The following is a 61,593-nucleotide window of genomic DNA, read 5'->3' as shown; positions in this document are numbered from 1 at the left end:
AAAGACTTGCGTTTCTGTAACATCTTGGGTTAAAATACGTAATGCTTTCAAGCACAGACTTCAGAACAAAAAGGAAATTCCCATATTGAGATGCTTAAAAACAAATAACACGACCTGCCTCCTTGTGATATTTAATACTGCATCCTTGAGACTGCAAAATAAAAACCAACCCGACGTAGCCAAAATAGGCCTGTAAAGTTTAAAATGTAAAATTGGTTCCCAGCAAGTCCAACTTAACCTGCGTCAGGTTGTCTGTTAAATTATTGAATGTGTTAAAGTGGCAGTGGCCATCTTACCTCCCCCCTCTGCTTCCCCCCCTTCTCCCATCACTTTAGCAGCTGAATGAATCAGACTAAATGCACTTTTTATGTTATCCTGCTGTAGCTATCAGGTATCTCTTTCTGGGAACGTTTTATGTGGTTCAGTACCTCTTGCTTGTTCTGTCCTTTCCTTAAGTCTTACTGTGTTTCATTGCTGTGGCAAATTATGGTCTGTGTTTGGTTGCCAACGTGTTTTGTAGCAGTGGAATCTGTTACCTTCTGCCCCCCCCCTTTCTATTTTAATGTGTAGTAAAACCTTACAATCTGTAGTATTTGTAACTTTGGCACATCTCTGTCATCAGAACGATCCTAGGACAGGGGCAGAATTTTGCAAATGAGCAAAATGTCACTGCCAGTTACGCATGGAGTTAATTTACCCTACACAGTATTTGTGCTTATGCAGATGACTAAATTGGTTGTGTTATAATCTGAACAGAGATGCTACATAACTTATTTCTCAAAAAGATCATCTATTTATGCAGAAGTTTTTGCATTTGAAAATGGAACTGAGCTTCAGTGGTTTTGCTTCATCCAAGCTCTGTTTGAAATTGTAAAGATCATATTTTTCCTACTGTATGAAGTACTAAATGTAGATTTCATTTTTTCCTCCTTCTTTTAACCTTTGGAAAATGCTAATGGGGAACTAGGCAAAACAAAAACAATCGGTGCACGTGAATAGTGATGGTGCTGCTGATGAATACTGTAAATTATTTAATTATGGGAACCTGGAGCAAAACATTGTAGTGGTGCAGTGTGTAAAGGTCTACGCTTCAGGTGTATTGAAGAGGGAGGAATGTGGGCAGTTACCTGCAAGCAAGGAAAAATACTGCAAAGCTGTGAAGTATTTCATTATTACATACAAATTTTTTGTTGGAGGGGAAATTTTAATTGTAGAAAGTGGTTTCAGTCGTCTTCAACTGTGGGCTATTTTAACCTTAATAAATCAGACTATAAATTAGTACTGAATGACTTTTCTGTCATTAAACTTGTTTGAGCTTGCCTCACAGTGAACCGCCTTAGCAGCATACACGGCTTGATTCGGTTTAATGAGCGCAGTGTATAAAATCATAAATGGTCCATCAAGAAATGCACCCTGTAATCTGTATGCGCTGCGAGGAATTTGTTCCCCCTCCTCCAGGTCAAGCCAGCTGCTGCTGCAGAAGCTGACATCCTCCAGCAAATCCTGAATGAATGAATGAAAACAACGTGATCGCCCTAATAATGACCACAATTGCACACGTCAACAGCTTTATTTTACCGAAATACAGGCACCATTTTCTAGCAGGCGAGGGTAATAAGATACCCTATGTCTTTGGTCTCGCAAATGAATAAAGGTTACCCCCCTACCCCACCCCAAAACCTAGGGCTGTTTTTACACAATTTGGAATATAGCTGCATGCCATGGGGCAGGATTTTGTCTTTGTTTCCCTGCTTGTTCTCAGCATTTTAGTATATTATGTATGGATACTAAAAACACTGTTTGTAGTCTACACGGTGGTAGTAGTATATAGCAAATCAATTGCTGAACTAGAGGACTGCTGCAGTAATAATGGAGGACTTGAAAAAAATAAAAATGTTCTGTTTTCAAACATGGACCATCTTGCTGCGGCTTGTTAAACAATGTGCTACTCCAGCTATTTATAGTTGTTGTCAGTATGCAAGTCTTGGGGAAGCGACAAGATTAAGTTTTCTTCTTTTTTTTTTTTTTTTTTTGGTCAGGTTTTTCAAAACCATTTCTCACTGCCGTAGAATGTAAGCTTAGGCTCTAGGTATAATCCTGTTGTTTTTCTCACCAGTGCAGGAGATCTGTTTGTCTTTGGCTCTGCAGTCTGACTTAGATTGTTTCACGAGTATGCTCGTACTGGAGGCTGCTTATGATTCTGATAGATGTTTTTCTCTTGTCAAGACACCTGCCTCTTCCCCACCTCCTTTCAGCCTTTTCCAGTATAGATTCCTTGAATTGGCTATCCTGCTAATCCATTTTGTTGTGGATATTTTAGTGATTTGCCAGAGGTTCTTTTTATAAAAGAGATTTCTGTGAAAACACTCCAGCTTTGAGCCTCTACAGGTCAGAGCAACTATCATTGCAGGCGTTGACATCACTACTACAGGAATGGAAGCAGTGTGCTCTGTTTCTTCTCCCACCATCATCATCTCTTCTCTTCCCTCTGTCTAGGATGCTGTAAATGTTTTTGTTCTGCAGCAAACCCCTGTGTGTTTAGAACTGAAACTTTAAGAATTTGATGATGTTTTCTTTAAGCAAATGTGGGGATTTGTAGTTCTTTGGAAACCATTGATACCTTTACTTGTATTTGGGTGGTATTGATACTGAATGGATGAGAAATCATGAATGCTATGTACTAATTTCAAGTTGCTAGAAAAGGAGAGGGGAAAATCTTCTGATATTGTAGGATAAACCTGCAATGTGTGAGTCTACTCCTTCCCTCTTTTCTTAAACGTGTTTATTCCTCACTAGTACATACTTTTTTTTTTATAGCCTGTATTCATGTTTTAGAGAGTTGGCAATGTAAAAAGTGCCTGGCTGAATGTAATAACACATGGTTTTCTAAGAGGGAATGTATCTGATAGATCTCTAATCGCCTGAATGTAATGTCAACAGAATGTGAAGCAGTGTGGTTTATGACAAAGGATATTTCAATAATAATGCAAAAACATCCTTTCAACTGGTCAAACACAACATATTACTTGCTTACAAACACTTATGTTTTACGGAAAAAAAGCAAGTTGTTTTCTTTCTTGCCTTACCTGGATAAAATCAGTAGTTTCTGTTATTATGTAAAGTAGCTTGTATAAATATAAGAGAGTGGGTTTCCTGTTTAGTTTGTTTTTTTCACATTGTATGCCATGTTTTGTATACAAGGAGAGTGTAAAAGACTTCTGTATGATTCAAGCTCAACATTGCTTTCATCAATTGCTTGGATTTGTTTAGCGTTACCTCTGGTGGTGCCGTAATATTGTGCTTCATATTTTTCTAACTTTCACTTACATAGTTTATAATATAAACTTTTTTCCTTGTCAAATTTTGGAAGCAAAGGTTAGTTTTAAGGACATCTGAAAAATATTGTAATCAGTTTGGCTGTTAAGGGTTTCCAATATCTTTTAATTCCGAAAATAACTCTTGAAGCATTGCCAATGTTAGTAAGAGAAAGGAATTAAAAAAGATGCAAAACAATTGCATAACCCAGTTCTGAGTAATAAGTGTGTATATCTCTTATGCTAGTAGATAAAAGGCTAATGGAGTGAGGAGTGGAGTAAGACAATATTGCTGATCTTTAGACTTGTAAGGGATATTAGTATTTTAAAAACCCAAATTTGGACTTCAAAAGGCAGAACTATTTTAATATCCTGGATTCAAGCCATCCAATATTTTGGCATCATAAGTATTTATACCAGAGATCAAGAAGATCTTTCCTTTATTTCTAACAAATGTAGGTAAGGAAGTAATTTTTGTGGCACTTCCTATTTCCTGATGCCTGAATAATAGCAGTATTCCCATAATTGTATAACCCAAACAGTTTTTCTCCAGCTTCGTCCCTCTCTCTTCCAAAAATAGCTTTCATTGGAATATAATATGGTGAAATAAAAGACACTGGTTAAATTTGAACCAGTTGTCTTAAAGGCTCTTTAGTTACATGTTTTAACATCACTTTAAGTGAGCATAGTATATTAGATGTCCTCAATAAATATGTTTCATAAGACAAATTAGTTGAACTCTTTCAGGTGTTAGAACAACTGCAGGAAAGAAAGATGGAAAGGTATTTTCTCCCTTGAAGCTGAATATTGTAGCAAAGCATTAGCTATTAAGAAAGCACCCACCTGCCCCATGGAAAAAATAGTTCACAAAGTGTATGTATATATCTATTTTAAATCACTACCTGATCTTTAATTCTTACTCTTTGGACATAAGCAAGTATTAGCATGTTATATATGGCCAAACTGAAGTTCTTGCATAGTGAAATAGTGGAGCTTGTGTTCTAAAATTCACGATTCCTGGGGATTTTTTGTCCTTTTCCTTCCCATGGTGGTGGGGTGAACGGAGGTTCTTAAACTGTATCTTAAAATGCAGGGAGAGTAGGTCAAGGGAATGTGTCTTAGAATCTTACAAAAAAGTCAGTGTTTGCCAAGTATAGACTGACACATAATGAGTTGTTGAGCTTTGCTATATTGCTAGCATTCACAGTGGAAAGCTAGTTATTTTTAAAATGAGGTTTATGCTACTACTCTAGATATTATCATGAAAAAAAAAAAAGATAACTGATGCTGTAATTCTGAAATTTCAGTTCAGCCAGGACTTGAAAGCAATAGTTGTAACAATGCAAAACCTGTTGGAAATGAAGTATGTGCTCAGTGTTTCAGTTTAAGTGAACATTTGAAATACTTTTTTCTAAGGGACTTCGTCGGTTGAGTATTTATCATCTGAAGAAAGTTATAGTTTTTTTCCTCAGCGAAAAATGAAAGTACCTGTTTAAATCAGTTGGCAATATCTTCAGTAGAGAAAAGCTTTGCCAACACTTGACACAATAGCTAGTTCTCCATGGATTTAGCATATGATGAAGAAAATTTGTTAATATAGTAGGATTTAAACATTGAGTAGCATTTTTTTAAAAGTATCTTTTATTGATGGGGAAAAAAGGACCCTGTGCTAAAGATACATAACTGGAAAATTTTGCTCAAGACTTGAGATAGTTAACTGTGTTAATGTTCGTCATCTTGCTTTAATGTTAATATTTAAATGCATTGAGTTCTCCCTTTCAATGCTGCCTGCCTTGTAAACCTGTAGTGCATAAACAATGGCTTAAGGCATTTTTGGGCAAGTAAAATAATATTTACATCTCATCGTTAGAAGGGATACATCCACAGCAACTTGTCAGTCTGAGATTACCCTCTTTTCCTTCGTGTCACCATTGTTAAGGTGTGGGAAATGGCAAAATGAAGAGAATTGGAGATTAGAGTGAAGGAAAATGGGTGTTTGTATCTTAGTAATCTAATTCTTACATTTTGAGTGTTTATTTACTTCTCCCAAATTAGATTGTTCTTCTGTTATGCTTTAGTTTTTCCTCTCCTGATTTGACTCTGAAGTTCACCATGACTAATTTGTATTATGGCTGTTTTTGAATCAGAAATTAAATCCTAAAGCTTGAAAATAGCTGATGGTTACTGCAAGGGTTCACAATGTGAGACTTCTGCAGTATGGATACCACACAACACAAAGTACCATGATACAGTGTGTAACAGCAATCCTTTTGAATGGCAGGTCAGTCTCTCTAAGTCTTACTTTTCCAAAGCTAGGATCTCATCCATGGAAATACTCACCCATGGTTTAAACTAAAATACATGCTCTCTAGGGAACCCTTTGCTGCTCTCCCAGCTGTGTGCATGTGGACTTAGGACCCAAGCCCTTCCCTTACGCGGTCCCCTTGGACTGGATGACTGTGCTCCGACTATGTCTTCTGCTGCTAGTAAAACAGAAGAGGGCATGTAGCTTCTAGAAGCTTATCTTGGGGAAGGAAACCCAACCAGGGGAAGGAAATTCAGCCAGGCCAAGTGGGGCCATGCTGTGGAGTGCTCTCAGCCTGCTGTCTCTGGCCTTGTAATGCTGCTTCTGCCCCAGTCCTGTTCGTTTCTCTTCTGCAGCTTTCCTGCTCCTTTAGTATCTGCACCACTTAACAAGCTGCTGCTTGCAGTATCCTGACTATCACAACTATTGACTATCACCCTGTTAAAATCAGACTAGCTTTTTCCGGGGAGGGGGGACGACACGGTGGGGCGGGACACCCAGAAGGTGTGGATGTCTTTACTCAAGTCATAACTGTTTTCTGCACAAACGATTTGTAAATAGGGATTAACCTAACCAGGTGGTGTTGGGTCAATGGAACATGGTTTTGATGGAAAATTTTCTGTTTTCATGGTAGTATGTCTCTTAATTAGCTTTCCATGTTAGATATTGCTGCTTTGGAGACAATATATACTTCCCAGTAGGTCATAAAATGTTAAGAGCTTGGGTTTTGAATCCTTAATGCAAGATACTGTATTGGTTAGACCTTCTTATTTAGTGTTGCATGTGCCCTAACAACAAACAATGACACAGATGATGTTGTTTATAAGGATTTAACTTGTACTGCTGCTACTGTTAAATTGAGGAGTAGCTGTTTGCAATGGATACTATTCTCTGAATCAAATAAAAGTGAGTGATTAAGAACACTGGTTCTTATGTGCCACTTGTTTTGCACAACTTGAAACTAATTTTACCCAAACTACACATTCCTCTTTAGGAAAAGCGTGTCTCATATTTTGGTCATAAGTGTGGTGACTAAGAACAGTGCAATAGCAGTTCTGTCGTGGTTTTTGAATAATCTAAAATCCACTGTGGAATATTTTCTTCTCACTCTGTCTTGAAATATGGTCTAAACTGGGATAATGATGTAAGTGTCCTATTCCTTGAACAGCGCAAGTCATGTGTTTGAACAAGGTTAGCTTCATCCTCCTTTCCTAGACTGTCACCACCAGGCATTAAGCAAGGAGATTGGTTGTAGACAGACTTCTGAATTTCAGGAATTAACACTCATATCTAACTGTCTTGACTGGTCATTGCAAGATCACTGGCACTCGTACTACAAACTTGAAACTCATTTCTGTAGCTGTATGAATTTCAATATTGTTTTAGTAAATCTGTCTTTTGGAAACGTTTCTGTAACAGTAACCACTCAGTTGTGAACTGATTAAATGTATGGCAAAGTGGGTATTGCTATATCACATGCCTTTTAATCTCTGGTGTTTCTGTGTACAGTGCCTATTCTGGAGTTCTGATAGAAAGACTTGTAAAGGTTGGCTAGATGGATTCCCTGTGTATCTACATTTTTTTGTAATTTTTGTGATTTGGAAAAAATATGTGTTCTTACCAGAAAATAAATTCTGGTTATTCAGTACTCAATTACTAGTTAATTCTGTTAATCCTAGTCTACAGAATTTAGCCTGTAAATGCTAAGCCCACTTCTTCAAGGTATGACATGCAGTCAGCCACTGGCTATTTGGGAGCAGATTACCTAAGTGCAGATATAAATGCCTAGGCTTGTGAACATACGGTTTCCAAGGATAACAGTACAGTTGCTTTCATTAGATGAAGCACTGAACCCATACTGGATCAGCAGTGTTGCTGGATAAACCTTGAAAATTTTGCACCGTGTTCCCAGAACTCAGGCCACTGACACACAGTGCGGAATAACCAGTGAGTGGCTCTACAAGACCTGTGTATCTCTGTACGTATTTAACGTGGTCTCACTACAGCTCCTTCTGCACATCACAGCAGAGCTCATTAGCCCAGTAGGACTAGGAGATGCTGATGATTATAGCAGGTAACGGGGTGGTGTGGTCTGTGCTCTGGAAGGGTTTGGTGAGTGTAGTTCTCACACGTGGAGTCAGCTTCAATTCAACACCACATGTCAGCTAATCAGTCTTACTAGAGTCTGGAGCACTGGAAAGTACATTGCAAAATCCAAGTGGCTTTGCAGTGTTGACTCTGTGCAGATAAGTGTTACACCTCCGTATCCAGCGTGTCATATATAATTCAAAATCTTTGTTATACATGGTATCTCAGCTTTCTGTTATTCAAAGGAATAGAGAGTTGACTTGCTCACTAAAAATTAAACCCAGGTTTATGCTGAGTGTCCTGGAACAGACTTTGTACAGTGTGACTCTAAAAATACCAGCTAACTGCTGAAGAATGCAGAATAAGACTTAGGTTTACCCAGTAGTTGGGAAGCTGCCAGGTTAAAGGAGAATCTGTCTTCACGTAAGTAAATTTCAGTTAAGGTCTTCAAATTTTCATTCTTAACTGATAGCTGTGTTTGCTTAATTGTGGCAATTGATAGTGGAATACCCTTATACATCCTTTCTTTCATACACTGATTTCTCTGGTATTTCACCTTCAGTGGCTCCTTTGTTGTACCTGATACCCTGCCCTGAATAATCATCTTTGCAGTGTTTTCTTCCCCACAAAGAAACCATAAAATACCTTTGAAATACTTGATATTCTTTTCAAGGGCAAGAAGATGAATTTCTCATGGGCAAAAATGTAATTAACTCATGCATGTTCAAAAGTAATGTGTGTTTGAGAAACGTCTGTACAAGGAAATGACCAGAGGGACATATTCAACTTTGGATCTTCATTGTGGACAACTTCCTAAGAACCTTTGAGCATTACTGTAGAAACAGAGACACTCAGGCTTTCAAACCAAGTTGTGTATTGAAGTGTGCAGTCCATATATTGTTTAAAATATAAATTTTGTGAAACTGTTGTATACATCTACCTTAATTTCTTCAAAAGAAGGAACTAGCCTATTAAGATTATTGGAGTCTCATGATTTTATTTAGTGGTGTGTGTAACCTTTAATACAAAGTTGGAGGATGCAGGAAGGTCTTTTGATTGCAAGAATTATAGTAGAAACTCAGTTTGGCTGCACTGAAGATAGGATTTACCAAGTCTGGCAACTCAAAATCTGAGAGAAGCAGAAGAAATGGGTGTGCTGTCACTGTATATACAATAAATGTTAGATGTTTTTGACAGCTAGGTTTTTAATCATGCAAGTTTACATGCGTATACAGCAAAATAAAAAATCCTACATAGAGGTATGTTCTAAAATTCATAAATCTGGAGTAAAGTTTCAGATTTCAGAAGGAAATAGTTTGAAAATTTGGCTAAACAGGCTTTCTCTGACTTGAATATAGAGAGAATCTGTTTTAATGAAAAATGTTAACACTATTGAAATCTTTCAGATATCAGAAAAACTCAGGGATGTGATCCTGATTGCATGGACACTTACCTCAAAAAGGCCGCGAGGGATAAGCAGAGAGCCTGTAAGAAACAGCAGGCAGAACTGAGAAAATAAAGTCACATTATCAATCAAAAAGTGAATCTTAGCAGAGAATTGTTAAAACCTGAACAGATTTGGACTTTGCATGCTTTAAGACAGACAATAGAAACACGCAAATAGAAAAATAAGGAATAAGGAGTTGCAGCCATTCAGTACCAAAAAAAAAAGAGATTAAGGATGATCTGAGATTGATGTGCTGGAATGTATGGTTTCAAAATCAACTCTGAGGAATAGTAGCGAAAATCTCAGAGGAAATAGTGCAGATACTTATTCAATGCTTTGTGCTTACCAGGACAAAGTGCAAGTAATCAGCTTTCAATAAGGACAGTGATTTTTAACCCAGGAAGATACAAAAGATGACATTTTAAGGGAGAGGGTAATTTGGAATTACCAAGACTATGATAAACACAGATTGGATATTTTAATAAAGTCAGTTCAGTGATCTCCATTGCAGAATTCTAGAAAAGCCCACTCAGAAGTTCACTCTTACCTCAACTAAGGCAGTATTCTGAATAGGAGATGACACCATTTGAGAACAGATACTTAAGTATAGCAGGGACAATGCTGATGTTTTTAAAATGTGAAAAATTTTGAGCCCAGCTCTAAAATGTAGAGATCTGTTGGTCTAACTTCAGCTATAGGTGAAACTTCAGAAGAAATTCTAAGGGGTGGTGGAAAGCAGTAAGAAATGTTAAAATGCAAAATGAGCTTTCCAAATTGTGTCATGCTAACCTGGTGGTTTTGATAAGAGAACTGATTTTCAAGACGGGAAGTAGATCTTATCTGCTTAGGCAAATTTTAAAATTAGGGTGATGAAACCATTGCTGAATTTTGAGAGGTTTAATTAGTACACGGGAAGATTATGCAACAAGAGTTGAAGGACCTTGGGAATTGAAATAATAATTTTTGAAAGTGAGATTTAAAAGCAAAAAATGGAAGTTAGTGTATGTGAGGTTGTACTTGAGCAGCATGTCTTTTCCTCTAAGTGAAAACACGTAATTTGAAAATGCTGGAGGGTAGATTTGCATGATGGTGGGATCTCTAGAATGCCAGGTTAAAGTGGTTGAAAAAGTACTGGACATACGTCAGGTTTTGCAGAAATGACCGACCTGCTGTGTAGGGGCCCGCTGAGACATCATCTGGGATACTGCGCATGGGTTTGGGTGCTCCGCAATTTAAGAAAGGTAAAATCAAACTTGAGTAGCCTCAGAGAAGGACTCCTAGGTTAGGAGGTTAACCACACGATGATAAAAAAAATCTACTCAATAAAAATACGATTGCTTTTTCTGAATCCAAGTGAGCGTCGGTTGAGTATTTAAGGTGGGAAGGGGATGGAGAGGTGGGAAGGAAGAACTCTAAGTTGGTGCTGGGTCATGAGTGGGTGGATTGGTTTGACAATGTAAATGTTTTTGTGGAAAACTAGAAGAAGGCCTGAAACCATCAGAAAAAAAATATATCTTCCTGGAACGTTTTTCCAGTAGGAATTGGTGGGGGCAGAATACCAGGTGCTGTAGGATTGAGTTTGTAATCTCTTTTTAAGTGATTATATGTGTGTTGTCAGTGATAGCTGAGAACTAGGCTCCTGATTTAGGAAGTTGTTTCTACTCCTTAGTTTCTATGACTTAACTGATAATGAAAAGATAATTTATTTAATCAGCAAAGTTGGGCAGCCTGATTTAAGCAATCAGTTTTAACCTGTTTTTATGTTTCTATTTTTCAGTATTTTTTTCTGAAAAAGAATAGTATTCTTGTTTAGTATAATTAGCTGTAGCTAGGAGAATTCTTTCTATCTCTGACCATTGGTGATCATTACGATGGCATTGTATAGCCTACCGTGCATTGATTACAGTTCTTTGTGTATTTTGATTGTGAAAATGGTGAATCATGCCTTCTGATTTTTTTAAGGTTTTTTTTTTTATTCACAATTATGGCCACCTGCATTTTGATGGAAAGTGGAATTACATTAAATGTGTACAAACCCCTCACATTTCTACATTTTGTTAAATTGTAAGTATTATCATTATAACAAAAAAATCCTTCCAGTCATCAAGTTTATTCAACAAAGGTGGTATTATCTTTAGTTACTGAATTAATTGCATGCGTATATAATGTCCTTCAAGATTTTAATTACTAATACACTGGAAGAAAAAAAACCCCAGCTTTAATGCTCTTTTTGCTTCCCAGTTCATTTCTAAATATTGGATAAATTTATCATTCAACAGATCTAAATTAATGAACTAAAATGAAGAAAATTCTCTGTACCTGCAGAAGTGCACAACAGTTAATGGTTGTGTGTTTCAGTGTGCTCTTTTTCCCTAGTACTTAGCTGCTGAGCTCCAATCAATTTTGGTTTAACTTTTTAGAGTAGGAACATTTTTGAGAAACTTTATTAAATGGTACTAAGTTGAGGCACTTGCATAGTGTTTAAGGTTGACGTGATAACTTGACAAAGAAAAATATGTTATGAAAATGTGAAATACATGAAAATCTGCAAGCTTTGGAATTAGTGTTTTACCTACCTGGTGTCCTGTTAGAGTGCGAATGTGTAGGTTACATCTGTTGAACAAAGCAGGCTTTTGTGATATTAAATGCTTAGTCTTTTGTATACAGGTCCTATACATGCCAGCAGTAATCTCTGTTAGAAGAATAACTTAGCTTTAGAGGGCTGAAACTTTCTTCCTTATAATTTGTTTACTTTTCTTACTGAGATTAGAGTGTTCTTTCTGTGCTTGATCTCTAAGGATAATGGTAATTTTAAGCACGGGAGTTTTGCTGTGAACAAAACCTGACTTCTGAAAGGTAAACGTAGTCACATTTTACTTGACCTGTAGTTGGGTGGAATAGGGACATGAGGCAGAGACCGTGTTTCAACATACATGCATAGGCAACCAAGATTTTGAGTCAACTGTAGGTCCAGTGAAATTGGTATGCCTACAGATTCATCCATCTATCCCTCTTCCTCTGGTAGCTATAGCCTAGCTCTGGGCACTGTGCCTTCCTGTGCTGTTAGGTGAGTAGGGCTGTACGTCCTTGAGTCATGCATAAAACCCCCTTGAAGGAGGGAAATGCCTTGATCTACCTGTTGGATTCAGTGACTAATCAGGAGACCTCTTGCCTTTCTAGGTGACTTAGTCATGGCTACAAAACATAACTCAATATGATTGAATACCAGAGCCCTTATTGTAGGTCTTTGTCTACAATTTTCCTTTGAAAGAGCAAACTGGTTTTGTTTTGTTTTCCCAGTATAAGCTACCTCTTGTATTGATAGACTTGCTGTTTCATGTAGTTCAGTTTGAATTCTTGTAAGCCTCGTCAAGTACAAAATCGAGTTTGCGCTGACAAAAAAACTGTAAATTGAAATTGCCTATGTGGAAGACTGGTTCCCCCCCCCCCCCTTTTTTTTTTTTTCTTTCGCCCTCCTCTGAAGAATCTTGGACGCAGAAAGCACATCATTCATAGACCTGAATCTCTGAAGAGATCTCAGGTCTCATGAAGTGGACTGCTTTCTGCTTGCTCAGTTTAGTTGTTGGATTGTTGGAGTCTTGGTTAGATTATGGTGCTGTTCTGTGCCCCTTTTTTGGTCAGCTCAGTGTTACGGATAATGAGAAGAAATTAGATTGGATTATGTTAGTCTGTTCAGAGTAGTTAATTCAGAATGTCATCCCCCTTCATTTCTAGTCATCCTCTGTCTCAGTTTCTGAAACAGAAACTTGGGAATAATTTCTGAAGTTGATACAACTGAATCAAAACCAATGCGGTGCACGTAATGAAGACGGGCATTTTACGGAGCTGAATGTACAGCATTTTTAGAGATGTATCAGAAGGTAACTTAAAATGACCATCCCACGTTATGTCCCCTTAGGAGTATCCTTTTGGTAGCAAAACACTTTAGCTTGCTCAAGCATTTAAAATGCAGTAATATTTTGCTTTGTTTTAAGCTATTAAAAAGATTAAGCAGTTTAATTTGAAATTATAGAAGGGAGACTGCAGTAACTTCATATTTTTTCCATTCAATTACGTATTTGGGTGTTGTGTTTTTTAAGTTGCTATTTAAAATCCTATTTTTTTTTTTGGGGGGGGGGTTGTATGAACAGTACATGGCAAACAGTGTGCTCTTTGTTGTTCTGCACCACACTGAAGTGTTAATGCAGTCATTCAGTCAGTATGCAGACTGGGTCAGAAACAAGTCCGTTCAGTCACTGGCAACTGGGAAATGTCTTTTGAGCCAGTAGATCTATCCCGTGGAGTAAAACTTCTAGGGACCCCAAATCCCTCATTAATCCTTTTCTTGAGAGATTTTGGCTCCAGTTACAAGAGAAAAGCCTTCTTGAGAATGAAGACTGAAATATTTTTTTTGAGTGGCCTCTAAATCCCCATTATTCAATCTTTTTTTCCTCACAATGTCATAGAGACAAATTCTGCAAATAAACGTGCACCGGTTTGTCCATCTACCTACATAATCGGAGCAGGAAAGACCAATCAGATACACATTCAGGAATCGGCACAGTATCACTATATACTCACTTAAAAAAAAACCCCAAAAGGCAAAAAAACCCTTGGCAAGACTCTTCAGAGAATGTTCCTCCTCTTGTATCTGAAATCTGTTTTGTAGTACTCAAGGAACCTAAAGCAAGTAAGAGCAGAGGTATCCCTTTTCATGCTTGTAGAAGGTGTAACTAGAGGGGACTTTTGCCTAGACATGTGTGGGGCAGTCCTCAGCAGCCACTGCTGTGGTAACCATGACCTAAGTGTTGGGCCATCATTCTTAGTAGTTGCTGTGGGTCACCATTCCTTAATACTCAGCTTTCCATTTCTATTTCATGATTTCCCATGCTGCATTCCCATGTACTTCATTATTTAAGAGGCATTCTCACAGGCACTTCTGAATCATTGGTTTTGTAGATTGTTGTAAATTCGTTGTCATCTCTAGTAGGAATGCACTAGAAATACCTGATTCTCCTTCGTAATGTGATATCTAGTCTCTGCATCTCCTTCAAGACCAACTACTTGAACTCTGACTTGGTACTCTTGAAAAGAGTCTTAAGCAGACTAGGATGTCCATCAAAGTGAGTCCTTCCAAGAGTCTTAAGTATTTTGGTAGAAAATTCTTTTGAAGTTAGTATTCATTTCCTAGGTAAAATCTGAAATTCTTTAGGAACGGATGAGATCTAAGCTTGGGATTCATTTCACTAGTATCTCTGAAGGTGAACCAGAAAGTTCTGTGGAGCATTAGCAACTGAACTGAAGAGAAACAACATCTCATGAAACTTTGTTGTGGAATTTAGTGCTGATCTTTCATGGTGTCATGACTTGGCTGTCTTGGATAAATAGTTTTAAGTTATAGGTGAACTTTCAAGAAAAAAAATCAAGATATTACTGCAAAAATGTTGTCTATCGTTTTGGCAGGAGAGTGTCACAGCTGACATCGACAGCGAGATGACAATATTAATACTCCTACTTTTAGGGAAGAATGAATTTTATTTTTATTTCATGTTTTTCACTCAACTTGAGAGGAATCTGTGTCATCTGAGAAGTTCTTAGGATAATTTTAGTCTTTTTAAGCTGGATATATCCATGCAAGGATGTGAGTGGAAAAGTTTTGGCCAAATCTGAACTGCATCTGTTAACTGCTGAAAGAAAGATGGGAAGAAAAGATGCTGACAGATGAGCTCTGGTGGATTTAGCTGAAGCAGTTTTTATAATGGTACCAATGGTAGCTGTCAATCTTGTTCTTTTGCTGCAGGTGATTTTCCTCATTGCACGCATGGCAGAAAGCATTATTTAAGCTAAAATGGACTGTGAACATGGTTTTGAGATTGTGTGCAGGTTAGCTGCCTCTATGTTGGATGGGAAGGCAATCTCTTCATTTTAGAGCTGTAGCAGATGGTTTTATTTGAGCCCTATGTCCTTTTCAAAAGAGCTGTCGTGTTAGTCTCTTACTAAATTACATTTTGCTGGCAGAGAAATGGAAACCTTTTTTCAGTCAGTCTAGGTGGTATAACTAGAATTCTTTTGGCGCTCAGTGCAGCATGCAGAACCATAATTTCATGATTTCATGCAGTTTATTTTAGTTGGTTCCTGCTGGGACCTGGGATCACGCCGAATTTTACCAGCTGTAGTATTCAGGTGGACCCTTGTGCCATTTTAAGTAAAATAATTTATAACTAGAAATGTGTAGCAATAGCTTCTAAATACATACCATTAAAATCTGTGGCATATTTTAAATAAAATATGAGGTATTTTGCTTTCCTGTGAGCATACGTCTTGCTTTCGTAATTTCAAGCTAACTTTTTCAGGTAACGTTATGCTTCTTAAGCACTATGTTCCAAAGTTTACTTGCTCTGGACGTAGAGCTGAGCTCCTTGTGAGATATGTCACACATCACTGAGAAAGAGAACAGAATTGTTCTGACTTACCACTGCAGTAAAATCCACTTGTGCACTCAAATACTGTCAGAGGTGGTAAAATCATTCTGTAATTTTAGAAATCTCTGAATATTGATGAAGCCATTCTGAACACTGAAGTCTGTTGGCTAACCTTAGGAGCTGTTGAAATGCTTCAGATATCGGACAGCACTTGCTGGCCTTTGTTTTTTTTGTTTCTGTGAGAAAAACGGAGCATCAGGTTTCCATCTGGACGACCTCATTGGGGCTGGAGAAGGATATGCATGATAGGGGCATCAGAATCCCATTGGTAATGAAAGTTTGGGGAGAGGTGAAAGTTCTGTAGTAGCTCCTAGAGTAGCAAGAAGCCAGAGTTATAATGAGGTGTGAAAAGCAAAACTAAGAAATGAATTCTGAGAGCAGTTTTAATATTTAGAAAACAATTTAAGCTGATCTGAACCACCGCTGTTGTGGTCCAGTCCAACTTTTCTCTCTGTGGCATCCAGTCATCTTTAAGTTCGTTACTGTACAAGACAGTTTGTCAAATTCTAATTTGTAGTTCTTTCAAACTTCCTGCTTGCAGATCCCTTTGCCTTTATGTTTTATGGTCTAACGATATATATCATAAAAGGGTGAGAGCTGAAACTTAACTGAGCAGACCTCAGCACTGCTGCCGCCCTGTTGTTTCTCCTGATTCTCCTGTGGTTGTTTCTGCCCATTATATTATGCCAATCTGCCTGTAATGGGGAAAAACATGAGTTTATGACTTTTTTCAGGTAGGTTTTAGTTTTCTTTATGTTTAACTGGGTGAATCACCTTACCAGGTGCGTTCATACATCTGCACATGCCATCTCAAAGTAAATGGACTGAGCGCAGACGGCAGTGGCTCAGGGTAGGCACTACGGTAGTGCTCACTTGGGTTGGTTTGTGCAGTTGAGAAGTGGTGTCCTTGATTTGTTTCCTGTGATTCAAAAAAATAGCGAAGAGTAGTAGGGACTTAGGAGACTGTCTTGAACTTTCATACTTCTAGTTTCAGGGTTTGACGGTGTCCTGCAGTCCGCTTCCAAGGTTACCGTGGAAAAATACAAATGTAACTTCTGGTGGTGTTTGTGTCGGTTGCCATTGTAGTGCAATTATGCAAGTTGTTAATGCTGAGATTGTTGCCTTTCCTTGGGGTGTAGACAAGACACAGACCTTAGATACTTCTCTGGTTGTATATATTTTATTTGTGTTTTAGACTTGTGTATTCTTCTGGGGTTTTTTTGTTTCGTTTGGTTTTTTTCTTTCTTTTTTTTTTTTCAGCAAGGCTTTTTAAATGCAAAGTTTACAAAGGTAAACTTTGCTTAGTCCTTATTTCCCTGTCTTCAGACATTGCCTTGCCAGTTTGTCTCTGTGTGGTCTCTAACTTGTTTTAGAAGGTTCTTTTTTAGAACATACGTAATTACTTATATATTTAACAAATTCCTGATAGATTTTCCGCATGTAATGTATTTCTAATGAACAGAGCTTTTGGAGGAGTTTTCAAAACTTGGGCTACCTGGGGCAGTAGCAGAGTGCCATAGCATGGCAGTGAAGGTTGAAAGAATGCTTTGTAGGTAGGCACCCTTTAGGTACTTTTGTGTTTCAGTGCAAATGTAAGTACTGGATTCATGTTTAAAGTTTGTCACCTTTCTTTAGGATTTTAGGCTTTCTTACAGTTCAAAAATCTTTCTTAGAATGTAAAGTTGTCACAATTAAAATCCTATAAGGATAGATCTGTTTGAAATTGTAGGGATCTGATTTACAGATAACATTGCAGTCAAAACAATCAGATTATAAAAAGGCAGTATGATATACTATCATGCTTCCAATTCACAGCATTATTTAGAACCTTTCACCTAAAATTAGTTGTTAGTGAAGTGTTTCAGCAGCTCTACATTTCTCTAAAATGGTTTGTTTTAACATTATCATGTTCCCATATCATACTATAAGCACACTGTATTAGTGTAAGCTGTACCTTAATCATTGTGCTGAACACTATATAAAACACTGATGATAGCCTGCCTTTTGGGATCCAGCAGTTCTAGATGATATGCAAAGAGAAAATGCGTGTGGAGGTCAGCGCCCATGTTTGGTCTCAGGGGTGTGCTGGCAGACCTGATCTCCAGCTCTGAGAAGCGAGTAGCGTTTTGGTGGGTCGGATCGGTGCATAGCGTGACTAACTTGAAAGTAATCTTGCTTGCAAACTTCTCTTAGTAGGGGTGAGCAAGATAGACCGTAGCTGTAGTGCAGGGCTTAGTTTGGCTTATGTAAAGTCTAGAAAACGAGTATGTGAAGTAATTTTGCCTAAAGGACAAAGTGATATGATCCAGAGAGCGTGCTGTAAAACTCTGATGTGGGAAAGAACAGTCTCATGAATCACCCTGCTTTCTGCTTTCCAAATGAAATGCAGGAAAAAGCATTCCATGATCTAGGTGTATGGGGAGAGAAGTACAGGGAGGAGTCAAAGATTGCGGGCGCTGTGATGAGTGAAGGCAAACACGGTAGCTGCCTTGACCTGAGCTGTGTTGGAGGGAAATACAGTCACACGCTTCCAGCTTGCTAAGGCCTGTATTGGGATCTTGTAAATAATATGGAATGACGTACATTAAGAACATGAAATTAGATATGCATCTTCTTAAGAGTCAAAACTTTTGTCATGGTTTGCATTTTAGTATTTAGACAGCTAGGCAAGCTGACTTAAAAACAAACAAAAAAACGTAATCTGACACTGATACTCTGTTCTGTTTTCTGTTTCTGCGCGTGTGGCTTTCCTGAGTTGCATCATCACTGTATTTAAATTTGCTTGATGCTTTTTGTTGATGAAAATATATCGCATAAGTAGCCTGGTTCTTTGCAGCTATGAACACTTTAAGTGTTTTTGTTTTTTGTAACTTAAGTTTTCCCTTTTGTATTTTTTTCTCCTTTGTCTGATGTTATTTGCTTTGATGTGATGGCATTCTTTTCAGCTTGACATTTAGACAAAGGTTTTTGATGTGTTCTTGCCATTGTGTGTCATAGCTAGCTTTTAACATTTCATATTAAATTTAGCCTGACTCTTTTGTTGATTTTGTTCTGGTTTTCTACAGTGGACAGGCCAAAATCCCAGCAAATCAGAACTTCTGGTACCATAAGGCGAACTTCTTCTTTGGACACAATAACAGGACCTTACCTCACGGGACAGTGGCCACGTGATCCCCACGTACACTACCCTTCATGTATGAAAGATAAATCTACTCAGGTAAAAAGCTGTAAAAAAAGACAACAGAGATATTTCATATAATGGATGTCTTCCTCATAATACTTTTATCACTTGGTCTGGAATCTTGCCTCAGCTTAATTCTGAAGAAATGCAGGTTCATTTCATTTTGTTATAAATATAAAACCCTAAAAATAGGGTACAGTAGTGTTTTTTAATCAGTGTCAATTCAGTAACGTGCTATGCAACAGATAATATTTTTATGCTTTTTAGAAAACAGTTGTTAAAAATAATTTTCTGTGTGTGGGCAGATCTGTTGAGGCTAAATAAGCAGATTTCAATCTCAGCCTTGTATCATCTGGTTTATTTTGAAGCTGCTATATGCAAAATTGTGCTGAGTGCTACTTAAAAAAAAAAAAAAGATTCCATAATAGTAGTGGCTGACACACTAAAGATTTTACTAAGTTGTGGTAACAAATCTGTGACTCTCAAAAAGTGTATTTGTGTGTGTGTGCGGGGGAGGAGAAGGAGAGAGGTTACTGTTTAGAAGGATTGATCAGTTCGTCACTAGAGGGGAAATCAAGAAGAGGAAGCTGGGAGTGAGCATGTAACGTGGTCTTGAGATGTTCCCTTTGCTGCTTACTAGCAAGAAAGATAAACAAAAATGCTCTGTGGAAGAGTTGCCTTTTGAAGCCAGACATCAGAATGAGAGCATTACCACCAGCTACAAAGGGAAGGCTACTGAGATTATTTATGGCCTGATACCCTTGGATCCTCCTCAGGGCTCCATCCTTAGCAGGAGCCTCTGGCAGGTAGGCTGCTGTGGCATCCATAGTGCTCTTGTGCTCTTTGGCTGGAAAGCTGAATGTTTTTTCGTGCCCGATTCCTCCTCATGCTGGAGCTTGTTGCCAACAAAGATGATAACTATCAGACAGGTAAAAAATACCTAATTCTAAAACCCCCAAATTATTAGCAAATGGGTTACATGCTTGGTTTTTCAGTAGTGTTATTAGGATATGGAGTAAATCATGTGAGTTTGGGTTCTAAAGTAAATTGGAAACTAGAAAAAACTATCTTCAGTTATATTTTCAGTCTACAGGCCAGGTAGGGATGGTTGCTAAATCAGTTTTTTCTCTCTTGTGCCGTGATTCTGGCCCATTGTTATCATGGGTGTCCTGCAAAGAAAAATGATACTTCTGTCATCCTACCTTTTGCCTATAACTTTCTTGTGCTATTAAGAATTGTTTTTAATGGAAGCTTATGTTGTCACAATGCATATAATACCTTTAAAATGCCAAGGATTTTTCTGTCATAACTTCACTTGTAGGTCTATAGGTTTTGGTTAGCTTCCACTGACTTGCAACATACTTGTCACCCGTTCTGCCCCCATTGCTTACAGCGAATGCAGCAGCTCTTTAAATTGATTCTAGGTTTTAGTCTTTTGTGTAATACCGAATTTCTCAGGACAAGTTAGAATGTATAAATAATTTTCCACATCTCTTTAAAAACTACTGTAATGCAGTGCAGGAAGCCCTCTGATCTGGAAAGGATAAGTGTAGAATGCTTAGAAAAGAAAAAAGATCTGTCTGTGTGATCCAGAAATCCTATTTAATGAATTTGGGAATCTTATGATTAAAATTGTTCATGGAAACTTTTAGAAACTGTGGTGGGACCCTTTAAGAAAATGCTGTCTTCATGTCGTACTCATTCATTTTGAAACCAGCCAGTTTTAGCAAAAAAGAAGAACAAGCAGTCATTTTTACTGTCACGAAAGATCTACCTAAAAAGCTGTTAATCCTGGATTTACTTCCAAGGTGCCTTTCTTTCACAATACCATGCCTTGAAAGTCTTTCCGTTTGAAACTGTAATTTCCATTCAGGAGTTTTTTGGTAGCATGCTTTGTAGTTACTGTATTTGTTAACCCCTTTCTCATAAAACATGTATCCATATCAAACTTCGTGAATACCCTTATGAATAGAAAATTCAGAATATTTAAACATTCACAAACAAACCTTTTCACTAGTTACAGAAAAGAGAAACAAACTTGTTCTCTAAATATTTGAGCTCCAAGCATTTGGCAGTAAAATTGCTTTCCTAGTGAGCTCAAGTAAGTGTTTAGGTTATTTGACCTGTTGGCTGCCACCCTTTGCTTCATTCAGAAACAAAGCTCAGGGAGGGGAAAAAAAAAAAAAAAAAGAGAAGTTTTACCTTTTCAGCATAACCAAATGTAACAGAGAGTACTGTTGTCATTACAAGGTGAGGTATTATTTCAAAGGGATAAGAGCAGGGAAGTTTCATGGTTTGGATTTGTGTGGATATCTTCTAACAAGGTATTGTATTAGCTGTCTTTTTATTCAAATTATGCAAAAATCAAGCATTTAGCAATATTTAAGTTGATTTGAAAAATGAGTTTCTTGACTGCTTAGGACTATATGAATATGTAAAATGTAACAAGCATAGCGATTGGCACAGCGAATTTCCGTTTTTTGAAAATGAAATATTCACTAGGGAGGCTTGTAGATGAACTTGATCATAAAATACTCACTTGAGTTATGTTTTGGGTTTGTGGGGTTTTTTTTGTTGTTTGAGCTCTGTGTAGTTTGAAGTATATCTAATTTCAAGGACTAAGGATGAGTTCCAAGTCGTTGATAGGATGCACGCATGGCAAATTAAGTTAAATTAAATTAAAACCTTGCTCTCTGCCTGAGTACCAGCACAAGTACTTCCACTACTTCATGTTTGTTGGCTAAGTAATGGTTTAGCTCATGGGAGTTCATATAGTTTACAGTAGCTAAAAATAATAACACTTGGTAGTTTAGCAGAGTGGAAGATGGTAACAAGCAAAATGAATTAAAAACAAGATAATTAAACTAAACCTTTTTTTTTTTGTATGAGCATGTTTCATTGGAGAATAAATTCGCTCGTTTTACTTCTAAACTCATGAACAATACTGTCAGTATAACTTACATTGTAGGTGGAATAATTATTTCTCTTTCAAGGGTACTTTTTGTCCCTAATTAAACATTAATTTAAAATCCAAATTTTGTGCAGTTTCATGAAGGTGGTGATTATGACTCTTCCAAGTTTCTTAGAATTTTTGTAAAAAAAAAAAAAGTCAAATTCTGATCTTTGCTGTGATCAGCACCTGTGAACCTTTAATGAGTTTTATTCCAAGTCCTTGTTTCCCACTTAAGTTCTTTGAACCTGTATAGTGCTCATGAATAACATGTTTCTTCTTTCTCTAAAATCAAACCAGGATTTTTACAAAAGAATGCAATAATATCTTATTATTTAAATAGAGGAACCAGAATTTTGTTTGTTTTCGTTTCTGTTGCATCTTGGAGAATAGTAACTGTGGTTCATATTTCTGTGTCTCTCTTACCCACCTCAAGTGTTTTGGTGGAAGACACTGAAGAGAAGGGAGGCTGTTATGTTTGCTTTTGGAAAAATATACTATACCACTATGCATTGTGACATTTACACAATTTCAGATAAGAATTCTTCATCCGTTTATGCTTGTGTATGTATGTGTGTATATGCATACAACTAGCTGGTCGTTAAGGAGCAGCAAATTTTGGATCATCAGAGGTGTGCCATTTTATTTAGTGTGTTTTAAGTATTTCAGAAATGCAGGAAAACTTACCATTATAGGAACTTATTATATGTGTTGATATACTTTGTGATCCCCATCCCAAGTTCCTCCAGTGTCCTACTTCCCTCTCCTTTTCATTAATATTTGAACTTTTCATTAAGGCCATTTAAAACTCAGTTTAGCTTCCTTACCCATTTTATCCATCTCTGTTGGGAGCACTGATGGAGCAATTTTGTATACTTCTCCTTCATGCTATACGTGTATTTCCCCTTTCCTCGTGTAAGGAATAATTCAATGTTGAAAGGGTTATGCCTAACCTCGGAATCTTCAGAAACATTTGGATAATTGTTATGGTTTATTAATATAATTATTTGGCAGTATAGTAACTAAATGTTTTAAATTAATTTTATAAAATTAAAAAGGAGAGATTAGGGATAAACGTATGATGTTGATGTCATAACAAAGATAATGCCAGTTGAAGTTCATCTATGTAACCTTTCTCGATATAAATAATACAAAGAAAAGAACAAATGACCAAGTGGAATATGATTCAGTGATTTCCTGCACCACCACTACCCCAGTTGACTACTTAAACTTGATTCCAGTATGCCTGGTTGTGCTGCCTTCATTGTATATGGCAATTACATATTACACAAACAGATATGAAGAAAGTTTGAAAAATGCCTTTCAGAATTTTTATTTCTCTCTGGTCTAAAGAATAACACAGAGTTGTTAAACTGGAATACTTGGCTAAAATGTGTTTTTGTTCTTGTGTGTGGGTCAAGGCTTTAAGGTAGTTACCTCTCATTAGTCACCTGAGTAATGTCTTGTTTTCTTTTGGGTAGAAATTTTGTTGCTTAAAAATGAAGATCATAAACCAGGAAGCTCAATTACGTGAAGTTTTTTTATTGGTGTATGTGTTATCATTGCCTTCATGGGGTGTTTTAATGACGAACTTTGGGGGGAAGGGACAAGGAGGAAGGGGTATGTGTCATGTAACTATGAATTTATCATTCTGACTTTTCTTAACCTGTCTGACGTTTAAGAGGAGTTGTCAGCTATAGTCAAATTAACTTCTAACTCTTTAGGCAGTTTCTTTCTGTAAAATTTCTAGAGGGCCTTTGAATGCTTTAGAAACATCTGAAGATTCATCAGACTTTATTGTCTAGGGCTGTTGTTGCATTTCTTTAGTGTGGAAGTTCTTCAAAACCATTATTGCTTCCCCTGTAAAACCTAGACTTGTGTTCTTAATCTTTGCACCCATCCCCCAAAGTAGTTAATCTGGAATGCAGGCTAGATATAGTAATTAAAGCGGAGGGCTGGCAATAAAATGTGAGATATTTAGAGTAATTCAGTCTTATTTTGGGTTTAGGTAGGTTGGTACTCCATGCAGTCATTATGATCTAAATGAAGTGGAAAGAATGTAGGTGTATATCCCTGACATGGGTGGAAAAGCAAGGCAGAATTGCCAAACGCGTTGGAAGAAATGCTAATCTCTCCAAGGTTGGGTGAGTTAGAACAATGGTAATTGTGATTTACCTTAAGACTGAAGAGAGCAACCAGATGTGGTGTTCTCAGCGTGTCCTATCACATGCACGTGCTTTAAGCATTGTGTCAGCTGAAACTGGGACCACGAACCTTCACATTTTGAAGTATCAGCGATCCTCCTCTTGAAGCTGCAGCATGTGTTAATGTTTTGAAGATTGTCCTGCTAAAATGTTTTAAATCTTAGTTTCTGAATATAGACTTGCAGGAATAATCCTTCAGTTTCATGAAATTGAATTCATACTTAAGTGATGCTGTAAATTTGTTTCAGCTCTGAAATATTGCCAATTTCAGAGATAGTGCCTATGACCTCTCTCACTGTGTTTCTGACTTGAGGTGCAGCAACTTTGGTTTTGTTTATTGTGATTCAGGAATTTTTCTTCAAATACAGTTTTAAGTTACTTTTTTACTTTCATTATTTTTTTAGTAGGTTTAACACATGGGACATACGCTTGAAGCTTCAAATGAAGGCTTCCATGAATAAATCTGTTTTGAAGTTGTAAATAAAGATGGGAAAACCAATTTTCATGATATGTGGCATATTAAGGGTGCTGTACACCCCCATCTTATTTGTGATGTAAATTACAACATTCAAATGAGATATGAGGTGCTCATACATGAGCTAAACTTACAAAAGCAGAATTTCTGTTTGTAGCAAGTGTGGGGTTGTTTTGGGTTTTGGTTGTTTTTTTTTTTTTTGTTAAAGGCTTTTGCTTGAATATAAACATTTTGAGTAAACTTAGCTTCATATAATGTGAGTTGCAATATATTATTAGCAGCAATTTCTAGGGTTTGAAGAAGACTGGCTTGCTGTAATATTCTAGTAACTGCTTATGTTGTGTTATTTTTTAACCTTTTTTCTTTTTTCCATCTGAATAGAAATAGCACATTAATATAACATTGCCTGACTTCAGTACTGTGCTAGAAACATCATATAGTATTTGTAATCTAATACTGCAAATAAAATTGAGGGACACAAATAGTCTGCCCCCTGTATACTGATACTTGTATGTATATTTTGAAAGGTTGTGACTGACTCAATTTACCAGAGATTGAAAGCAAATATGTAATCCTCGTCTCAAGGGAGATAGTATTTGAGTGTAAGAGAGTGTCAAAGCGTATTTGAGAAAGTACAAAATATAGTATTAAGTGAATGGATGTTTTATATTCACTGTTTTTGATTTCTGATTAAGTCAACTGCAATATAAGGATTCCCACCTCTCTCTACTAACAGTTACCACTGTTGCTGATGAAATTCTTCAGGGTGTTTCTATTGGTTTGTTTTTGTTCTTGCTATCTGGATCAATATCTGTGCTTATTAAAAAATACAGGGAAGCTCTTGCTTTCTACATAATGTTTGTTTTGTTTTTTAACAGTTTACTTCTCATTGTTGAGAAATTCACTTTGGCTTTTTAGATACTTATTAAGCTGTAGTTGAAAGGCTATGAACTTGTAGTGATCTCTGGTACACACTCCTACAGGAAAATCTTTAAGCACCTGAAATGCCTGTTTCTACTTCATCCTGGAGTTGTTCCCCAAACTATGGAGCAGTGTTGTATTCAGAATATGCTCTTTGGAAGATAAATTTTCAAAGAATCCCCTTTGCATTGATGTTTTCAGGTTTTATATGAGGGTATGGTTCCAGCTATACTTGGGATATAGTAAAATACTTTAAGAAAAGAGTGATTTAAATTGGAAAGTAAATTGTAATAGATTATGAAAGCCCATGATTTTGAAAAAGGAGTGAATTTTACCCCCATTTTCTCTAGTTCTTTAGAAACCTGCAAGCCACTTCAGTGTTCAAAAAAAATTTAAAAGTGGTAAAAATGTCTGTCACACAGATTTCAGGGAGGTAGTAAGTACCCAATCTAAGAGAACACTTAATTATTTAGAACACAGCTCCAGTAAAATACAGAGCGAGGGAACGCATGCACAGGTAGCGTGCCTGGGGCAGAGGCTCTGCTTTGGGTGACGAGAGTCGTGGATTGCCTGGCTGAGGGACTCTCGTGTTCCCTTCAGTGTTTTAAATAGCTGGTTTAACTCCACTCTTGATAACTTTTTTTTTTTTTTCATAAACACATTATCTTCTGGCTTCTTCTCCAGACCCACACAGATTCATGTAATAAATATGCAGAACCCTAACTTTTACAAAGAGTTGTTTTTTCTTCCCTGGGCACATGCAGCAAAAACTTTGTTACTGATTTTTTCCATTTTGCTTTCTAGTCGCCCACATAGCTTGCTGTGCCTTTGGTGGAAGTAGTCCTGGTGGTGTAAAAAATGGAGAAAAAAAACACCACCACCAAAACTATGGAAAGTGCAGGACTGGCAGAAAACAGAAGTGGGATATATAGGCCTGTGCACACAAAGTGACTTAGCACGTTAAACATTATCACTTGCGAGTTAGGTGCCGGGGTTGTGGGCCATACAATAGTATAGCTATAAAGGTATAGCCTTTGGTCTGAAACTACAGTTCAGGGCTTAATGGTGGCTGGCCTGGCACGCTTGGCTGGAGTGGCCTGGCCCCCGAGGGCACTTCCACATCCCTTGGCGGGGCAGGGAGTGCGAGGAGCTGCAGACATTGGTTTTGTGGTGTTCTCCAAGGCAATGTCCGGCCTCCTTCCTGAGCAGAACAGTGTTTACTACGTGTGTGGGCACTACAGAAGTTGCTAGACCCTAGAGAGAAAGCAAGAGGAAGGAAAGCTGTGGAGGAACAGGGTTCCCATGCATGAGAAGGAAGTCCCTCAGGGAGGTGGATCCCAGATGCTACTTGTCCTTCTGGGCTGGGGTCCCTTCTCCCTTGGACAAGTATCAGCAGTGGTCCCCTCCCTGAAAAACCTCACTGCCAAATTCTCATTGTTTTCAGTGGTATGTTTTTTTTTTTTTCTTGTGGCCTTATTGTGAAGGATTCAGCTAATACTAGTAGGAATTGTTGAAAAAAAAAAACCCCAACTTTTTCTTTTATTATTATTTTCACAGATTTATATATCTGCCTATAGCTCTGAGTTTTGTATGGTTCATACCCCAAACTCTCCCTGGATTTCAGGTATTCCCATTGCTCTTCTGACAGCCGGTGTCTCTCTTGTTCAGAAATGCTGGTGGATACCTTCAGTGTTCATAATAGCTTTGTGGTGAATAAGCACAGGAGTTGGGAGATCTGGCTTCCAGACTCTTCTCCATCTTTGGGGTACAACATTATAACTCCTACATCCAAAGACAGTCCCCAAACTTCTAGGCTTGCAGGCAAGGCTGGAAAAGGCTTGCACTTCACTGTTCTGCTCCTGTAGGTTGGTGCCAAAAATAATAAAAGGCGTATCAAACTCTGTATCCAGTCAGGGTTAGCAAGAAGGAATTAATTTTATGGCCCAGTGATTAAGGAAGACAGGTGGGTGAAGTGAATCCTGGGTTTTGGTTTCTGAGTTTGTTTGTATATTTTTCTAAATCTGGTGGTTCTCTAAACTGTCCACTGAGTGAAAACTAGAATTGGATACCAAAGCACAGATGGGAGTAGCCAGGTAAGGGGGTTTTGTGATTGTCAGGCCTCTGATTCCTTCTTCAGTAATGTATGTTGTCCTCATCCTTTGTAAATGCAAGTTCACAAAGCCTTAGTTTTCTATATTGTTTTTTTTTTATATATATATTGAGACTATTACTGCTGCATATCAGATTCTGACATTTATTCTTCATGTATAATGCCTGAACTCTGACACTGCAGAAGGAGTAAGCCAACAATTTGTGCCAAAATTTTTTCTTACCTGGTGAATTCAGGATAGTATATTTTCTTTTTTTTTTTTTCCCCTCTAGACACCTAGCTGCTGGGCTGAAGAAGGAGCAGAAAAGAGATCACATCAGCGCTCAGCATCATGGGGAAGTGCTGATCAACTAAAAGAGGTGAGAAGTTTTGCAGAGTGGAGCTTTTCAAGTTTTGATATGCCCAAGACATTTTTTAATCTCTATCCGGAGTCCAGGAAACTGCACCCTTTCCCTCCCCTCTGTTGCTTTTGAAACAGGTTTTACCTCCAACGTAAGAGTTGTTTCAAGAGTGGTGGTTGTTTTATGCCTCTTGGATTTCCTGCCTTCCTACTACACAGTGTTGGCTCTGAAGGAGTGGCCAGAGCGAGTGCTAAGGAGCCAACTTGTTGCTTACTATTTTTTCTGTTCAGAGTTACCTCAGCTAGCTTTCTGTTCTTTAACACTGAAAGAGGCAGAATGTAAGTTGGTATGTTAGCATATTCTTGTTTAGAAATTTTGTTCAAGTTTAAGAGTGGAGTTAAGAGAGGACGTCACTTTCACAAATGAAAAAGGAGAATGAAAAAGCGTTGATAGAGTCCCTGTTTAATAGGACATTCAAAAATTAGAAAAAATGTGTAGGTTGTGTGAGGCGATGATGTTACTGGCAATATATAGTCCTCTTCCAGACAGCCATTGATAGGAAGAATAGTTGTCAAAAGGAGTGATGTAAGTTTAATTACTTGAATTTTTAAATCAGATTTGACAAATATGGAATAATCTTGCATTAAGGTGGTGGCAGTAGCCTCATTTTTAAAGATGAGGGCCTGGGCCAAAGAGAGGTCAATCCAAAGAGGGTTGTCTGTTCCCATCTTATTGAGTACCTGTTATGACGCTCATCATAGCTGATTTATTAGACTATGGGCCTTCAGTTGCCCGGGTGACTTCATCTGCAACTGTGAGGGGAAGCACTCAGAATCACAGATGAAGTGCCCAGAAATAGTGCAGAAGGAATTTTATATCTGAAAAGTTTGGGCTTAAACATTCCTTACCAGCACAAAGGAATTGTAGCAGGAGCAGGAATAGCATCTGTATTTCCAGGATAAAGCTTGCGTGCTTTTACTGAGGGACCATCCTTCATCTTCTGGCATTTCCCTATCAAGTTCTGCAATGAGCAGCTTTTCTTCACCACAAGGCTGTGACTGTCAGCGATAGTGAAACCTTCAGCATGTAAGCAAGTCTCTGCCATTTGATAACAGTGATCCATTGTGTTAGGTTGACATCATCTTTATGGACTGACCACAAGAGAAAGATAAGAGACATGTGGCCAATGAGTTTCATGGTTCCTTTACGATAGAACACAGTAATGGAAAAAATGGGGTGTGTGGAAGGGAATTGTTTCTATCCAAATTTTGCAATGGTTGTTCACCGCAAAACCTGCCCTTGTCTTCTCCAGTTTATAGTTCTTTACCCCTTCCTTTGTTTTCCTTTCTCCAGCTTCTCAAACCAGTTTTCTTACCTTTTGTACTTCCCCGGGTTCATAGTCCCAATGTCATTCTGTGTGCATTATCCAGCCAATTCTCATCTATCTTCCCTCACTTGAGCTGTTACTCAGTTACCTTCCAGCTCCTTGTCTGTTCTGTCTCTCCATTGTTTGGCTTCTATTTTATCCCTTTCTTTTTCCTTTTCTTCACGTGTAAGTCCTGGTTCCAGCTTCTCTGCCTGGCTACTTGATGCCTGTGTGGTGGGTGTTAGGAGTTTGTTCAATACCAACACTATCTGTACACTCAGTTGCTTTGTGCCGCAGTAATCTGCAGTTTCTGGAAGGAGAAATGCTCTGGGGCAGTTCTATTCAAACTGTAAAGCCCACTAGAGACAAAAGTACTGGCAAATGTAGCTGCCAGTTCCAAACATCTTTCTTGAACATGCGCAAACTGAAATTTTTGCTAAAGCTTTGCCAAATGTTAAGATTTTTCTGAGGGAATAGAAGGTCACATTCCCAGCATAAAGGACCCCCAGACAAATGTTTTGCTTTTTCTTCCAAAGTATTGGACAACAGAACTTCCTGGGTAAAAAGCTACAATAATGTATTTTAGCATATATAATGGTAAAATGATTTCCATCCCCCTTTCATTTTAATCTCATTCTTAAAACAGTTCTAATACTTGTGCTGAAATATCTGATGGGAAGTGTATAGGAGAACTGAAGGTTGCATGGTAGACTTCAGAGAAAATTTGACAAAGCTATAGGCAGCTGAGAGCAAGAGCTTAAGTAATGGAAATAAAAGTATCACCTCTCCTGGGCAACTGCATTTGTTATGAGTAATACTGGTAACTGTAGTTCTGCCCAGCAGTTTGAATTGCTTCCCATAGCATTTGACAGCAAACTAGTAGATAGCTGTTTACAGTTTCCTAGGCTTGTCTTAGCAGTTCATATTCATGTTTCCTTATTCCAACAATTAATGGAATGATTTCTAGCATGTATTTTTTATTATGTTGATACTGTAAACTAGCCATATACTTGTATGCATAGTTTTAATTGGTTTTGATAAAAAAAGATTAAATGTGCTTTTAAGTTTAAAAAAAAATTAGTTTTTCCTTGGTTAGTTTGAGAGCTATTAGAATCAAATGCATTTATTTAAAACAACTGGGAGCTCTTTTTAAAAGATTTACATTTAAAAACCCAGTCAATCAGTGCTTAGACTTAAGATAACAAGCAAGCAAATGAATTTGCACATAAAAAAAAATTAACTTTGGGGTAGTTGAAAATTATTTTGCCCTTGAATTGAAAGAGGTGGGTGTCAGGATTGAATCTGTCTAGCAGTGAAATGGGCAGTGCTTGCTTTCTTGTAGTGGGTCTATTAAAAGATTTACAACTCCCCAGCTCTCAATATGAACTTTGTAATGATAGAGTGTACCTTTTTTGTCACCTCCTAGCAAGATTTACTTTTCTTTTTTAATTCTGAAGGGATCTACGGTTTGTTTTTATAAAGTCTTGAATATAACTTGTAAGATAATGCCAGATTGCTTTAACATTATTTTAATAGATACACATCTTGAGTGGGAGATAAAGATTGCTCTCAGAGTCTTTGTACTGGACACAAACCAAGTAGTGGTTTGAAGCACTGGTATTTTTTCCCCTTTCAACCTGAATTGTTGGTTTGAAATTCTGTTGAGGTCGAATTGGGACAATTTTAGTTACAGTGTATGAAATTCTGTTGAAGTTGAACAGGGTCAGTTTTAGTTATAGCTTACCGTGAACTGGACTTTACGCAGAACTGGAAAAAGCCTGGATTTAAAAAGTTTTCTGTTTGCAAAGGTGTTTGAAGACTTATTCCAGACAGCTGATTTTTCACTTCCCTTAAGCACCTCTGTATGCTGTCTCTGTTACGCTGACACCAGCAACCCCCCATTGGAAGGTCCCTTTTGTTTGAACAGAGTACTTGAAAAGGACTTTGGAATAAAAGAGAATCGAATATGAGAGCTTGCACTTTTTATGTGCTTTCATATACCAGTCAGAAGATTGTATTCAAAGGTTTTGGGTGAATTTCTAATGGTTGTTTTACTCTTTGACCCACTGGTTAACTTGTTTATTAACAAGTGGTTCGTTATTAAGGAGTTTGGCTTGTTCAGCAATAGGAAGTTGCTCTGTTGTGTAGCCTGATTTGTAGAAATACAACCTATTAGCTGGTTATTACTAATGAGCATTTGGACAGGAATGGTGAGACGTGACATGTTTCTTCATTCTTAGTACTTTGCATTTAGGTCTTTTCAAATGAAAAATTATCAGGATACTGAGATTATTCCAGTGTTGTAAAGAACTCATCTAATTTGCTTATTTCTCAGGTTTGTGCCATTAGTTATATTAGACTGCATGCGTATTACAAGTGGTATAGACAAGATTCATGTTTATTTCAAGTGCACTTCTAGCTGTAAAAATACTCATGAAGCAAAAAATATATTTATGGGGTTTTTTTTTCCTAACTTATTTGTTTAATAATCTTTGATGGGCATCTTGTAGTTGGCTATATGACAATAAACCATCAAGGCTGAACTGGAGGTTTGTGTCCTGAGTGACCCAATGTAGGGTTATTACTGTCACGATGCATTGATCTTTGTGTTTTCTTGGGGTTTTTTGTTGGTGTGTTTTTTTTAATATATAAGTAACTTTAAAGTATGTCAAGAAAAGAGTCTTTCTGATACATCAACAGTATTGTAGGAACAGTCAGTGGGAGAGGAAAGGCGACAGCTTTCTTAATTTTTGTGAAATATGCACAGATGTGTGCTCTGTGTTCCCCTCCCATACAGGCAGATGAGAGTACATTGCTCTCCCTGCTTTCCGATTATTGTTGTAGCCAACTATCTCAGTCCACAGCTGTCTTCTGATCTGGGCATCGTTTTTACATCTTCTGTTTTTGCATTTTTAAAGGGGAAGATGAGGATTATTTCACTGTTCTCCCCGTTTTCCAACGTTCTGATGCAAGACATAAATCTTTGTAAATGTATGTATACTTAGCAGGCTGGTTACCTGCTTGCTTTTTCATCTCTCTGTGGAGCTATGTTTCCTAATTGCCATTATTCCTACAGGGAGAATGGGGAAGTTCTGGACAATTTTATTCTTTTTTTTTGTTAGTGATGAAGTATCTCTTGAGACTCTCTCAAAGTTTCTTCCAAGATGGTGCCTGAGTTGCACCTTTCATCAAGAGATTAGTCTCCCAGTTCTCTAAATCTAGTTTAGCTGTGTTAGAAACTGAGTTGTATTCGGGCTCTGTCTTTCTTGATGTATTCTACACACAGACCCTTTCGGGAATCTGAACTGTTTGTCTTGTTTTTGAAAGATCAAAGTATTCAGCCGTTTCTGAGTAGCAGTTATCTGAATATGGGTAATGAGCTGTGGTAAGACTTGATATGAAGTCTTAAAGGTGGATCCTTCTTATGTGAGTGTTACCAGAAACATAACAAAGAAAAGTCTGCAACCTGGAGCAAAGCTCCATCCAAACCTCTTCACCAGGCATTGTCGTCTCTGACACTGTGAAGAGTGATGTGAAGTGATTCTCTACTACAGAGTTGCTTTGCAAGAGCGCTAGTGATATATTTAACTACTTGGAGTTAACCACAGAGTGCGTGTACTTGTAAGCTGTCACTCAGAACAAGAGGTTACTTTCCAGCTGATGAAGTTTTTGAAATACAAATTCCATGTGCATTCAGTTCTCCTTAGTTGCCCTTCAGGTTTTTAAAAATTGCATCTCTAGCTGAGTTAAAAATGAAATGGGGCCACGCATGCTTTGCCTTATATGCCAGTGTGCTGAGCGTGAGGAAGAGCGGGACTTTATCCCAAAGGAAAAAATTATCCAGTCTTAAGGAAGTGTCTGTACCTGTTGTGTGAATTTGCCCATAGTCTAAACTTCTGAGGCAATGCTTATAGAAGTAAATACTCTCTTTCATGTTGAAATTATCCAGGAGGAATAAATAGGTGGAGGACTCCGCAGATGAAATTCTTTGGTTTCTGTTAAAGAGCAAGTCAAATGGATAATGGCTTTAGTTGCGTTTGACCTTTAAAATATGTAACTTTTGATTAGACATCTTTGCAGCAGACAGCAGAAAAGATAATTCTGTCTGCCTGAAGGAATCTGTGATAATTTAGCCTGCAGGGAAATACTATTAAATGTATTTAATAAGTTCTCCAAGATGAGCAGTGCACATTGATTGCCAGTTGTTTGTGAAGGCTTTTTGCTTTTATGATTAATTATCATTGGAAAACTTTGGTTCGGTTTAAGATCAAATAAATTAAACTGTAGGCCTCATAGTCCCCAGTTTAAACCAGTTATAGGCCAGAAATTGCTACAAATGTCATTATGGCTACTTTTGTTTGCATCACTTGTTACAGTGCTTGTTTGTAAATGAGGAAGTTGAGTAATTAAACTAAGCCTGCTGTCATATTTAGGTTGGCAAATAGGGCAGAGACTTTGGAAAAAGTAGCTAAAATCAGAAAGAAGCTTTAATGCTCGTGCCTCCAGGGAAGGCCGTCCTGTATGCTTGTAAAATCCTCCAAAGAGGACTTCATATGTCTGTGATTCACTTTATACAGGAAGATTTGAGCAGTTACCCATTCGATAACTCATTATCACTTCACCTGAACTTCTTTCCAGCAGATTGCCAAACTGAGGCAGCAGCTTCAGCGCAGTAAGCAGAGTAGTCGTCACAGTAAAGAGAAAGAACGTCAGTCACCTCTCCATGGCAACCATATAGCAATCAGTCAGACTCAGGTAAGTAGATAGTTACTTGTATTAACAGCCTCCTACCTTATCAGGGTTGGGTGAATAGCCTGCTGTTTCTTCCCGTCTTTCTTCTGTTTGTTTTCTCATGTGGTACACTGAAATGCTTAACAACCTGATACCATTGCATCTTCACTGAAATTTATCTGATAGTCATCATATAATAAAAGAAAGAGGGGTTACAGCAGGATAGCAACTAAAATATATTAAGATGCTGGAAAAATTCCGAGCATGGCCAGATAAGACTGCGTTTCCAGGAATACATACTCGCTTCCAAGACTAATTTTTATGGTACACTTTCAAAAGTCTCTGCTTCTCTGGAAGGTATTTCCTTATCAGTTTCACAACCCAATTTCATCTGAGCTGGTTAAAAAAAAAAAAAAAAGAAAAGAAAGAAAAAGAAAGTTGCAGGGGTAAGCAGTCTGGATTGGCAGCCCAACAGTTGATCAGTCTTTGAGCAGCAAACAGAACACTAACTGGCTTGTTACAAACAGATTTGTAATTCACCTTACTGTGTGTTCATCAGTAAAAGACAGCAATGCTGTATCACTGGAGGTTTGAGGGAAAATCTCGCTTTCTTGTCCCTTTTTAGAAATCTTTCTGATACTTTGCTTATTGGTCAGTTCCTGGCCAGAGAGGCAATTTCCACATGACATCAAGGAAAACAATGTTGCAGTGTTTACTTTCTAAAAAGAAAGTGATTATTCACCTTGAATTTAAACTCAACTGAAATCAAGATGATGTTTGCCACAGTACCCCATCCCTGGTGACTAGAGGACTTGTCACACTACAGGATAAAAGTCTTTTTCTTCATGGTTTTGTCTAGGACATACCTGTTGGCTATTATGGTAGTCCAGAATCATTGTCAATACAGGATCCTGTCTTCTAGCATGAAAGTTTGGTGTTGCAGTGGCTACGTTACAGTGCAATTGTTACTGTACATTTTGAGCATTTCCATTATATTAAATGGAAAAATTGCTATCATCACCAGCCTGTTCTTGTTCCAGACGCTATGACTTACTGTAAAACCTCAATCAGACATAATCTTTAGGATGCAAAATCTTACATCTGGATTATGTTGACCGTTCTTATGCTCTATACCAATGGCCATAGTGATGACAGTGCTTCTCTTCAGCCATCAGTCTGTGGATTTGATATCCTCTCTGAGACATCTGACATCTTGTGTTTTCTGTTGTCTTATTTCTTACCTATTTTTCAAAGTGATGTGTGAGTTTAGGCAAATTTTAATATAGCCGATCATTTTAACACTAGCCCGGCTAAGACAATTTCTGTTTTCAGGTCATTTTTGTGTTTCACAAAGTCATAAAAATTTGTCTGTGCTCTGAGTATATCTGTATTTCTCCTGTTATAAAGATGCTTACACATATGAAGAATAGCTTTGGGCTATTTACCTGGCCAAATTACCTGACCATGAACCATTCTCAGCAGTGTGCAATGGAGCATGCCCCATGCAGTGTCTGTTCCAGCCGTTACAAACTGCCAGCGAAACTGAAACCCAATGACGAGTTCTAAAGCTCAGGCAAGGTTCAGTCAATGACTTCGCGAACCTTAAGCCACTTGTAGAAAGCAGTTAATCTTGTCTCATTTGACAGTGCAGACATTTGAGTCCTGATTAAATTTCACCTGCAGTGGATCCTTAACTTGGACCCCATGTTACTAACAGGCTGCTGTTTGAACTCCTGAAATGTCAGTTCTGTCATTGTATTTCTTGACTGCCTTTTTAAATAGCTGGTGTTTTAGAAAGAAGAGGTTGAGCTGCGATGGCTGATCCTTTGTGTTCCTTCTTCTGTTTGGATAAAACCTCATGGTTAAAACCTAATCTTGTGATGAAGACGTACAGGAAATTGATATTCTTCCTGAAACTTTTATTGTTCTATTATAACAAAGCAGAAAAGGGTTTTGCTTTCCATCTCAAAGTAAGCTGTTGCAGGTACCTGTGCCATTCTTTATAAAAGTCACAGTAAAAACATCTTTGACACAAACGGAAATCCACTTAGGATATATGCTTTGAAGGAACATTCTTTAGTACTTGAAGCTCACTTTGTCATGGCTCATGCAACATTTTGATTTCTCAACAAGGTGTTCTCTGATGAGGCCGATGAAGTTTTCAGTTCTGTGGCAAGCTATCCTGTGGGCAGTGTGTTTTGTCAGAGTCAGAGAATATCTCCACACAAGTGACATGCCCCTTTGGAATTGCACATTGTGCAAAGTTCATTTGGGAAGAACTCAAAAAAAAATTTTACGTTTTGTCTTAAGCATCCTGTGATTTGGTTAACAAGAGGAGAACATATACTGGGAAGTGAACTCTGTTCATGGCTGTCAGTGTAGGTGCATCTATGCTATGTAGCTGCTGCCGAGGTAACGCTTTTGAGGTTGGCTGCACGAGATGCATGTGCACTCTTGTGAATGGTTCCTGTTGGTAACAGAGCTCTGCTCCAACAGGTTTTTCTGAAAACCATACTTGTATTTATTTACACGCTTGATTCTTAAACTCCAAATGATTTCTTTTAAGACCTTTGACATAAAGTTCTGAAAAGCTATAAGCTAATGAAATTAAAGGTTCAGAATGAATGCTTTATTTTTCATTCACTAAAGCCAACCGAAAGACAATAAAAGCGCATTAAGTGAATATTTCAGTTGAGTGTTTAAGCTTTAGGAATGTTGGGAAATGCCTTTTGGATCCCAGTTAAACCATCGGTATCAGCACCCTGCGTGCTTCCCACCCCCCTACTGCGAATTTTGTAGTCTGTACATCTGGAAAGTACATATACCTGCCTACTTACTGACAAGTGAAGTAGTAGAATGCTTACACTACTTTGAGTGAAGTAGAGGTGATTTTAGTGGCTTTTGATTTATGCAAGCATTTCTTTTTATTAAAATTTGCCAAGTAAAGATGGTCTTCTGATGGCAAAATTAATACACAGCTTCCTACTTTTTAGGTTTCTTAGTTCTGGTTTCAGACTTCTGCCTTTATTACATTTTCCAGCTTCAAATCATGTTGCTCTCTACCTTCTAGGCTTCTATCTCCAGATCAGTCCCTATGCCACTGTCAAACATTTCAGTGCCAAAATCAACTGTTTCACGTGTGCCGTGTAATGTAGAAGGAATAAGCCCTGAACTGGAAAAAGTATTCATTAAGGAAAACAGTGGAAAAGAAGAAGTATCCAAGGTATGCTTATATTAATGTGTTTACGGTTGTTTTTTCTTTGTGATCTATAAACACACGGGAAACCTTCCTTGTGACAAACCTTCCTCGTGGCTGAAATTACAAATAATTTTCTTCAAAGAACTGTTTGTTTGAAATTTTTCTTTCAGTGTTTTAGGGTGGTATTTGTTTTTTTGTTTTTGTTTGGTTTTTGGTTTGTTTTTTTTTTAAAGGGCTTCTGGTCAAACATACTTTGTTTAAAATGCCCTTTCTGTGGAGAACTTTTAAGTTTTTTGTGCGAAATGCAAGTGCTTGAAAATTTAGATACTTCAGGCTACAGTAGTAAGTAATTAGAGGTTAGAGGAGATTGATTTATTTGCTCCATTTTGCATTCTTCTTCTTCAGCAAGACTTTAGTTTCCTGTGCTATGCTCTGCTTTTTGGTTTTAATGCTTTTCTTCAATAAACTGAATGTGAAGCATTTTACCTCCGTGAAACCAATGTGATCTGTCATGGGAAATCTCCTTATGGGAAATACTGACAAATGGGGCAGTTTTGCTTATGTGGGGGAACTGGAGCATTGGAATTTTCATTGAGGAGCACTGGAGTATTTGGATGACGCTTAAAATGTGAAATACTTGGTTTACAGCCACTGTTCACTAAATAGCCAATGAAAATTTTCTGCTGTGGGATAAACTACTCTGCTGTTTTTTCTAGTCTTCTCTAGAATGTAGGTTCTTTTCTGGTGCATGGTCACGTAATAGCAATTCAATTTACAAGTCAAGCTATAAAACTTTAATCAAAGGTTAAGATTCCAAAACCTGATACCTGTAGTTCTTCATTTTGGCAGTAAAGTTGAAAACCTTTGAAATAATCTTGGCGTCTCCAGAGCCTTAGTTGTGTGGACAAAGCAGTCTTAAGAGGGAAATACTGTAGTAGTATGTTTTATGCTAAGTTTGCTCTCCTAAGGCTGTCTCATCCCTTTAGAAGGGGACGTGTGTTGTAACAGGGGAATAAAGAAAAAACAAACACACAAACCGAAACAGAAAGCCGAAATCAATAAAACTCGTTGCACCATGTCCAAAGAGAGTATAAAAAGGTATGTATTACAGTGCCACCATTGATGTTGCTATGGCTAGGATTTTAATCTCCTATGCTCAGAGGATATTTCATTTATTTATCAGACAAATCATCTCCATAAATGTTGTCCTTGGACTTTAACAGCTTATTACTTGGGATGCAGACCTCAGTCTCATAAGTTACTGAATGTACTGGCTCTGATCCAGCACAAGAGTTAAGCACATACTTAAGTGCATTGTTGGATTGGGGCCAGAGGTGCTCAGCAGTTTATGCAACCAAGGCAATAGTGAACCCTTCCTCCAAATATCTAGCTGGGGAGAGAGAGTCTTCAGACACAAAGGAAAGTCGTAAGTTAGACATTGCCCTTGAAGTCAAGTCCATCTTTGTGGGCAGAGGGTTGTTTCCTGCTATGTAACTGTTAATTTCTAAGAATTCTGGTCTAGTGGGACCTAAAGTGTCCTAGCACTGTCTTTGAGCTTACTAGATCTCGTAGCTTACTTATGGTAGATCATAGTAAGAGTAATTTACTCAATCTTACTGCTGGTGAACTTTCTCCTAATACGACAACTTAGTTTCTTTTTAGCCTGGGGGAGTTGGGGCAGCTAGTTTAAAGGTTAGGAATTACTGAACAAAAGATAAACCCTAGGAAACCAAGCTTCATTAGTTTCACTGCTAGTGAAACAATTTGTTTTTCTTTCAATTTTCTGCCATTCTTTCTAGCTGTAACATTATGTATTTTTAGAAAGTGTTTTAAAATAGCCACCAAAGGTGGTTGGTTGTTTTGGGTGATGCGTGAAGGATAAATTATTCTATAGACTCGCTTGTAAGATTGACGTGCATCTAGATTTTCAGCTGGTTTCTCTTTAACTGGTTTCCATGTTTACTTTGTAGTTTTAACAGTGCATGTTCAAACCTTAATTTTCATATGAATCGATTTATCCAGCTGCATAAAACACTTCATGCCCTATTGTGAATGTGTATTCAATTGCCAGGAAGGATTTGGGGAATAACATACAACCTGCTAAAAACACTGAGAAGAAATGTTACTGTTACTTTCAGTGCAGCTTTCTACCTTCTTTTTTTTTCTTTTTTTCCCTTTTTTTCCCCTCTTTTTTTTCAAATTTAGGTGCTACATGACTAGCTTTCTGATTTCTTCCATTTCATTTTGATAAGCACGTTTGGGCTGTCCCAAGTAAAATAAATAAAATGCATTTTAATTCTGTTAACTTTTAAAATTCTAGTCTAGCATTCTTGAATTTTTTTCTGTTAGTGTTTCATCTCTTTGGTATAAACTTGTGATTTTATTTTTTTTAAACAAACTGTTTATTAGATCATATATTGAAATCAGACAAGGTGATATATAGGACAAAAATAAACTTAAGGTTAAAGCAGTTTATGGACAGTTTTATGGATGTTACTTTAATTACTTTTTAAATTTAGCTCCCAGTGAAACTTTCCTCCCAGTTTCATATTTCCTTGCTTAGACTTCAGATATACAAATCAACTGAATTTATTTTTTAGACTTGTTTTTTTGGTTTTGTAGGGTATGATGTTACATACTTTCTGTTTTCCCTCTTTCTGACTTGAAGTTTTGTAATCCTACTTCTTAAAAAAATGTATAAATTGATTTGGATATGTCTTCTGTCTTACCTTGTGCTGACTTAGTTTTTTTAAATAATATTTTAATGATTATAGAAATTGTACTTATAGACGTACAATTACTTATAAAAGTAAAAATAATTATTGTACACTTGTTATTTTTGTGTTTCACAAAGATAGTTGATGATACAGTAGTGTTGTTAGCATTTAATAATCTAATTGACCATAACGTTTAGAGGGATTACATTGTAAGTAGTCAAAACATTCCAAATGTTCCATTCTTTTCAGTTTAGTGATGTATGTGTATGTTGTTTCAAATCATTCATCTTGCTTAGTTAGCTGAGGGTGCTCTCTTTTTTGTTTCATAAAATGAAGTTAGTTGGCTTTTTTGAGTCACTTAATCGCCTCTTTCTCAGATCTATTAATAAACTTTAATTCATTTTCTGATGTATTTATTCAAAAATCCTGGATATATTTTCCTTCCTGCTTTATAACTTGTTGATTAGCTTTCCAGGAAATTGTGGTGGTGTGTCTCTGTTCCCACCATAACTTGTAAGGAATCAGCTTTTTGTGAAGTTGTGACAGGCTTTTGTTCTTAGCCTGTTGTGACTCCACAACACAAACATGGGAGTCTTTGGTACAATAAGATGATGAAGTTTTGTAGGGAGTGGGAAGTAAGAGGTTTCCTCATACAGAATACATTGCAAAAATAATGGAAAGTGCCCCGTAGCTGAGCATGGACACACTTGTAGCTCTCTTTAAATGAAAGCATTGAATGCTTTGCTCTCAAGAAGCTGCCTCCCAAACAGAAGTAAGGCTTAGGAAGAACAGATTCTTTTTAATGCTCCCATTGGTATATCATAGTAGCATCCCTGTTGTGACTAAGTAGGGTGTTCATGTTTTTTTTCCAGCAAAAATATCGATACTGGAAACAAAGTGAATTTTAACAGCGTGTTGAGAAATGTGTGCTGTTGTCAAATTGAGCATTTCCATACCTTTGCAGGGAGATGAGGGTAGTATGTAACTATGTCCAAGAACACACTGTCCCATAGGGGTTGGCAGGTGTCCTTGTCAGAATGCATTTGGCATAAGGTTAGCACATGACTGGACACTCTTCCAAAAAATAAAACCCACCCAAAAACTAAAACCCACCAGTATATAGAATACACCAATTCCTAGTCATTTTCCATGCATTGAGTGTTATGAAAACTCATAGCAGCTGTACCAAATTAGTTACCCTTTTTCTTATGTTCGAAGGTTGTGAGGACTTCAGTTTTTAGAATAGTTTAAGCATGACTCATGGAAAGTAACTTCTAAAGTTGTTTTTTTATGTTGATCAAGTTCAATGCGTAAACTTTTAAAAAAGTGGAATACTTTTAGTTGATATTTTCATGAAGTTTTTTGCATTTGTCAAAACTTGGATTCGATATTAAAGGAAAGATAAATACAGAAGCCCAGTAATCTGAAATATTTGCTGGCATTTTCTATGCCTTAAAAGTTATTTTACATGGAAAAAGTGATAAATATTTAGCATTTTCTATTTGTGTGTATATTTGCATGTCTAAAAATACAGATAACTTTTTGTACCTCAAATTTTAATTCAGTGGAGATTGAAGTATGTGATTTGTGATATACTTCCTGACTACATAAGGCTACATTGTTCCTCCAGGTGTGGAAGAACATCTGTGTTATCCCAAAGTCTTTAATTATGTGATCACTTGCTGTTTTTTTTCCCCTTTCCTGGAATCCTTGCTTTACCTGTTACGTAGAGCATAGTGTATGCACTTAATGAGCAGCTGTTCAGTGTTTTTTGGTGTTTTTGTTTTCTCTTAATTAGATATGTGTCCTAATGCTCACTATTAAACCTTGCTTTCAAGTCAGAAATCTGAATTTCTTCCTGCGTTTTTGCTTCTATATAATAGGAGAGTGTCTGAAATCTTGTTCTCTTTTTATCACACCTCTGTGAAGAAAGATGATACTATCTACACTTTATGGATGGAGAAACAAATCCGTTAGGCTTCTATAATGTGATTCTTTGGGGAACTCAGGGTACTGACTGCATGCCATTTTAGGAGTTTAAAGTGTAGCTCCCATAGTCTCCTTCTGCATCCGTGAATGTTGAAGACTTTTGCAAATCAGTCCTATATAGACTGGGCATCCAGAAAAGATACCATAAAAGAGGGAGGTTGGTTCAGATTACTTCCCGGCATCTCATAGAATTTTTGTGGCAGAGATGGAAATGAAAACGCTGTTCTGCATGGCAGTTATTTTTTTCCTTACATTAATTATGAGACTTTTCCTTCTACAGCTTCAGTCTTGTTTTCTACCTCTCTTCTGTTGGTGTAACAAATAATAATACAATGCTTCGGGTCTATCTTGTGCATTGAATGAGTCACAGCCTGTTCGGGGTGCTGGGAATAGCAACATGTAGTCTTGTTGTAACGCATATGCGATGTGAACTGAGCTGTTAGAACAGACCACACAGCTGTGTCCAAACTTTTCAGCATTTGATGTAGCAACTGTAATGTTCTCTTTATAGTGTGTTTCTTTGCTCTTAATTGAAATGTGAAATGGTATTAACTGGAAGGCTCATAAGAAGAAAATGATCTTCCTGCTTTGCTACATCTGCCTCTTTGTGGTGGTTTTCTGGATAGATTATTGCTGAAAAGGGGAGAATGCGATACTCAGCCAGAGAGTTTCATGTCCTCACTGCTAGCAAAAGAGTGGGGTTGAATTTTAGGCTCTGGAACAAGCTGTTATAGTTTTGTAATATATGGGGAAGAATAAAGCAATGAGATAAAAATGTTCACTTGAAGTGAAAAGGAAAAAGGTGTTAGTTTTTTTTTTTGTAGCTAGAATGTTTAAGCTGTTGTCTGTGGCTTGAATACAATCCTTACTGATGTGAGGATAAAAATGATACTTAAATCTTGCAGGCATTTTTCCTCTTCACTTTTAAGCAAAACTGTAATTCTGATTTGATTTCTTACATTTAAAGCAGTACTGTCTTTGTGATAAAACTTAATTTTCCACTGGGTAGAACAAGTAAGTAGAGCGTGCCAATCTACTACTGCGAACATGTCTACGCAGTATATTGCAGAATGGGATGCAAGATCACTCTGGCCAGCACCAACTAGGCCAATATGAGCAGGCAGCTCTTACTAGCTTTGGTTCAAGACAAAGCTTGTGAACCCTGTATAAGCCTGTGCATCATCTACCTAGTTGCCATTTTGTCAGAGATCACCTATAGAAGTGAAGAATGGAATGTGCGAGAGAATAACGACTTAATAGCAGAACTTGGATGGTTTAATTTATAATTGTAGTTCAGTTGGTTGTTATGGCGATAGTACGCCCTTGTATTTGGCATTTTCTACTTTCCCTTTTATCCAAATGCGATCTCTGTCACAGTACGTGTTTTTCTTTTGTAATAACAGTGACCTTTACTGAAAATTGTCTTACTAAGTATATAATGAGAGATCTATTTGTTGGGGAGGTTTGCTTTCTTAAACTATCATAAAAAATACAAAAACGTAATAGTAGCATGTGTTGAAGTGTAATCTGGTGTTAACTTCGCATTAAGAGGACATAGTTGGCTTGGAACATCTGCACATTGTCCCAGCATTCAGCATAATTAACATATGTTGTGTCCACTGTACTTTGCATTATTTTCTTGGGTCAAAGCTGTTCTTTCAAAAATGGCTTGTTTGCTGCTCTTAAGGCCTTACCTCATTACTTCAATTATGAGCGCTACAGGCTGATGTTGCTTAGGAGTTTGGTCTTTTTTCTGTAACCTGATTTGCTTGTTTCTCTTTTCAGCCTTTGGATATCCCTGATGGTCGAAGGGCCCCATTACCTGCTCACTATCGTAGTAGTAGTACACGAAGCATTGACACTCAGACTCCGTCTGTCCAGGAGCGCAGCAGCAGCTGCAGCAGTCATTCACCATGTGTCTCTCCCTTTTGCCCTCCTGAATCTCAGGATGGGAGTCCTTGCTCAACAGAAGATTTACTCTATGACCGTGATAAAGGTGAGAGTAGAATGGACCGCCTTTACCTATGGGAGGCATGTGATGTCCTGCTTCTACAACTACCTTCATTTTACTCATTACATCAGTTTTTGTTTTTGTTTGATGGTTGTGGAGGGATTGAGGATTTATCTTAAAATTGGTTTTGTTTGTTTACATACCTTTTTCCCTCTTGTTTGTGAAACTTCACAAACATCTTCCATAAATACGTCAGAGGAGCACAGCAAACAGTCTTAACTATTTATGAAGATTCTAATGTGAAGAATTCAGACTGTAACAGGTTTATGTTTAAAAAAAGGTTTCAAGAAGGTTTGTGTTAGACTATATGTTCATTGTGGGTGAGTTACTTGCTGATCAGAATGGTGATGATGAAGTTTTGGACTGCTTTTAAAAGTACTCTGCTGTTGAACTCTTACATTCCACTTGAAGCTATTTGGTGAGGAGCTCAGATGTGAGTTTGAACAGTCTGATGGAGAGTAATTACGTGTCTGTGTATGTTACATAACAACCCATAATTTCTTTATAATTTGTGTGTTTATATGTCAGTATTCTGCATTTTTTTCAAAGTCTGTAAAACGTCATTTGGTTTGTAGAGGGAGTACAATGGAGCTCCAGTAATTTTAAGAGTTATGGATAGGACATGTAGTATGAAAATACAGGCACCAGTGTAAAAAGACTGATTTTTTTTGTTTGTTTGTTTTTGTTTTGGACAACTGTTTATTAATGTAATTATTCTTGGGCTTCTGGTCAGCTAGCTGGAAACATGGACTTTAGTTTGGAGGGATGCAGGGTTTGGGCAAAACGTGCAAGGTAAGGATAGTAAGTTTCACAGAGGAAATGAAAACTTTTAAGATTTAGCATAGATTTGCTAATGAGCTCAAGACAGCAGTATTTTGAGGTTATAAGTAAGGTTATAAGAACTTTTTTCTGTGAGTATTCTCTGTTTGATAATTCTTAAAGTAATTTGGGAATAAGATTGGGGAAGGCAGTGGGAGAAATACTAGCTTTTCTTCATTTCTGAAAAGTATTTCTTTCCCATCTTGGATTAAAAAGGAGGTAGTGGAAAATAAATCCACCTGCCCAAATCCTGAACTGGGGGTGGGTGTGCACACGTGTGTAAGTTAACCACATCAAAGTCAAAGTCTTAGCTCAACATGATAGTTGGCCATGCTCCAAAAATGACAAAGATATTAGCTCCCCACCCCCCTTCTCTTTCTTGTAGTATGCATGTGAATTGTAATGTGTTGTCAAGACTAAATCACTATAGAGACATCCACTAAAGTGTTAGCACACAAGGAAACGTCTTGACAGATAAACTTGTTCATATATGTCCTGATAACAAATATTAGTTAAAAAGCAAGGAAATGAAAAGAATAATTCCTTTTGTAGTTAGTACTCAGTTATCACAGTAATTGGAATTTTCAGTGGTACTTTATTGGCATATATATGGCATTCACATATAGCGAGTGAAGACAGTTTGAGATAGTGCATCTAACCTTCTTAATGCTTTTCAAGGGTTTTTATCTCATCTTGGATTTTTTGAACAGCTAATTGGAGTAAAATTTATTGCTGAACTTCACAATGAGTAGATACTTATTTGTGGATTTTGGTTTTAAGACTGGCTTTAATGCTAGGTTTGTATCAAAAGTCTGCTTTAGTAGTAGTGTATAGGTGATGGTTAGACACAGCCAGCTTTGTAAAGTTAATATAATTGCATTTTTAAATTAGTTTAAGTAAGGTACTTATACTGTGCTTATGAAAGATAAAAGCTTGAACTGCTCATCACAGCTTCATTCTTTAAGGGCAAGATAGACATTCGAAAAACGCATAGCGGTTTTCCAAGAGAAAGTAATTTGTTCAGAGGTTGTAAAAGTATAGTCAGAAAGGCACCTTTTACTCTCAGATCATTAAGATCCCACAGGCCAGTTCTGAATAAGAATGTTATCTTCAAAATAGTTGAATTATAGATAAGGGATACAGATAGAAATTTTAAGGGAATAGCAAGTTTTGAGAGTCAGTTTATTAACATCTGTTGTTGATGTTAACTGCTTTATAAAACAAAACTCACAAAGTTTTTCGCACTACATTTTGAAGTTTTTTTGTGATGGTAGAATAACACTGTCATGAGTTTACCGTGAGGCCTGTTAAGTTTTGAAAACTGCATATACATATAACCAAATGTAGACATTTTAAACCCAAGTTATTTTTCTGTTACTTTTCTCAAGTTGAGGTTTTATTTTCCTTGCAATGGGAATAACTTGGCTTTGCCATTAAAAAATACAATTATCAGCTTTATGAATGCTCCTGACTGTGTTGCTGAATAGGAAAGGAAGGTTAGTAGCTTGACTGAGAGACATGAGCAGTGAGAGGAGCCAGGGCTCTGTACAGACACAGCACTGCTTTACATTTCTAAAGCATCTTTTATTTCTTGTGCAAAGCTGTGCCTTGGCCTGAGGCCCTCACAGCTGCTCTTTGGACTGTATCAGCTGTTTGGTTTACATTTCTGCAAGAAGCTGCTAAATCTATTGAGTTTTTCAAAAGAAAGTGAAAGCTTTCAGAAAAATTTCAGAAAAGGCCCACAATACTGGTCCGAATGGAGCAGTAATACGACATGGTATTGATTGGAGCAGAGAAGGAAAGGTAGGTGAGAAGGTGTTTTAATGACACCTGGATTTATGATTTTGTTTTCAAATATCAGCCTATTGCAAGGTAAGTTACTGCCTTTCTGCATTAAAGCTACCAATATTTTATCAGAGTATTTTATGATATTCTGGTCCATGAGACTATAATTCAGAGTGCTACATAGCATACTTAGCAGCTGTGACAGAGGTAAAGTTCAAAGGCATCCTAAGGTATAAGCAGATGAAAATTTTTATTTTTTTTTCATGCAAAAAATAGATAGTATAGCCTGGTTTTCAGGGATTTTTATGTAGGTGCTTTTGTGTAGCATTGTGTATTCCCACTGTTGCTAGCAGGCTATTAGAAGCAACATGTTCATGAAAATGAACTGAAGATACTTTTTAACTTCTGGGCATCTGATTCATAATTTGTAAAATGAAAATTGTATGTGAAATCTTTGGAAGGTCTGAAGAAACAAAAGTATTTTTGAGCCTATCAAAACAAATCCTAAAGCTCACTGGCGGAGTTTCTTGTTGCCTTTAAGTTTTGTCACTCAAAAACTTGTTTTACAGATTCTTTTTTAGTTTGCCTCTTTCGTTGCTGTAATATATGCAAGCTAAAATTTGTGGTATTAAGTCGTCTGGTTAAAAGAGTATTTTTAGTGTTCAATTACAATCTTAACCATTTTCTAAATAGCAGAATATATCCATTTTGAATATTTATGCTTAGCAATTCTGTGTAGTAAGTCTCCATATTGTCTGATATGTGCTTATTGTAACAAAACTCACTTTAAAGGTTACATCTGTTAATCTTCAATCATTGTCATCTTAATGAAATTTGATTAGTTGGTCGAAATACGCCAGCAGAGCACACCCTACTGGTGGAAGCATGGAAGATGCAGATGTGTCCTCTGACATGAAGGCTCACACATTGCAGCCTCTGAGAAAGTAAAAAAAAAAAGTGTAAATAGCTCTGTTTCCGTTTGAGAATATACACTTGCAGTGTCATTAAGGATTAATAATGTGACAGTTTAGCACTTAAGAGCTTACAGGATACACAAGTGGAGACTGGCTTAAGCTGTAAAGTCCACCTCTTACCACTTTAACTCGTGGCCTATTTTCCCAGTACCCTTCTGTTCTCACACTGCTGCTGTACGTGTAGGACCAACACCAAGCTTGTGCGTGTGAGCTTCCTAATAACCACATGTATTTTTTTAAATAGTGGTGTGGGGTGTGTTTGGTCAAAATTAAAAAGCTAACAACGTAATGAGCTTTAAAAGCGGGGAGGGTAAAGAGAGAAACAGAACAGTTAAATTATATAATACATTTTCTTGTACTTGTTTAACAGATGTCTTGTATAGAAAGTTTCAGCCAGACAGGGCTAAATAAACCGAAAACTTGATTGAAAACTGAACTGGCTAGACAAGACTCTAAATCTTCCAAGAACTGACTTAACTTTGAATTCAGTTTGATTCTTTCCTTGGATGTACTGCCACAGTTTTCCACTATTTGGTGGAATGAATAGTAGCACATTTTATGTCTCAGAGTTTTTAAATAGAAACTTGGATCTTCAATTTTAAATATTAGAAGGAGGAAACAAACTGTCTGGGTTCTGTTAATGATTTTTGTGTTTGGAATGAGCTGTGTGGGCCAACAGTGGAAAGATGCCAACAGGACCATCGTGCTCCCAGCTTGGCAAATATCTGTATTGTCTCTAAGGTTTTTCTGCCTTCATACAGTTAACACCTAAAATTCCCTAAATAGAAGGGTTTGTTCAGTCTACAGCAGGAAAGAGCTGAATAATCAATATGCTACTGAGGTTCACTTCAACTATTATTTTTTTTTCTTATATCTTTCATAGTAAATCTCCAAGGGGAAGCGTGACATTTGAGTTGATTTGTGTCTTGTAGGAGGAAGCAGAGATGTTTTAAAACCTCCAGTGATTAGCCTTTGTATTTGAGTCATGGTTATACGAATGTTTATGTAGTTACTGTTTGCAGGCTGTTAAAGACAATCTTACATGCTTCAGTGAATGTAGATCATAGTGCTTGAAGTTTTGGTTGGTTTTCCACTGTTGCTGAAAAGGCACATATGAACAACAGGAGAATAAACAACGGTATCTGAGTTAAAAATGGTAAGGTACCGCACATTGGTGGAAAGATTCAAAAGGAGCTAAAAGAAAAGCAGTTATTTCTCTCCAAATAAGGTGTGTTTGTAACTTGGGGGATCCTCTTTAACCTTGCCATTTCATTTCATTTTTTAAATTGTAACCCCAAGCAGAGAATAGGGAGCCACTAATACTAAACTGAGATAGGTGTTGCTCTTTGAAAAGGTAGAAGCCACTGCAGAGAGCTAATTTTCTGTGAGTAATTATTTTTGTACCTACTTTATTTCCTTAATGCATTGAATATCATGTTGTCAAGATGAGTGTGTTAAGTGAACCGTTTCATAGTCTTGATTTTTTTCAAACTGTTGTGCTTTTGTCATTACCAAGAGTGGAGTCTCCTCTCTACATTTTCCAAGAAGTACAAAGAAATCTGCCTATTGCCTCGTGTCATAGATCTTCGCACCTTTAGTTCTATGTGTGTCTAGTAATCATCTGTAAAATATACACACACAGCTAGAGTTATGAAGGATACTTACATCATACAGTTAGTGAGTGAATTGAGTTGTGGAAGTTTTATTATGGATACTAAAACAACTTCACAATTGCAAAGCAAATAAGGTAGGGCATTGTAATGATGAGGTATCAGTACCTATATTACAGGTGTTCTTTGTTTCTTTACAACTTCTGAACTATTCATGAGACTAATGAATATTCCAGTGAAGAATTCAATATTCCAGTGAAGAATTATGTTTTTAAAAAAGATACATGCTGTATACACACATTTTCAATAACTGTGTTTATACAGTGAGAGGGCATATTATCATTACCACTCATAATTCTTCTGCATGTATTACTCATATTACCTTGTTCATTTATGGTTTTTTGAAATACATAATAAAGAATGTATTTGTTTCCAGGATCACAGCTCTGCTTTGTTCCGATGGCAGCGTTCTGGATAAAAATATCCTCCTGTTCTGTGTTGTTATATGATAGATTACTGCTGCACTGAAGCTTTTATTCAGAAGAAATGTGCTATACAAGGGTGTTAGAATAGCCTCCAATAAAGGAAGCAAAGCAGCATAGTGGATAAATTGTGAAAAAAAGGCATCTTGTTTGGAAAGCGAATTTAATAAAAAAGCACTCTCAATCTCTAGTAATATAACTGCTTTAAATTTTCAGACAGTGGGAGTAGCTCACCGTTGCCCAAGTATGCCTCATCTCCCAAACCAAACAACAGCTACATGTTCAAACGAGAGCCCCCAGAGGGATGTGAGCGAGTGAAGGTCTTTGAGGAAATGTCGTAAGTAATGCCTTTTATATCAGCTGGTATCTGCAAAGCAGTAAACCTGTTTACTGAGCCTATTCAACTGCAGATGAATAAACTATTCCAGCTGATGAGTTTCACAGGAGCAAACTATTCTTAGAGTTTGTACAGAAGAGAAGTTGAAGTGTTCACGTTGGTTTGAAGAGGAAATGGAGTCTTTTATGCTTGAACTCTTTTTGTGCATTTGTAAAAGGCAACAAAAAGCCAAGCAGAAAGGATAAGGTACCTTTGATTTCCTAAGCATTTGTAAACCTCTTTTCATATATTTTTTTTATTAACTTAAAAGTTCATGGCCTAAAACAAAAATTCTCCTTGTCCGTAATTCTTTATCGGTTTCAAGCATAGGTTACATTTTGATATGTATAAAACATATAAAATGGAATGAAACCTATGTAAAGTGTTTGTAGACGGTGGTATACTTATGGCATAGACTTTGCTCAATATTTTTGCTGAGCAAGAAGTCAGAAATTAAACTCTTGGACAACGTGTCTTTTTCCCCTAGACCCAGCAGTATTTGAGCACATGCTGTCGAGGTTGCATGCTTACCTCCTGTGGATGAAAGAATTAAGGAGGGGACGTTTCTTGCTCTAACAGCATTCATTGCCTGCTGGATAGTGAAGGAGCAATGTTGGGTTGTGGAGGAAGCCTCCAGACAAAGCACGGAATATGGGAAAGGAGAGGTCTATTTTGTGGAGGTTCTCAAAGGGATTTAATATGACTAAATGTGTTGTTGCTGCGTTGTTTTTATTAAAGAAGAATTTGTGCCATTCTAAATTACTGCGGCGTTTTTTTCATGTACATATGTACTGCAGATTTTTCTTGCTGGAAGTTGCATGTTTATCCAGTAACTATCAAGTCATTTTTGTGACGGTACTATTTTTAATGCTGTGGATCAGTTAGCTGACTACCAATATGGAAGATGTTTGCCCCTCTTTCCAATTAATCCCATTCCTTGTCATTCACATTTTAGCAACGTGTAGAACCACAAAGTTCATGACGTATAAAACATCTTGGTTGCCTGGGTATATAATCTTTTTTCTTGTTGTAGGTCTCGTCAGCCTGTCTCAGCCCCTCTCTTTTCATGTCCTGACAAAAACAAGGTTAATTTCATCCCAACCGGATCAGCTTTCTGTCCTGTAAAACTTCTGGGTCCCCTCCTTCCCGCTTCAGACCTGACGCTGAAGAACTCTCCAAACTCTGGTCAAAGCACAGCTTTGAGCACCCTGACTGTTGAGCAGCTTTCATCTCGGGTCTCTTTCTCATCTCTGTCAGATGACACCAGCACAATGGACTCTACAGAGGTCCCGGTACAGCAACCGTCCCAACAGCAGCAGCCGCTTTTGCAAGAAATTCAGACTGAAGACCATTCCTCTCCTCAGAGCTACGTGTTAATCTAGAGCAAGGTGGAGCAGGCCTCTGCCCTGAAACAAGGATATAATAGTTCAGATACATCTGCATGAGGTGGCAACCTTTCAGAAGAACACGGAATACTTAGCAGCATTTGAAAAATTATCTCAACGCTGTTCTTGGCAGGGACAGAATTCATATTCAGCATTTTTTGTGAGAAAGCAGTAATGCCTGCAGAATCCATATATCATTTAGCGTTTTAAGTGGAGACTATGCATTTCATAGTATGTTTGACCAGATTAGTACTGTGTCCTGTGTTCTGTTTCAAATTCTACAGTATAAATAAGCTCTATATATATATAAAAAAAAAAAGTTGCCTGTCTGAATAGAAAATGTCTTGCTGTGTTGTGTCCTATGGAAAATACTGTACTTCAGGATTATGTTTACAATTGATCCAGGTGTTTATGTTTCTAACTTCTGTAATACACACAATGCAAAAAAAAAAAAAAAAAAAAATGGCCACAACAGTTGCACAGTGCCCACCCTATGGCCTAGCTTCAGGTACTTCTCTCGAAGTGTAAACTCAGGTAACTTGGAATGTATATCATATTGGGATATAAAATATTTTACAGCTACAAAGCTAAAGAGGGAACATCGCTCTTTTGCCTTTCCTTATTTTATGCATTAATATTTCCTCATTACATTCCACTTTCTTGGAATAAGTGCATTCAGATCCAGGTGAATGATGACCCTGGACATGGGTGAACATGAGGAGAACCAGCAAATCTGTGATGTATATCACTTTGTCATGTGCTTACAAGTAAAACAACTGTTGCATTTACTGTCATTTCAATATATGTAAAAATGTGGCATTTAAAGGTTTCAGGTGTTGCTCAGTTAATGACTGTTAAACTGTTGCAAATAAAGTGTTCAGTACTAGGCTGTGTACATGAGAAACATTCCACGTTGTGTGTGAGAGGATTTTGAAAGACAAGAATGTTTTTGTTCAAGGACAGAAATTCTTTCAGGTTTCACAGGGGGTGATGGGGATTTCCTCTCATGTTTTTGTTGGCAGTTAAGGATGTGAAATGCTACTGTTACCGTCTAAAAGTCAAATTAATGTTTAGTTTCTCTTTTGGAAATGTTCATTCATTTGCTGGTTGGGAATAGGTTTTCAGATTTTGTCAAGCAGTGTTAGATGAGCAGCATTTTATTTATGTAGTGAGTAATTGTGTTTGGATTAAAGTCCAAAAGTAGCAAGTGGGTGTTCTAAGAGGGGTGGGGAAAACAGTAGTTTTAAGTTCATGTTACTTAATCCAAGCTTCTCCCATAACTTTCAGTTACTTAAGTTGTGTGTGTACAAGTGTGTTTTCCCCCCTCCTTAAGTGTGAATAAAACCAAATCCTTGTAAAATAATCCTGGTTTTGCAGGCTGGACACTTTCTCAAAATGGTACGCGGCAAGAGCGGGTTAGTGGTGCTCTTCTATTGTACTGGAACAAGAGGAGCGTTGCTTTCAGAGATAATTTCCTGTCATACAAAGAGGACCCCAAAGGCAAAATAAACTTGATGTTCTTGCTCCATTGCTTTCAGCTCAGTGGAACTATGTTTATGCTGTCTGCTCCTAAGAGAATAAGGTTCACCTTTTCCAGGAATTGAAGAGATTAGTAGCCTGCAGCTGCTGAGCGTTTAAGCTTGCTGCATGATGTTTTTTTCCTCTTTTGAAGATGAGATTGGAGGGGGTGAGAGTGAGCCACCAGTAACTACTCACTAAATATGTGCTTTCTTTGGAGATAAAGCATTGTTTCCTTTTTATTGCTGAGGTTTTGTTAGTACTGTCTTACAAGGTGGAATTTGCAGCCTATAAAACAGTCACTGTTTTTTGACTCCCCTTGCAGAAAAAAAATAGGAGGAGAGAGAGGTCTGTCTCTCACCATTTTCATGTGAAAAACCTTCTTGAAACACAACAGCCATCTTTAACCCTACTAATCTCAGGCCTAGGTGAAAACACTATATATTTTATAGACTGAAGATAAAGGGGAGAAAATACTCGTGATGTAAGTATCGGTTCCTTTTAATATTTTTCTTTCTAGATTAACATTGCAGTATGATGACCTTTTTATGCTCTGGTTATGTCCAGATAAGAAATTGTAGTCTCAGTTATTGGTGTTAGGTTACCAGGGAATATGATGAGTGGGTTTTAGATCGGTGATAAACTCTGTACAATATTTGCAACACCTTTACGTGTTCTTTTTTTTTTTTTTTCCACGAGAAACTAAATATTAATTCAATTGCACATTTGTTCTTAGCAGATTTGAAGGTTTTGAACCAAATGTGTTCAAGCTAATGCTTCGCCATGTATATTTCCCAGCAGTTGTTTATCTCAATTGTATTCTACATCCAGCTGTAGAAATTTGTCAAATATTGTTTAAAGTTTTGTACATAGTTGTACTGTTATTTCTAGCCACTGTGCTGAACAGTATTCAAGTTATCACACAATATTGCTTTACAGAAGGAAATGTGTGGCTTTTGTTTTGTATTTTTTTCGGTATAGAAGTTCCTGTGTCTTATTTAAATAAAAATTATAGTTAAAAAAAAAGAAAAGTGGTGGGGATGACACAAAGAAGCAGTGGTTCATTTATTTGTTTTGGAAACTGCATATGAAATACCATAGAATGAGATTAAAGTTTAATATTGTTCCAAATTTACATCTAGAATAATCTCAACCGGGTATCTTTATGACTAGTATGCTGTCTTCTAGAACAAGATAATCTCTTATTGATTGTTTTTTGCATAATACTGTTCTAGGAAGGGGGAAAAAGTCTAAAAAAAGCCGAATGCTTAAATATGCTTAAAAATAGCATACTTTATTTCTGCATATAATGAGTTTGTTCTTTCTTCAGAGCATAGAGAAAAAGAAAATCAGTTAAGCGTTATTGGAAACTCTGTATCCGCTGCTGTGTTTGTGGTATGGCTAATTTCAAGCTATCTGTTGAAAATTATGAAAGCCATTAGATGTTTCACTATGTGAAACTAAACTAAACCCCTAAAGGATGTGGTATAAATCTACTGACAGTCTTGGGTTCATGTTGTTTTGTATGAGTCAAGTGATTGTCATTTGACTTGCAGAATAATTCTTTCCAGATGGGGGGGGAGGAAGAAAGAAGAATAATATTTAAATACATGTAAATCCTCCAAAGTCAGTGTTTACTGAAGAGCACTATGGCAATAACCAGCAAGAATGGTTTAATGCTTATCATCAGGAAGTGGAAATGTAAGTTTTCAGCATCCCAAAGATTACAAGGTTTCAATGTGATTATGTTAAAAACCTGAACTGAGAGTTAACTGTAAGTGCTGAAAGTCTGGAGCCTCAAAGGATGTTGTATCCCACCCTGCTATGAAAATGCTTGATGTCCTCCAGTCAGAAGTGGCTTGGTTTCAGCCATTTCATCATAAGCTTCTAGGGCTTGCTAGGAAAAGCTTTGCGACTGCCTTGGCCTCTAAATGGATTTGGCTGCAGCAGTTTTGGGCTGTCCTTGTGTGGCAGGGCATTCGCTTCTCAAGAATTAGTTTGACAAAAGCGTGTGGCTTGCCTTGAAAAGTTGTGATGCAACTTGTACCACGTAACTTTTTCACCATCCCTGTGAACCTATAGGCCTCGCCTGGTTAGTTATGGTTGCGGTAACGTGCCGCTTCCACATAAACCACACTTCGAAGTTTTGTGCTTGCTGTAATTCACTGCGTTATGTCTTCCTCAAAGCCAAGATAAGCAGTCCGAAAAGCGCTGAGAGTAGAGAGCTAATGAAATAATTTTGCTTTGTGTCTCTGCCTTTTGACTAAAAGATCTTCCTCAGCTTGAATGTTAGTTTTCTAGCAATTTGTGGCTCTAGAAATGGACTCTTCAGAGACTGGAGGACTGTGTAAGGGGAGCCCGTGGCTATGTACGCGGAGGGTAGAGGGCATTGGGTAGTGACCTGGTTGTTTTAGGAAGAAGGGTGTTGTCAGGGAAATGATTTATGGCTCCCTGAGAAATCAGCTCTTGGGAAGGGCCACATATTGGGCCTAAGGGTAGAGCCTCAGTATCTTCACAGTATTTAAACATAAGCCTGGAATAATACAAAATAAACACCAGAAATTGAATGAATTAGAGATGTTGGCTGACATCGCAGTTGCAAGCGAAGACCACTGAGGCTTAGCAATCCAGCTCCTGGTGTTACTCCATGGTAATGGATTGGTACGTTCATCTGTTACCTGAGGTAAAATCCAAGCAGCTTGAAGATGACAGATGACTAGTAGAAGTATAAATCAATTACTGTTGTGAAACAGCCTGGCTTGCTTTGCAAAATACAGCTATGCGAAGACCAATTTGAAGCTACACAATTGGGAGGAAATAACCATCGTTCCTGTAATGTGTTTCCACAACCTAAATGCAAGGAAAAAGTAAGTGAAAGTACATCCGTTACGGGGATGTACGCGTACAGCTATTCATAGTTGGTGCTTGGCTAAAGAAGTTGTTTGATCAAAGATTGTCATGCAGTTAAAGTATGCGTTTCTTGTCTCTGTTTGCATTAGTGTAACCGGTCCTGGAAAACAATCTAGTTCAGGAGAGACTGTAAAAGGTTGGAGAAGGCTCAGGGAAGAGCTATAGGAATGAGTGAGGTACTGGAAAAAAACACACAGCAAAGTTTTGTAAGAAACGTAACGTGTTTTGCTTGACGCTTGAGGAGTGATTTAATTCCAGTTAGTAAATACCTACATAGGAAATACTTAGTAATGATCTCCTTAAATTTAACAGACATGGAATACTAAACTCAAGCAGTAGGAATATGAAGCTAGATTAATTCATACTAGAAATATAGATTTATTTTAGCGCTAAGAGTAATTAGGTACTGCGCCAACTTGCAAAGGTGGATTTTTTCAAGTACTGGTATGTTTAAAATGAGGTGATTTTACAAAGGATGTGCTCAAGAAGATGTTTTTATAAGCCTTACTAACTCATGATGATTTGGGGCTTTTCACATTTTGGTTGACTTTAAAGAGATAGGGTTTTTAACTACCTTAAGTATTCTTGTCTCACTAAAAAAGTAGCTTGCTGCAATATTTTTAACTAGAGAATTAACACTTTTAGAACAAAACTGTCTGGAATAGCTCTTTGAAGATAGTTTCTGCCTTCTGAAATTTTTCAGTTCGTGTCACACATGAGCGAAGTCTCCAGTAAAGCAGAGGTGGTTGAGTAGCTTTATAGTAGTTTTGATTCCTGTCACCTCCTCAATAACAGTGTAATTTTGGAGAGGTGGCAAGAAATCGGGGAGTAGGTGGTGTCCAAAAGGAGTGCAGTAGGTCACAGAAATAATGAGTCACTCGAGTGGGGCCAATAGGAAAATGCTGATTGAGAAGGTACAGGAGTGTTTCCTCTGTAAAGACCACATCGGAGGTGAGTGAAAATGCAAATTAAACCGCTAGTTCAATTGACAACAAGAAAGAATAGCAATGAAATGAAGCTGGATAGAGAGATGACCCCTTTTTTAAGAAGAACTTGAAATTTTATCTCAGGTTGTAACAAGTTCTGTTGTTAAATTGGCTGCCTTGAGCTGTAGCTTGGAAGCTCAGACGCAGAGGAGCTGGAAACCTGGGAGAAGAGGAAGTTGTGTAATCTTTCTCTTTTTTCCCTCTTGAATTAGGGACTAAGCTTGTTAATGAAGCACAATTAGACTAGTAACTGCCTGTAGAAAAATAAGTTCTGGGGTTTTTAAATTTCTTTTTTTTCTTGGGTGTATGTGCATATGTGGTTGAGCTTTGCAGTGATTTGTACAGCTCTTGGTTGAGAAACAGGGTTTGCTCAGGGCAATGTATGTTTAGTAATACCTATGGTAATCTATTTCTTGTACCCTTGTTTTTACTTTTACTTCTCCAAATAAGCTGTAAGTAAACAGCATTATCTAAATCCAGTGTGTTAGGCATAAGAGTCATGTTATCTAATCCTGGTTGTCTAACTGGTTACTGCAGGAGGAGATGAGATCCGAGAGCTCTTGAGATTTATATGGAAGGAAGTTCTTTCTCCAAGGAGGAGAAAATTAAACTAGACTCCCTGTTAAGGTCTGGTGCCAAAAGGCTGGGTGATGCAATTACTCCTTTCTGATTTCTATTTGGATAAAAATGTCTAGTCCTGCCCTATCTCTATGATACTGAGGTTTCTCAGGGAGTAACAGCCTCCCTTCCCATGATTGGTGGTATTTTTGGGCTTGTTACACGGCCAAGGAAGAACTCATTCCTGTGAAAAAAAAGTAAAGGTGTTGCCTTTGGAAACTAAACCTTGGTTTTAGGAAATAAGAAAAAAAAAAAGTTTGACTGCTTTTGTGATTCCTGTGGATTCTAATTCCTTGTACCTCCTGAAAATGCTCTGAAAAACATTCAGCATTTCAGTGTCAGGTGCTGAAAAAAGTAAGTTTTAGGTGTTGCCTTGCATCTCTCTGTCAATGCAGAGATGGAACCATGCTGTAGGCTTTCGCTGCATGGTTTTATTTTGGATGGGGTGTATGCGTGTGTGTTAAGGATTGCCACCTCATTGCAAGGGCTCTTGTTCATGAAATGAAGTTGGGTGCAATGGTGGACATGAGTGTTGTCTGTTCTAGTGAAAAATGCCAAGCAGACAGTTTAGACACTTTCAGAGTTCCGTACCTCCGAAACCTGCTTTGCTCTAGGGAGAACTCTGTTTTGACCCTCTTCTGGAGGGGAATACCTAAACGCTTGGGGACAAAAAAAAAAAAAAAAGGAAAAAAAAAAAAAAAAGGTGGTAGTAGGCCTTTTACCTTTGAAGTAATAGGAAAGCCAAGGCAGACTAGGCCTTACCTGTACCTGAAATGGAGAGTGATCTTATAAGTGCGTATTTGTACCTACAGGATGCTCTTTGGTTTGGGAAGACAGTGGACGCCTTAATACTCCAGAGAAATGTAAGCCTGGATAAATGTCATTCATTCTTCAAACCAGGCCATCTACAGATTGCAATCTCTCTCTCTCTGGTGGCATCCTAACTCAAAGGCTGTTGAATGCAGCACTATAACATGATTTGGTTTTGTATCTGTAAATGAGAAAATGTACCTCCTAGACCAGACAACAAACTAGACCCTCAGGAAAAAAAAACAATGTACTCTACAACTACCTGAAAGGAGGTTGTAGAGAGGTGGAGGTCAACTTCTTGCTAGTAACAGGCGATAGGACAAGAGGAAATGGCCTCAAGTTACACCAGGGGAGGTTTAGGATGGATATTAGGAAAAAGTTCTTCACAGAAAGGGTTGTTCAGCACTGGAACAGGCTGCCTAGGGAAGTGGTGGAGTCACCATCCCTGGAGGTATTTAAAAGACGGGTAGATGTGGTGCTGAGGGACATGGATTAGTGGTGGTTTTGGCAGTGTTAGGCTGATGGTTGGACTTGATGATCTGCAAGGTCCCTTCCAACCTAGACGATTCCATGATTCTGTAACTTGTTTGGGAATCCTGTGAGTACTTCATTGTGGGGCATCAGAGCAGCCTGGGGTCTTTGGTACTTGTGTAGCTGCCCTGTGGTGCCTGTGGAAATGCATTGAGGGAAACTAAATGTCTAAAGATTTATGTGCCTTCAGGATTAGGGACTGTTGAATAGAGTTGTAAGAATATTCTGAATGTGGAAAGTCAAATTTATGGATGTAACCCTTCTGATCAAAAATGTCATAATTGTCAAAAATGTCAGCTGGAGCAAGTTGCTTAGGCAGTGTCCAGTGGGGTTTGGAGTATCTCCAGGGACAGAGACTCTATGACCTCCTTGGGCACCGTGTTCCAGTGTTTGACCGCTCTCACAGTAAAAAAGGTAGTTTGGTACGTTCAAATGGAATTTTGTGTATTTAAGTTTGTGCCCATTGTCTCTGGGCACCACTGAGAAAAGTCTGGCTCCACCTTTTTTGTCACCAATCTCCCTCCTCCCATTTCAGATATTGATCCACATGGATAAGATACCCCCCTGAACCTTCTACAGTGCTGAGTAGAGAGGAAGGAGGGCGCTTGGAGCAGGTGATATTTGAAAATCAACCAGGTGTCCTGGACTCCTTTTCCGGGCTGTATCCCATGGGATTCTTCCAAGCAGGCCCCTGAAGGGGCCAAAGTCTGCTCTCCTAAAGTCCACAGTTGTGATCCTGCTTTTTCCTTTTCCTCCTTCCTCTCAGGGTCCTAAACTTTACTGTCTTGTGGTAACTGGCCAAGGCTGCCCCTAGCCTTAATGTTCCTGACCAATTGTTCTATGTAGGTATGAGATCTAGCTGAGCATCTCCCCTCACCAGCTCCTTGACTGACTGTGTCAGGAAGTTATCAAGGTACTGCAGAAACCTCCTGGATTGTTTGTCTCCTTCTGTGTTGTCCCTTCAGCAGATCTCAGGGTGGTTCAAGGACCCCAGGGAACAGGGCCTGTGAATGTGAGGCTGCTTCCAGTTTTCTGTAGAAGGCCTCATCTTCTCCCTTGTGATCAGGTGGTCTTGTAGCAGACACTCACCATAATGTCACCCATGTTGTTCTGCCCTCTAATCCTGACCCACAACCTCTCAGCTGGATTGCCACTCATCCATCCCATTGCCTCCTCACCATCCTGTACGGCCCTACCTAAAGAGCCCATATCCAGCCATGGCAGTGCTCCAGTTGTGTAAGATGTCCCACCACAGCTGGGATCCCAGTGAGACGGTAGCCCTGTAACTACATGCAGCCCTCTAATTCTTCCCATTTGCTCCCCAGGATGTGTGCGTTAGCATACAGTCCCTTCAGGGAACCTCCTTGATCTCCCAGAAACGCTAGGAGAGCTCCCCACAGTGCTGTTGTCTTGGAACTTTGCTTACCTGGGCTCACCTGAGGTAAGCCCCTATTTTGTCATCTCCAATGTCTATCTTGACCACACCACCCTGCACCCTTTGTTTGCCAAACCTGGACCACCACTTTGTCACTTGACCAGACAGGCCTCAGCTGTGTCTCCGTAACATGCAGGATCTGAGTCCCCAGCGAGCTGCAAACCTCCCTCGATGACAGGTCGTGTTGGCAGCAGAGAGTTGCCCACTGCTGTCAGTTGCTGCTCCCTCCTAGTATTGCTGCACAGCTCAGGCTTGGGAGGTGCAGGGCCTTCATGGGACACGGCTCCCAACTCCCTGCCTGCTACCAGGGCACTGGCCCTGTTCTTCAGATCTGCAGGTGGAGCAGGAGCCATCCTCCTGGTGCCAGAAGTCACCAGCTCCCAGCCTTCACCATTGTGGCAATCTCCATTTCCCAACCCAATAAGCACAGGTTCTGTCTGCTCCTCCTGCGTGGGAGTCTCCTTTCCACCATCTCTGGTGACTGGGAGAGGTTTCCTCCTCCTCACTGGAAACCAAGAGGATGCAACCTGGTCTCCTGCAGCCTTCAGGACTTAAGGCAGGCAGCATCATGGTGGTGTTCTGGGCTCCGGCAGCAAGCTGGCGACAAGAACCGTCAGGAGCCCACGAGTCATGGTAAGACTGGCTGTGACACCAAGGTACTCGACGCTGTTGTGGGTCAGGTGTTTTTTTTTTCATGTGCCCTGGTGCAGAGACTTGAGCACCTTGGTAGAGATTTTGTCGCTGCTGATGGTGCGTATATTGAATTAAGTCTTCCCAGCGGAAAGGCGCTTGCTTCACTTTGGCAGTCCTCCCTCCGGAAAGGAACTTGTTTTGTTTTGGCAATGCTATACAACAGGAGGATTTATTTTGGGGCCATAAAAGCATTTTCCTGTATCTTAAAACACTTTCCTTTTTTCACTTGGGTAACAACCATCAAAGAAAACAACATTACCTACCTCAGCCTCAATTAAGCCCCTCCATTAGATACTTCATGTGTTTATGGGGAACGGAGAGGGAACCCCAACCACTTACAGGCAAGCTGTACTGTTCATTAAAAACCACCTCAGGACAGACAGTTCAATCCGCTCCTGCAAATCCCAAGCAGGAAAATGACCCATTATGGATTTTTAGTATTTCCCAATTGCATTTAATGTTTGCTAACGGGATGGGCTGTTAAAATGGGGGGGAGGGGGAAGAGTGGGGGGCCTTGAAGCAGTGTCTGTGCTGCCTTTCTTCCTGAATGTCTCTCTCCTTTTAATGTTGTTTCCCTTTATACTTTGTTTTGGCAATGTTGCTGTGGCTTAAACCATGAGCTGCGTGATGGACCTGTGCTCTCTGAGGTCTATCCAGCCTTTGAAGCACAGCGACAATAACTAACGTACGTGGCAAAGGCTGGTGAAGCCAAGAGCTCCCCTACCTCCAAGGAGACACAGATCGTGTCCCTTAAAAGTGAAAGCAAAAGCTGCGAAGTGCTCAGTGTGGGAGGGGGAGGGAGGGTTAAATGTGGAGAGAAAGAAGATTTG

General features: G+C 38.1%; 1 protein-coding gene across 1 annotated transcript; it reads left to right on the top strand.

The window, feature by feature from the left end:
• The first annotated feature begins 1,511 nt into the window (after positions 1 to 1,511).
• GLCCI1 (glucocorticoid induced transcript 1) lies at positions 1,512 to 51,720 on the top strand. The gene is made up of 8 exons (XM_009895336.1): positions 1,512 to 1,605; positions 18,702 to 18,853; positions 27,750 to 27,836; positions 33,823 to 33,939; positions 36,986 to 37,138; positions 43,606 to 43,816; positions 49,718 to 49,838; positions 50,911 to 51,720. The coding sequence occupies exons 1-8, from the start codon at positions 1,512 to 1,514 to the stop codon at positions 51,257 to 51,259; spliced, it is 1,284 nt and encodes a 427-aa protein (XP_009893638.1). The 3' UTR covers positions 51,260 to 51,720.
• Positions 51,721 to 61,593: the final 9,873 nt, after the last annotated feature.

The sequence above is a fragment of the Charadrius vociferus genome, unplaced genomic scaffold, assembly GCF_000708025.1.
Source record: "Charadrius vociferus isolate BGI_N301 unplaced genomic scaffold, ASM70802v2 scaffold31, whole genome shotgun sequence".
In the NCBI taxonomy this organism is placed as follows: Eukaryota; Metazoa; Chordata; class Aves; order Charadriiformes; family Charadriidae; genus Charadrius; species Charadrius vociferus.
Note: the sequence above shows the minus strand (reverse complement) of the source record. Positions and strands in the feature narration are given on the sequence as shown.

Bases quoted from the DNA above. Each gene is read 5' to 3' on its own strand.
- GLCCI1 (XM_009895336.1), top strand. From the start codon at position 1,512: ATGAATGAAAACAACGTGATCGCCCTAATAATGACCACAATTGCACAC. The intron at 1,606-18,701 runs GCGAGGGTAATA...GGTTTTCTACAG, and splicing joins CAGGCACCATTTTCTAGCAG to TGGACAGGCCAAAATCCCAG. The intron at 37,139-43,605 runs GTATGCTTATAT...TTCTCTTTTCAG, and splicing joins GAAAAGAAGAAGTATCCAAG to CCTTTGGATATCCCTGATGG.